This window comes from Nycticebus coucang, chromosome 6 (assembly GCF_027406575.1).
Source record: "Nycticebus coucang isolate mNycCou1 chromosome 6, mNycCou1.pri, whole genome shotgun sequence".
Lineage (NCBI taxonomy): Eukaryota > Metazoa > Chordata > Mammalia > Primates > Lorisidae > Nycticebus > Nycticebus coucang.
Genome location: NC_069785.1, coordinates 80,788,075 through 80,858,657, shown reverse-complemented (window position 1 = coordinate 80,858,657; position 70,583 = coordinate 80,788,075). Strand labels below are relative to the sequence as shown.

Here is a 70,583-nt window from a genome sequence, read left to right as displayed (position 1 = left end):
AGATATTCAAAAGCTATATCTTAAAGGTTCTCATTAAATAGAATGTTGGGATTAATTTGTTCTTTTATTTATGCCCTATCTACTTTCTTTCAAATAAGATTTGAAATGGCTATTCAGGCTAGTTTTCCCCCCATAGGGCAAAAGGTCCTTAGATGCTACTGAAAGACATTTTATTTATTTTTATCTTTGAAACCTTAAATTTTTGGTATTTCAGAGACCATAAAATCTTTAAAATAGGATTAGAAGAGGAGAAATCAATAATGGTAGTTTAACTTAAAGGTCCAAAATTAACAGCGTTTAAATATTAAAAATGACTCTCCAGTATATAATATTCTAAGTGAATGTATATATCTCCAGAGCTGTGCATTTTCACATAAAGAGACTTTTACAGGAGGTACAAAACATAAACTCTGCGGTATTTGCAGATTCACCTGAATATCTTAAGCTACTCAGGGAAGCAGAGCGTAAACATGTGAGGAGTAGGTTATTTATGAAGAAATAGACAGGAAAAGACAGGCCGGGAATGGGCCTCCTGCAGCGTGAGATATTCTTTACTAGCTCCACATAGAAAACCTAGTCTGTCATGATAAAGAGGTTTTGTGAAAGTGCTCTTACTTTGAGGCTGGAGAAAGACCCTCCCTAGCTGCTATGATCCCTGCTGTGCAGTTGCCAATAAATAAGCCAGTGACATTTTTGTTTCAAATAAATGTTTTTTCTTCCTAAAATCATTAGTTTCGAGTAAATGGCCTGCTTGAATTTTACACATTTCACATTACCTCAAGTAATCCCAGGCCAAACAATGCCAAACATTTTCATTTCTTCAGAGAGGAAGTTAAGCTCTGTAGAGATCTAAACCTAATTGCAATCCACAAATTTAACCAGTCTTTGGCCATGATGTCTAAAAATTTTAAAATTTTGCCTTTTTCTTTTTTAAGACTTAGTTCTTAAAGTTTTTCTTCTTTTTTTTTTTTTTTTTGCAGTTTTTGGCCAGGGCTGGGTTTGAACCTGCCACCTCCAGCATGTGGGGCTGGCGTCTTACTCCTTTGAGCCACAGGTGCCACCCTTTTTCTTTTTCTTTTCTTTTTTTTTTTTTGAAGACAGGAAAAAGTTTTTATCTCAGTATATTTAATGATACCTTTTCCCAGATTTTTGGACAAGGAATCCCTTGTGTCCACTTTCCATCAGGTCCTATGAATTATGTAGCCAGTCTTGGTCACAGTCACTCAAAGACATGTTCTGTACTCAACTGATCTTGAAATAAACCTTTTCTGACTCTCTTCTCTGCCAGCTACTGTTTCATTTTTTCATTCCATATATCAGCATAACCTTTTGAAAAAGATGCCTCCTGGGCGGTGCCTGTGGCTCAGTTGGTAAGGCGCCGGCCCCATATACCGAGGGTGGCCGGTTCAAACCCGGCCCCGGCTGAACTGCAACCAAAAAATAGCTGGGTGTTGTGGCGGGCGCCTGTAGTCCCAGCTACTTGGGAGGCGGAGGCAAGAGAAACGCTTAAGCCCAGGAGTTGGAGGTTGCTGTGAGCTGTGTGATGCCACCGCACTCTACCAAGGGCCATAAAGTGAGACTCTGTCTCTACAAAAAAAAAAAAAAAAGAAAGAGATGCCTCCTGCCTTTGCATTGTGTCAAACCTACTTCTATAAAATTACTTCATCTCTCTCCATGTAAATGGCTCTTGTCAAACACCGTTGACCTCAGTGTTCATCCAGTGCCCAAGTCTAGGCCGCCTCTTGCAAGGCACCTTCTCAGGCTGGGATGCTTAGTCCTTCTTGGATGTTTTCTTCTTTCGGCTTCCAGGGCAGCACTCTCTCTGAGTTCCTCCTTCCTCATTCCCTACAAGTAGTTTTATTACAAAGGAGTCATAGACAGAGGTATGACAAAGCCAAATAATTCATTCAATGTTTATATATTTGTGTATTAAAATTATTTAAATTAAAGCATGGTTATTTTACATTTATAACTGATAAATGAACTTTGCTTCTGCGTATCTGTTTTCTTTTTTTTTCTTTTAGAGACAGAGTCTTACTTTATCGCCCTCGATAGAGTGCTGTGGTGTCATAACTCACAGCAACCTCCAACTCCTGGGCTTAGGCTATTCTCTTGCCTCAGCCTCCTGAGTAGCTGGGACAACAGGTGCCTGCCACAACGCCTGGCTATTTTTTGTTGCAATTTGGCTGGGGCCAGGTTCAAACCCGCCACCTCAGTATATGGGGCCAGTGCCCTACTCACTGAGCCACAGGTACCGCCCAGTATGTATCTGTTTTCTAGGTTTGGAATTTCATGACAAGTGCTACCCCAGTCCTGGCAATTGAAAAGCTTTTATTTCTTAGATTTAACTTAGTCTGTATTAAGTACTGAGTGTTTCTTAAGGAACTCAGTATATTAGTGACTAATCTGTTTTAAACAAGAATTATGTCTGAGCCAGAGTGTCCCTTATTTGCTCAAAAATATTTGTATTAATATTTCTTTTTTTAAATTTTAGATTAATATGAGAGTACAAATGTTTAGGTTACATTGCTTTTATTTCTAAGGTAAAGTTCAAGTTGTAGTTGAGCCCTTCACCTGGGGGGCGTGCTGAACACCCTCACATTGTGCACATTAGGTGAGATCCTGCCAATCACCCTCTCTCCTTCCGTCTCCCTTCTCCCTCCTCCTTCCTCCCCATCCATGGACTATACTTGCGTTTTTCTTTCCTGTGGCCTTGTAGTTGTTTGTGTATTGGTTTCATATTAGTATTGAGTACATTGGATACTTGCTTTTCCATTCTTGTGATACTTTACTAAGAAGAATGTGTTTTAGCTCCATCCAGGTAAACACAAAAGATGCAAAGTCTTCGTCTTTCCTTATGGCTGAATAGTGCTCCATGGTGTGCATATACCACAGTTTGTTAATCCAGTCATGGGCTGATGGTCTTGTATTTATATTTCATTAAAAGCTGCATCAATAATAGCTTAAATTATCGTTTAGCTTGTAGAGATCAATATACTAACTTCTAAAAATTTGTTATACAGGATTATCTGAACCATCCTTTACTGCAAAACATGAAGACAGTTTGTTTAAGGATTTATTTCAAGACTACAAGAGATGGGTTCGTCCTGTGGAGCATCTGAATGACAAAATAAAAATAAAGTTTGGCCTTGCAATATCTCAATTAGTGGATGTGGTAGGTATGCATATTGTTTTTTTTTTTTTTTTTTTTTTTGTTGAGACAGGGTCCCACCCTATGCCCCTGAGCAGAGTGCAGTGGGCGTGGTAGCTCACCACAACCTCAGACGGGCTGCGGGCACCCCGCTGCCTCAGCCTCCGGAAGCCGCTGGGATTACAGGCGCTCGCCGCGGCGCCCGGCTGGGTTTTTCCATTTTTTTCACGAGTCGGGGTCTCACTGTCGCTCAGGCGAGTCACGAACTCCTGAGCTCAAGCGATTCTCCCTCCTCAGCCTCCCACAGTGCTGGGATTACAGGCATGAGCCACCGCGCCCGGCATGCATATTGTTATATACTCAATTTCCCACAGATTTAGTGAGCACCTGCTGTGTGCCCAGCACTGTGTTAGACACCAAGGATTACCAAGGTGAAGGAGACACAGTCCTTTTCCTAAAGGAACTCACCAGGGAAAAATAATTATTATACCACAAACATAATAGTACACTGTGTTTATATTGTATAACTTAGAAATTGTTTTATCCCATTTGTTAATTACAAGTAGTCTATTTTTAACATATTCATGGATAGTAAAACATTTTATATTAAAGTTTCTCTTTAAATGTGTTAAAAATATGATCAAAAAGTTTAAGGAAAAAGTCCAAAAGTAGAGTTGTGGATTCTTAAGACCAAAAAGTATCTCAGTAGGTCAGTATCTCAGTATCATTAAAACATCTCAGGGCGGTGCCTGTGGCTCAGTGGGTAGGGCACCAGCCCCATATACTGAGGGTAGCGAGTTCAAACCCAGCCCCGGACGAACTGCAACAAAAAAATAGCTGGGTGAAAAAAAAAAAATAGCTGGGTGCTGTGGCGGGCGCCAGTGGTCCCAGCTACTCAGGAGGCTGAGGCAAGAGAATCACCTAAGCCCAGAAGTTGGAGGTTGCTGTGAGCAGTGTGACGCCACAGCATTCTACCCAGGGCAAAAAAGCAAGACTGTGTCTCTACAAAAAAAAAAAAAATCTGAGAGGTTTTCAATGTGACTTTCATCAAGGAGAACAAATTCCCTTGATAACTTGTTTTTATTGTCAAGAGATCCTTTCCCTTTAAACTAAAAAGTTCATACTAATTTTTAAACTTATTTCTTCTTGTTTTGATCATGTCCATCAATAATTATTTACCTGCTGTGTTCCCAGAGTAATTGTGTGTATGTATAACATGTTTTAAAATAACATTTATAAGTGTACCTTTATGTTGTGATTATAGAAACAGTGCATGACTTTTAAAGAGAATTTGGAATGTACAAAAATTACAAGTAGGCAAGTTGGGAGACCACACAGGAAAAAATACAGTGGCTCACGCCTGTAATCCTAGCATTCTGGGAGGCTGAGTGGATTGCTTGAGCTCATGAATTTGAGACCAGTCTGAGCAAAAGCAAGACCTCATCTCTACTAAAAATAGAAAAACTGAGGCAAGAGGATTACTTGAGCCCAAGTTGGAGGTTGCTGTGAGCTTAAGACTGTCTCAAAAAAAAAAAAAAAATCTTATCTATCTATCTATCTATCTATATATACATAAATAAGAAAATTGTTATTCTGCCACCTAGAGACAACTAAAGTTAGTGGTTGTGCTCTTTGCCAGTTTTTTCTTTGTGTGTATGTTAGAATTGGAATACTATTTTAGATACAGTTTGGTTATCTCTCTTTTTTCTTCCATTACATGATGAACATTTTCTTATGTCATTACATGATCTTCATATATAATTTCTAATGGGTACATAATATTACATTTATGATTTATTTAAACATTATCCTATTGTTGGCAGAAGCATGGTCCAAATTTTTATTACAGCTGGCAATGGTGAATATATTTGTATACAAATGTCTGAATTTCTCCTTAAGAAAAAGTTAGTTAAGGATATATATATTTTAAAAAATCTGTTGATATATGTGTATGCCACTTAATTGCTTCCAGAAAGGTCAGTGAATATATATGGACTGTGTGTTCAGCCTTTGGCTAGGCAATATGGGGAGATTTCAAATATAAATAAAAATAAGAAAGTAGAAAGTAAGACTGGTTGTGGTGGCTTATGCCTGTAATCCCAGCATTCTGGGAGGCCTAGGCAGGTGGACTGCCTGAGCTCAGGACGTTGAGACCAACCTGAGCAAGAGCAAGACCCTTGCTCTTGCAAAAAGGGAGGGAGAGAGAGGAAGGAAGAAAAGTGAGCTTGCTCTCAAAGATCTTTCTATTAGTAATTGAGGGTATGAGACAGAACACAGTAGCACTAAACTGTGATGCCAGAGCCGGGAATTCAGATCTTTTTTTGGTGGGTGAGGGGACCAGAGTCTCACTCCATTGCCCTGAGTAGAGTGCTGTAGCGTTGTCACAGCAACCTCAAACTCTTGGGCTCAAGTGATCCTTATGCCTCAGCCTCCCAAGTACGTGGGACTACAGGTGCCCGCTACAATGTCTGGCTGATTTTTCTGTATTTAGTAGAGATGGGGTCTCGCTCCTCCTTAGGCTGGACTTGAACTCCTGAGCTCAGGCAATCCTCCTGCCTTAGCTTCCCAGAGTGCAAGGATTATAGGTGTGAGCCACTATGCCTGACCTGGAATTCAGATCTTGATGGTTAAGATTATCAGAGAAGGTGGCACTTGAGGTGGTCTTGTAGGAAGTATAGGGTTTGACTTTGCGTTAATAAAATGGAACAGTATGCTTGTAGTTGCATAAATGATACTGAGCCTTTTTTGCAGAATTGTTTAGATCAAACATAAGGTTGGAAGCCCTGCTACACAGGAGTGCTCTCATGAGGGGCGAGGCCCCCTGCAGGCCATTGTGCCAGGCTTCTGACATTTCTTTGGTTCAGAGAGCTTTCCCAGTGGCACAAGCCATGTATTCTTTAAGACCACTTTCATTTGCCAGACTCTTCGTGAAATCTTTCCAGATTCCCTAAGGCAGTCTCTCCTCTGTTCTGCTTTTCGTTTGGAATTTTAATATAGTGCCCATCATACTGACGCTGCATCCTCAGAGCAGGGCCAGCTTTACTCCTTGTGTGTCCCAGAGCCTGGCACCATGTCTGGCACACAGTACCTGCCGAATGAGCATGACGGGCAGCAGACATGAAAAGGGAGTGCTTTAGGCACGTCAGTAAGATGGTAAGTGATGGTTTTCAGGAGTGAGAAGAGACTAGACGTGTGAGAGGCAAGTTGGGAGACCGCACAGGAAGAGGAACAGGACTTCACCACTGAATACAGAGGAAGGCAGCCCATGTGAAGCCTAGGTGGCTAGGATGGAAGAGTAACAGAAATGTGAAGGATGAAATCAGTTGTTTGGGAATGGGCAGTGAAGAGCATTTCCATTGTGACTTGAGGTGATCATTCCATAGAAAATGTTTGGGGCAGGCAAGGCTGGCTCTGAGGGGAGAGAGGGAGCTGGGATGACAGTCTGGAATTGCTAGCCTGGGGGTGATCGTTGCAAGCTTTGAATGGATGGTTTTTTAGCTGCGGTGGGAAGAACAGGAGCCTGATTCTTGAAGAACATTCATAGAAAGAGGTAGAAGGAAGAGCTAACCAAGCAGAGAAGCTGGGGAAGGCTTGCTTTTTCAGAGAAGAGCCCAGGACATGAAATGTCAGTGATCAAGACAGCAAGAGAGGACCACAGTCGGGGAAGTAGGGTGGAGGGCTCTGAAGCCTGGGGGTAGGCAGCTTGCTGGATTCCTTCCAACTATTTTATTGTGTGTTCTTCTCATCCCTAAGTCTTTCCCCCTCAACTCTGTGAGCACCTTCCGTGGCTCTTCTTTGGGCTTTTCTCACCTCCTTGCCTTAGTTCTTACAAGTTCTCTCATTCTCTCTCTCCCTCTCTCTTTTTAATCTCAGTTTTGGCTTATTTATTTTGATTTCATTTTCAAAACTATTTTTAAAAAACTATTACCCTAGCCAGGCATTGTGGCGGGTGCCTATAGTCCCAGCTACTCAGGAGGCTGAGGCAGGAGGATTGTTTGAGCCCAAGAGTTTGAGGTTGCTATGAGCTGTGACACTACAGCTCTCTACCCAGGGTGACAGAGTGCGACTCTGTCTCAAAAAATATAAAATTATAAAATAAAAGATTTAAAATAAAACTATTACCCCTGAAACTCTTCTGCTATACGTGTACTTAAATGTGTAGTTAACATTTCTCCATCAATCCACGATCTCCTCCTAGGTGTCCTGAATTTGTCCTCACTCAGGGTCACTTTTCTTGCATCCTCCGTTTTTCCGAGCATGTTACAGGTGCTTGGGAGCTAGACGAGTTCATGGTACAGGTAATGGCTAGCTGCCACATCTCTGGGGTCATGTGTGAACTTCTAAATTCTTCTTTCATCTGTGTTACTGTTGAAAATAAGAAGTATTGACAAGGTCGAAACCTATGGAACAAAAATTGATGTGTGTTCACATTTTTCTAGGGAAGAGGTCTGTAATTTTCATTAGATTCTCAAAGATGACCTACTGCCATACAATGATGATAGATGGGTAATATATTTACAAGAACTTGCCTAATTGTAAATGCCCCTGTTTAGAACTTTTGCCTCACAGACCGCAGGGATCAGTGGTGACTTTGGGTGGTGTGGTACTGTAGTGGGTGACAGCACAGGTGATGGGCTGATGTTTAGATTTAGGAAATATGAGTGCAAAAAGCAGTCCTACCACTAAATTGGTGTTCCCTTACACAGTTGCCTAACTGGGACAGTTTCTATATCTACAGAATGAAGGGATTGCAACAGATAAAATCTCTAGGTCCTTCCCAGCTTTAGTGTTTTATTTATTTTTTATTAAATCATTACTGTGTACATTAATGCATTTATGGGGTACAATGTGCTGATTTTATATACAATTTGGAATACTTACATCAAACTGGTTAACATAGCCTTCACCTCACTTACTTAACTGTTGTGTTAAGATATTTATACTCCACTCTTAATAGATTTGACATGTACCCTTGCAATATGCAGCATAAGTGAGGTCCCACCAATTATCCTCCCTCCACCTGGCCACCCTCCTCCCCTCCCCTCAGCTATGAATAGTAAAACACAACTATATCCCAGAGTGTTTTTTTTTTTTTTTTTTTTTATTGTTGGGGATTCATTGAGGGTACAATAAGCCAGTTACACTGATTGCAATTGTTAGGTAAAGTCCCTCTTGCAATCATGTCTTGCCCCCATAAAGTGTGACACACACTAAGGCCCCACCCTCCTCCCTCCATCCCTCTTTCTGCTTCCCCCCCCCATAAACTTAATTGTCATTAATTGTCCTCATATCAAGATTGAGTACATAGGATTCATGCTTCTCCATTTTTGTGATGCTTTACTAAGAATAATGTCCTCCACTTCCATCCAGGTTAATACAAAGGATGTAAAGTCTCCATTTTTTTTAATAGCTGAATAGTATTCCATGGTATACATATACCACAGCTTGTTAATCCATTCCTGGGTTGGTGGGCATTTAGGCTGTTTCCACATTTTGGCAATGGTAAATTGAGCTGCCATAAACAGTCTAGTACAAGTGTCCTTATGATAAAAGGATTTTTTTCCTTCTGGGTAGATGCCCAGTAATGGGATTGCAGGATCGAATGGGAGGTCTAGGTTGAGTGCTTTGAGGTTTCTCCATACTTCCTTCCAGAAAGGTTGTACTAGTTTGCAGTCCCACCAGCAGTGTAAAAGTGTTCCCTTCTCTCCACATCCACGCCAGCATCTGCAGTTTTGAGATTTTGTGATGTGGGCCATTCTCACTGGGGTTAGATGATATCTCAGGGTTGTTTTGATTTGCATTTCTCTAATATATAGAGATGATGAACATTTTTTCATATGTTTGTTAGCCATTCGTCTGTCATCTTTAGAGAAAGTTCTATTCATGTCTCTTGCCCATTGACATAAGGGATTGTTGGCTTTTTTCATGTGGATTAATTTGAGTTCTCTATAGATCCTGGTTATCAAGCTTTTGTCTGATTGAAAATATGCAAATATCCTTTCCCATTGTGTAGGTTGTCTCTTTGCTTTGGTTATTGTGTCCTTAGCTGTACAGAAGCTTTTCAGTTTAATGAAGTCCCATTTGTTTATTTTTGATGTTGTTGCAATTGCCATGGCAGTCTTCTTCATGAAGTCTTCCCCCAGGCCAATATCTTCCAGTGTTTTTCCTATGCTTTCTTTAAGGATTTTTATTGTTTCATGCCTTAAATTTAAGTCCTTTATCCATCTTGAATCAATTTTTGTGAGTGGGGAAAGGTGTGGGTCCAGTTTCAGTCTTTTACATGTAGACATCCAGTTCTCCCAACACCATTTATTGAATAGGGAGTCTTTCCCCCAAGGTAAGTTCTTGTTTGGTTTATCAAAGATTAGGTGGTTGTAAGATGTTAGTTTCATTTCTAACCAAGGAAATTGGTCGTTAGGAACTGAAGTGTGAGAGAGATGGCCCTGCCGCACTTCCCAGGACTCACTCTTCCCACGGAGGGACCTCTCAAAGGTGCCTTTGCCCCTAAGGGATGTGTTTCCTTCTGGTGTCTTCTGTTCTGGGCCCTTCACTAGTTGTTGGGAAAGGTTGGGGGAGGGTAACCTCCAGTTACCTGAGCTGTTCCACCCTGGTCCTCTCTCCCCAGCTGCCTCACACTCCTGTGGGTCTCTGTGCTCAGCATTCTATCCCACACATATCAATAGCACATTTGTGGTTGGGGATCAAGATTACCTAGCCTGAGGGTTATGGGAGAGCAGAGACCTTGTAAAACTTATTTTTACCCATCTGTTCTTCTTACACCTGCTATGGTGCCTTTCGCACAGAAGAGTCTTTAAAAATATTTGCAGAATGAATGTACACTAGAAAAAGCTGGAGAAAGCACACACTAAGATGCCTTAGAAGGAAACACAGAAGGTATTCTTCAAAGAAATTTTTTTTTTCTTTTAGAGACAGCATCTCACTTTATTGTCCTCAGTAGAGTGCCGTGGCGTCACACAGCTCACAGCAACCTCCAACTCCTGGGCTCAGGCGATTCTCCTGCCTCAGCCTCCCCACTAGCTGGGACAACCGGCGCCCACCACAAAGTCCGGCTATTTTTTTGTTGCAGTTTGGCCGGGGCTGGGTTAGAACCCGCCACCCTGGGTATATGGGGCCGGCGCCCTACCCACTGAGCCACAGGTGCCGCCCAATGTTGTATGATTCTATTTGTATTTTTTTTATGAAGAAATTTTTTAACTTGTTGGAGAGGGTAGTTGAAACTGGAACTCCAGAGAGAGATGCTGGAAGACAAAAACTACGAGGAAGCAGATAAAGACATCCAAACAAGGCTGGATCTAACCCCTGAGCCTAGACCTGAATTTAATGGTTAGCCTTCAGGCTGATACTAGGAATATCCCTGAGCAGATATTTTTATTTTATTTTAATTTTTTTTTTTTTTTTCAGTTTTTGGCCGGGGCTGGGTTTGAACCTGCCACCTCCAGCATGTGGGGCTGGCGCCCTACTCCTTTGAGCCACAGGCGCCACCCTAAGCAGATATTTTTAAATTCTCTATAATTTGTGTTTCTTTTCGTATGACCATGGTAAACTGGAGCTCACTATATACTTCGCCCTAATTATTCCACTGCATTTCCTTCACTGATTCCTCTTCCTGTCTCCCTTAGTATGATTTCGTAAATGGCTGTTTACCTATTCTTCTGGTTTTAACATTCATTTTCTACAGATAACTCAAGTCCAGAGCCCTGGCCATTCTAACACCCTTTCAATAGTTATCTCTTCCTATATATATGAATTGATTCCATATCTACATGTATCTCTTTCTATATATACACGAACAGACATTGCTTCTATACCTATCTGCCTTCTGCTAAAATAAGTGTTTTTCTGAATTTTCTTATATCATTAACTTTTAACTTCTCTGTCTCAATTTTCTTATTTGTAAAATTGAGGTAGTGGTACTACCTGATTTATAGAGTTGTGAGGATTTCACAAGGGAATAATGCCAGTACTTAGCACAATCCTTCTCACATAGTTGGGACATCACAAGCATTTGCTAAACAAATCAACTCTATTCCACATTATCCAAACTCAAAATATTGGAGTCATTTTTTTTGTCTACCTCTCTCACATTCAATCACTGAGCCCTTTTGGTTTTTAGAATCATAGAATTTTTTGAAATCTCTGTCTTTCCTGCCTTTTAGTTTTTAACAATATATAATAAAAGCCAACATTTATTGAGCACAAAGTATTTTACACACATTATTTCATTTAATCTTCGCAGCCAACCCATGGAGGAAGTACTATTAGGATCAATTCCTCTTTTCAGATAAGAGCTTAAAAAGGTGAACTAATTAGGAAATTCTCATTTTAGGTTTTAATTTTTCCTGAAGTATCTATATAGACACAGTAGATGACATTTAATACTGTACAAATTTTTCCAGTGTAGCCAACAGGCAACCTATGTTGAGTCTTAAGGCTTCAGAGCAAATATAACTACTGTATATAATTCTGTACTCTTTGGCCAGTCTCTTAGTCCCATTTAACAGATCAATTTACTAAAACAGTTCTGTCTCATTTTATGAGTTGATAGTACAGACAAGGCTGAGATTTAATGCAGGTGGGCCACAGCCCCTTTTCTCTTGGAATCATTTTTCTCTTTCCAATTTCTCTCTTTATTAAAGACAAAGTATAGCAGAACTAACTTAGTTGCCAAAATAAATTGTACCTTCAGTATACTGGGTCTGATAATTTGCATAAAGTGCAGTAAGAATAATTAATTATTAGTCATCTAGGCTCTTCTTTCCTTTAAAATTGGCTTTGATGGAACCTTTTATAAGGAGTCTCAGGCTGGACTTTCCTGAAAACCTTTCATGAGCCCAGGTTTCATCTGTGCCATTAGATACCTGTATGCATTGGGTAAATCCCTCTTCTCTTGAGGTCCCCAAGCACATTTCAATTCCCTCGACCCTTCAGCAAGCAACTTTCATTACTTACCACAGATCAGGAAATGTTACTGATGGGTATCTGGCCAGTTTTCCAAAGGGCTTTTTTTATTTGGCCTTATAAAGTCAACCTGAATTTCTTAACGCAGTCTGGACACCTCTGGAAATGCTATTCCAGTCAAAGCCTTGGTAAAATAACCAGTGCCTTCATCATGTCCTATAGAACAAAACAGATTCCTATTGAACTTATGCAAATAACTGTATTGTCAGAATAGGGTGGCACCTATGGCTCAAAGGAGTAGGGCACCAGCCCCATATGCCGGAGGTGGCGGGTTCAAACCCAGCCCCAGCCAAAAACTGCAAAAAAAGAGAAAAGAATACTTACAAATAGCTTTCAAATTATGGAGAAATCAAGGAGACAGTAAAAAATACACGTTTCAAATTCTGCTCATAAGTACATACATTGCTCGAAAAGCTACAAATAGCTCAAAGGACAGAAAATGGTTTTCTTGACTTCTGGAAAACAGAACACAGACAGAATCATTGTTTTGTCATTGAAATAACCTTATTTCATTTTTTTTAAAGGATGAGAAAAACCAGTTAATGACAACAAATGTCTGGTTGAAACAGGTATGTATAAAATTCAAACAGGCACCCAATGCCTGACTGGCCACTGGTATTTTTAATATAGAGCTGTGTGGTCTCGGTGGACTGGCAGCAGGATGCAGGAAGTGAGGGTAGATGAATTTCCTGTATTTATTCAGCTATTGTCTTCTGAGTGCCTACTATGCGCCAGACGCTGTTCTGGGCACTAGGGATACAGCAGTGAGTAAAACAGATAATAATCCCCACCCTCAAGGAACTTCATTCTAATGAGGGGAAATTAGTTGTATATAGTATCAGATAAGATGGGAGCAAAACACATTGGGAAAGAGGACAGGAATGTTGGGGACCGTACTTAGAAATAGGGTGGTCAGAGGAAATGACACCAAGAAGGTAACATTGGAGAGGACGCCAGCCTCGTGGATAGCTGGGCAGGGGCGTTCCAGGCAGAGGGACCCACAAGTGCAGAAGCGCTGAGGTGGTGTGCCTAGTGTATTTAAGGAGCAGCAAGGAGGCCAGTGTGGCTAGAAGTGAGAGAGCCATGGGGAGGGGTGCAGGAGAGGGGGTCAGATAAGCAACAGGAGGCCAAGGCAGTAGTGGCTCACAGGCCCCTGCAAGGATTTTGACTTCTCTGAGATGGGAATGGGCAACAATGTGTTGAATTATTTTTATATACACAGCCCTTTTTATACAAAGAACTTTTTTTTCTTGGCCACCATACATATGTCCTCAGTTGCTGGTGAGTTCTTCAGCTTGTTTGTTCTTTCTTTATCATTCCTAATTTTTAAACCTACTACTTATTCCCTAACCCCAAACTCTGAAAAGGCAAGCATGCTTTTCTTGGGGGGCAACTCTTGATATGATTGCAGAATTGTAATTGCATGGAGATTGGACAAGGTTTTTAAATATGGGTAATGTGTATTAAATTCCAACTCCCCTTTGTGTGGGCCAGTCTAGCCAAATCAAGTAATAATATGTATATCTGGAAAAGAACATTTCACTTGAACCTGAACATTAAATGCCTGTGGCTTCAAGTCCTGGGTATATCCAGTTGGTGAGAGGAGAGGGGCTGTGCAGAGCCACCAACACACACAGGGCTCTGGTCCTCACCTGTGTCTCACAAGGACCATGGAAACACTGCACAAGCTGCATGAGGGGACAGGGTCATGCTCTCCTGCTCATAAGAAAGATGTAGAGGTGAGTTTTTTCTATTGGGAGTAAAGATGATCTCATGTCTAAAATTTTTAGAGATTCGGCTTGGCACCTGTAGCACAGTGGTTATAGCACCGGCCACATGCACCAAGGCTGGTGGGTTCGAACCCAGTCCAGGCCTGCTAAACAGCAACAATCACAACAACAACAACAAAATAGCCAGGCGTTGTGGCGGGCGCCTATAGTCCCAGCTACTTGGGAGGCTGAGGCAAGGGAATTGCTTAAGCCAAGAGCTTGAGGTTGCTGTGAGCTGTGATGCCATGGCACTCTACTGAGGGCGACATAGTGAGACTCTGGCTCAAAAAAATAAATAAAATTTCTAGAGATGACAAAAAGTATAATTTAATCACCATTTTATTGAAATTGAGATAGATTTCTTTGTTTTAAAGGAATGGATAGATGTAAAACTAAGATGGAACCCTGATGACTATGGTGGAATTAAAGCTATACGTGTCCCTTCAGACTCTGTCTGGACACCAGACATCGTTTTGTTTGATAAGTAAGTTAAATTCTAAGTACCATTTTATATTATCAAAAGAAAATACCTGTAGTACTATTAGATACTAGTAAGTCTTCTTCCCCTTGAAAACTGTTTAGCTATAAAATCAAATGACTTGCTTTTAAAAATTCTTTTGTCTCATGAACTGGCAAATAGATTCTGTGGATTCTCTCCCCCTTTTTGGTGTATCGTTTTCTTTCTTTTTGTCACCCAGGCTGGAGGGCAGTGGCATCAGACTAGCTCACAGCATCAAATTCCTGGGTTAAAGTGATCCTTCTGTCCCAGTCTCCTGAGTAGCTGGGACTACAGGTGTGCATCACCACGCCTGGGAAATGTTTCTGGTTGTAGAGACAGGGGTCTTGCTTTTGCTTAGGCTCTTGAACTCCTGGCCTTAAGCAATCTTTCCACCTTGGCCACCCAAAGTACTAGGATTACAGGTGTTAGCTACTGTTCCTGGCCTACGTTGCTTTCTGAACGTAAAAGTGTTCTCTGATTTCTAAAATTCATGGAAGATTTGTGAAGTACAGAAAGATATAAGGAAGTAGGGAGGAAATCACCTATAATCAGTCCCACTATCTGATCACTTAGGGGCAACCACTGTTACTAGCTCGTATAGTCAACATACTATGTGCCTGGCAATGTGCTAAGCACCTATGTGCTTTATGTAAATTACAAAAGGGAATTAGTAGCTGGGCATTGTGGTGAAGTCTTTTCAATGACTAGAATCTCAGGATTCTGTGAAATATAGATTCATCAGTCCTGGAGTAGAGGTGGAAGAAGGGGTTCAGTTCCAGTAGAGTTAAATAGTCAAGGAAGGTGTCACTAGAGTAGGGTCCCTTATGTCATGGCAGCTACATCTGAGGTGTAATTTTAAAATTATTTCATGCTATCAGTTGTAGGCCTGTTTTTGTCAGCTTATTAAATGCATTCTTGGGTTAATTTCTTCATTGTATGTGTGTGTATTTTAGTGCAGATGGACGTTTTGAAGGGACCAGGACGAAAACAGTCGTCAGGTATGATGGCACCATCACATGGACTCCACCGGCGAACTATAAAAGTTCCTGTACCATAGATGTCACGTTTTTCCCATTTGATCTCCAAAACTGTTCCATGAAATTTGGTTCTTGGACTTATGATGGCTCACAGGTTGATATAATTCTAGAGGACCAAGATGTAGACAGAAGAGATTATTTTGATAATGGAGAATGGGAAATTGTGAGTGCCACGGGGAGCAAAGGAAACAGAACCGACAGCTGCTGCTGGTACCCTTATGTCGCCTACTCGTTTGTGATTAAGCGTCTGCCTCTCTTTTATACCCTATTCCTTATCATACCCTGTATCGGGCTCTCGTTTTTAACTGTGCTCGTCTTCTATCTTCCTTCAAATGAAGGTGAAAAGATCTGTCTCTGCACGTCAGTCCTTGTTTCTTTGACTGTCTTCCTTCTGGTTATTGAAGAGATCATACCGTCCTCTTCAAAAGTCATCCCACTGATTGGAGAGTACCTGGTGTTCACCATGATCTTTGTGACTCTATCGATTATGGTGACCGTCTTCACCATCAACATCCACCATCGTTCCTCCTCCACACACAATGCTATGGCACCTTGGGTCCGCAAGATATTTCTTCACAAACTTCCCAAGCTGCTCTGCATGAGAAGTCATGTAGACAGGTACTTCACTCACAAAGAGGAAACTGAGAGTGGTAGTGGACCAGAATTTTCCAGAAACACACTGGAAGCTGCGCTTGATTCTGTTCGCTACATTACCAGACACATCATGAAGGAGAATGATGTCCGTGAGGTCTGTAATGTACATATGCAGATCTGCTTCGATTCTGAGTTCAGAAATGACCTTAGTTACTTGTGGCAGAGTAAACAGCATGACCCTTAACTAAGCATAGACTGAGGACAGGATTGTTGACATACTTTTTATGAAAGATCTTTACTAAAGTTTATTTCAGTGAAAACATTTGTCAGTTGGGGCATCTACACCACTCTTACTTCTCCATTTCTCCCATGAGCATCTTGGATGACCCTAAAGAAAATTTGGTATTGTGTATTCTAACGAGTAATAATCCTGCCATATGTTTTCTGGCTCTGACATAATCAACTTTTAATTTTATCTTCAGTAGCTTTGGTTCTGAATTCTGTGCTAATATGCAGGCATTATAAAAGTTATTTTACTTTTTTAAAAATGAGCCCAATGTAGGCATTATAAATATAGCCAAGATATTTTTGAAGGATAAATTGCTTTGTTGTTCATTTATTGGAGAATGCTGGATAAATTAAAAGGAGTACGGTATTCTTACGTGTTACATATTACACATTCCAGTGTTCACATGAAGCTTATAATAATGTTCACTATTTTAAGCTTAATTTACTTAAAAACAAAATTTTGCTTAAAATTTTACTATAGAAAAAGTTAATATTTAAAATGTAAGAACTGAATTTGAATATATTTTATTAATTTGATATTAGCCTGGGTTTTCTAACTGTGTAAAATTTCTATCTTGCCACTGTTCTTTATTTCTATTGTGTAGTATTTTTACACCTCTGACTATATAGTAATAGCTTCATGATTGAATTTACTTTAAATGGTCCCATTAAAATTATGTGAATTCTAAAGCTTTTTTAAATGTAAACTTTCCTAGCAAGTACAGGAACTTATGGAATGAATCTGGTAAAATAATAGCTTTCCCCCCAAAGGGACATTTGACATACACTTTTAAAAAACTTTTAATGCTTCTGGATTTGTGAAGTTTCTATTTGGTGGTAACATAATTAAATTAGTTTGTAAGGTTTGAAGCTATCAGTGGAGTCTTTAAAACTACATAAATTTGTTAGATAATAGTTTAGACTGGAATTTAATGTTTGCAAAATATTGTGCAGAAGTGTCAGGGCTCATATGACTAGGAGCAGGAGATGGTTTTATTTTCAGGGGAAAACTTAGAAGTAGAGGACGTTAGAGTATTTATAATCCCCTAAGTTATTCTAAAATTTGGGCCACAGTTCCTATGGAGTACCCTATGCTTCATGGGAGGCTCCAAGGGACTGGGAGCCCCTGATCAAGGAATTGCCTTGTAGAAAGGGGACCCTCTAGTGCTCAGTGACTAGGCTCAGCTTGCCCTTGCCTTGTGATAACTCCAGCCTGCTGTGCCAGCTTCCTGCTAAAGCTGGGTGCTGGGCTAGTGGTTCTGTTCTCGAAAGTTTAAAGTGGTCCCTAGGAGACTGGCCGAGGAGGCTTATACCTGTAATCCCAGCATTCTGGCAGGCCAAGGTGGGAGGATCACTTGAGCTCAGGAGTTTGAGACTAGCCTAAGCAATAGAGTGAGACCCCATCTCTACTAAAAATGGAAAAAATTAGCCAGATGTTGTGGCAGGCAACTGTAGTTCCAGCTACTTGGGAAGCTGAGGCACGAAGATCACTTGAGCTGAGGAGTTTGAGGTTGCTGTGAGCTAGGCTGATGCCCAGGGCTCTGTCTCAATCGAGCAATCAAAAATAAAGTGGTCCTTAGGAGATCCAAAAGTAAATCAAGTAGGTTGGTGGAGAGTAGGGGGATTAACAGCTTTCTAATATTCTTCTGAACTTAGTTTTAATTTGGCATACAATTAACCTTAGGCTGAAATCTTTTTTTTTTTTTTTCTGAGACAGAGTATCCACCCTTGGTAGAATGCCCTGGTGTCACAGCTCACAGCAACCTCAAACTCTTGGGCTTAAGCAATTCTCTTGCCTCAGCCTCCCAAGTAGCTGGGACTACAGGTGCCCATCACAATGCCTGTTTTTTTTTTTGTTTGTTTGTTTGAGACAGAGCCTCAAGCTGTAGCCCTGGGTAGAGTGCAGTGGCATCACAGCTCACAGCAACCTCCAATTCCTGGGCTTAAGTGATTCTCTTGCCTCAGCCTCCCAAGTAGCTGGGACAAGAGGTGCCTATCACAACGCCCGGCTATTTTTTGGTTGTAGTTGTCATTGTTGTTTGGCAGGCTCAGGCTGGATTCAAACCTGCCAGCTCCTGGTGTATGTGGCTTGGCGCCTTAGCCGCTTGAGCTATAGGGCCAAGCCTGGCTATTTTTTGTTGTTGTTGTAGTTGTCATTGTTTGGCAGGCCCCATGGAATCTCTTAAATTAAATAGTACTAGTCTAGAATAAGTAACAAAATAAATAAAAAGAATAAAAATATTTTTAGTTTATTATAAAATATCCAAATAGTGTAAGTATTTTAAATTTTATTAAACAGTCTATCAAAATGAACCAATTGATGTATAAATAAACAAATTTTCTAGTCTTTTAAAGCTTGAGGAGGCTATATTTGTAATAGACCATCAGGGTAGAATCTGTCCCTTAGTACAGGGCCACTTAGTGTTTAGAGGCAGCAATGGGAGAGAGAAAGTGATCTGGCCTTTAACTCAGTGTGTTATATCTTAAAGTATGTTCATAGTTTTACATTAAGTATTTAATGTGTTTTTATTTTTTTCATAACAGGTTGTTGAAGACTGGAAATTCATAGCCCAGGTTCTTGATCGGATGTTTCTGTGGACTTTTCTTCTGGTTTCGATTGTTGGATCTCTTGGGCTTTTTGTTCCTGTCATTTATAAATGGGCAAATATAATAATACCAGTCCATATGGGAAATGCAAATAAGTGAACTCCCCCAAGGGGTTGAAGCATGACTTCAGTTATCCAACACACATATATCTGTGTTACCCATAAAATTATGAAAATGTAACTATGATTTGAAGTTTGGTGCAATCTTTAATAGAGTAACAGTTGCTGACATCAATTTACCTTAATAGATTATCCATTAGAACATCTGCCTGTATGACTGGAGTAATAATTGATAGAATAACATTTGATCTATAAATAGAAGCAAAAGATTATCCATAATGTGCTGGTGAAAACTCTTGTTTATATCCTAGCAAAATAATATTAATTTAAAATCAAAAGTGAAGTTCAGGCAGGGCACAGCAGTTCACGCCTGTAATCCTAGCACTGTGGGAGTCCAAGGCAGGTGGATTGCTTGAGCTCAGGAATTCGAGACCAGCCTGCGCAAGAGAGACCTAGTCTCTACTAAAAATAGAAAAAGCCAGCTGGGCATTGTGGTGGGTGCCTGTAGTCCCAGCTACTCAGGAAGCTGAGGCAGGAGGATCGCTTGACCCCAGGAGTTTAAGGTTGCTATCAGCTATGATGCTATGGCCTTCTATCCAGGGTGACAAAGTGAGGCTCTGTCTACAAAAAAAAAAAAAAAAGTGAAGTTCATCTTTTGATTGTGCTGGAAAATTCCAGTTATATTTTAAGACTAATTTTAAAACTTTTTCTGGGTGGGGTGTGGTGGCTCCCTCCTGTAATCCTAGTCCTGAGAGGCTGAAGCGGGAAGATGGCTTGAGGTCAGGAGTTTAAGACCAGCCTGCGCAGAAGTGAGACCCTCTCTACCAAAAATATAAAAAGCTGCCAGGCACTGGCAGGCACCTGTAGTCCCAGCTACTTAGGAGACTGAGACAGGAGGATCACTTCAACCCAGAAGTTTCAGATTTCTGTGAGCTGGGCTTACACCACGGCACTCTAGCCTAGGGCAACAGAGAGAGACTATCTCAAACAAAAAAAAACTTCTTCTGCATCTGGTAAAGGTATACATTTTTAAACTCTTTCTATCCTGAATAACAGCCGAACAGTATACTCTATCTTCAGTATAATATACTGCTATATTAAAGAAGTTGACTACTCAATATAATGACTTAATGTAATGCTGCTTTTCTATTCATAAATATAACCAACATTTTTAATAAATGAAAAATCAGAATTGGGAATTTATTTTTTAGATGTTTATACTGAATAACTATTTTTGTAGCTTTCCATTGTACAGTCACACAGACAACTGGAGTAGCATTTCCTGAACGTTAATTTCAGTCCCTTTGACTACATTTCCCACAATAGGACCATCTTCCATATAAATTGTGGTAGCATTTCTTTATACTTAATCTTAGAATAGTCCACTACAATTACACAAATCCCATTTTAAATGTCTAGATCTAAAATACACTATGAGAAAATCTTCCAGGATAAAGCTGGTATTCTAATGCTATAAGCACATTTGTTACATACCTGTAATGTTCAATTGTCTCTCATTCTACCAATTGCAGTAGAATCTTAAGAGTTTCAAGGGCATTTGGTTGGAGGTCTTATCTGATTACTAGTAGAGTATATATTATTCACTACAGTATAAGATATCACAGGTGAAACAGATAAATTTCAACTGGGTAAGACAGCACTTGCCTGTAATCTTAGCACTTTGGGGGGCCGAGGTGGAAGGATTGCTTGAGGCAAGGAGTTTGAGACTAGCCTGAGCAAAATATGGATACCCTGTCTCAAAAAAAAACAAAAAAAATTATCTGGGTGTGGTGGTTCATGCCTGTGGTCCAGCAACCCTGGAGGCTGAGGCATGAGCATTGTTTGAGCCCATGAGTTGGTTGCAGTCAGCTATGATGACACCACTGCACTCTAGCCCAGGTGACAGAGCAAGACCCTGTCTCAAGTAAATTTCATCTCTAAATGTCCCTGATTCAGGTATGATCAGGAAGAAAACACTGATAGGAATTGCATTTAATTCAGAACTCTTAGCTGTTGAAAGAACAAACGCCTAATAAGTAAGACATTTAAGTTCAGGCTGGGCGTGGTGGCGCATGCCTTGTAATACCAGCACTCTGGGAGGCCAAGGTGGGTATGGATTGCCCTGAGCTTACAGATTGAAGACCAGCCTGAACGAGAGCAAGACCCCATCTCTAAAAAAAAGAAATAACTGGGCGTTGTGGCGGGCACCTATAGTCCCAGCTACTTGGGAGGCTAAGGCAAGAGAATCACTTAAGTCCAAGAGTTTGAGATTGCTGTAAGCTGTGATGCCATGACACTCTGAGGGTGACAAAGTGAGACTGTCTCAAAAAAAAAAAAAAAGTCATTCACTTTTTTGGATTGAAAGGCAGAGGGGACTCTAATTTTCATTTTATCGTAGGCAAATATGTAATGCCTTTCATACATGAAAACCTTGATGAATTTAAATTGCCTGTTAGCTGTCTTAGTTTGTATATATTCCTGATCCCTCTTACACTGCCATTGATGCTACTTACCCTTTATATGTATAAATTTTATAGAACCTTCCTTTTGACTTACTGAAACATGAGTCATAAGTGGGCTGTGACTGTCAGTGTTATTTTTGCATAGGAAAAACAATGGCTAGTGAGGAGACCCAGATGGCCTCTGAATCATCATCTCTGCCAGTGGTTAATAGGATTCAGAAGTATAGTATGTGACATTCTTTCTTAATTTGTTTAAAGCAGTGTTTCTCCATCAGGGAAGTTTTGCCCCTGGAGGGGACGTTTAAGCCTGGAAACACTTTTGGTGGTTACAACTGGGAAGGGGAGCATGTCATTGGCATCCAGTGGGTAGAGGTGAGAGTGCTGCTAAGACCCCACAATGCACAGGACGTCCCCCTCGGTCCCAACACAGACTTATCCAGCCCCAAATATCAAAAGTGCTAAGGCTGAGAAACACAAAGATTCATGCTATGAACCTGAATGTTCCCCCACCCAATTCAAATGTTGAAACCTAATCCCCAGTGTGGTAGTAGAAAGCAGGATTGTGGGGGAGCTAGCTATGTGTGATGATACAGTCCCAGCACTCTGGGAGGCTGAGGCAGGAGGATCACTTGGGGCCAGGAATTCCAGACCAACCTGTACAATATAACAAGACCTTGTACCTTAAAAAACAAAACAAGGGTGGCCCCTGTGGCTCAAGGAGTAGGGCGCCAGTCCCATATGCCAGAGGTGGTGGGTTCAAACCCAGCCCTGGCCAAAAACCAAAACAAAACAAAACAAAAAAACAGTTGTGGTGGCACATGCCTGTGGTCCTGGCGACTCTGGAGGCTGAGCCAGGAGGATCACAGAGGTTTGAAGTTACAGTAAGCTATGATCTCTCCACTGCACTCCAGCCTGGGCAACACAGTGAGACCTCTTAAAAAGAAAAAAGCCCGGGTGGCGCCTGTGGCTCAGTGAGTAGGGCGCCGACCCCATATGCCGAGGGTGGCGGGTTCAAATCCAGCCCCGGCCAAACTGCAACAAAAAAATAGCTGGGTGTTGTGGCGGGCGCCTGTAGTCCCAGCAATTCGGGAGGCTGAGGCAAGAGAATCGCATAAGCCCAAGAGTTAGAGGTTGCTGTGAGCCGTGTGATGCCATGGCACTCTACCCGAGGGCGGTACAGTGAGACTCTGTCTCTACAAAAAAAAAAAAAAGCCCCAGATAGCTAACTAGCCATTCTACCATGAGAGGAGAAAGCTAGAAGGTGCCCTTTATGAGGAAGATGACCCACACCAGATACTGAATCTGCTGATACTTGAATCTCCCAGCCTCTAAAGCTGTAAGAAATTTCTGTTGTTTATAAGCCACTTGGTTTAAGCCACTTTACTTAATGAACTAAGACAGCTCATTAACAATGAATGAGTAGCTTGGCATAATTTTCCATGGCATAATAATTTAGAATTATGCAAAAACAGTTGAGGCCCCCTGAAAAGGAGGCATGAGGCCTTAGACTCTTGCAAAACAATAAAGAATAAGAAATGAGGCCAGGTGTGCTGACTCACACCTGTGATCCCACCACTCTAGGAGGCCAAGTGGGTGGATCACCTGAGCTCATGAGTTTGCGACTATCCTGAGCTAGAGCCAGACCCCACTCAAAAAAAGAAAAAAAATAGCCAGGCATTGTGATGGGCAACTGCAGTCCCAGCTACTCAGGAGGCTGAGGCAAGAGAATCGCTTGAGTCCAGGACTCTGATGTTGCTGTTAGCTATGATGCCACAGCACTCCACTGGGGCAACAAAGTCAGACTCTGTCTCAAAAAAAAAAAGAAGAAGAAGAAATGCGTGGTAAGAAATAGTAGTGGTGGGGTATTAATGAAATAGTATAAAAGTTCAAGGAGATTATGGGCTAAATAAGAAAAACCACTGGGAGATTTGCAGTAACTGAGCTGTGTGCATTTTTACATTTCTGAACAGCAAGTTTTTCTATCGTTATTTCTCAACAACTAAAAAAGGGAAGATTTTTATGTGTTCAGTGTATTACTTATCACTGCAGAGGAATTGTATTTTGTCTTTTTTAACCTTACCAAAAAAGCTAGTTAAAAGTTCATTTACCCACAATAAATACTCTTGATATATTTCTTGCATGATTTTTTTTTTTACAAATATCAAGAAAATTGGAAAATAAGTGAAGCTTGAAATGCCAAAAAGACAAAGCTGGAAGCTCGATAATAGAAAGTATGTCACCAGTGAGAAACAGCGGCTCCCCAGCCCTGCTGCCCACGTGCAGACCAGCAGCTACGCGTCGTCCCTCGCCATCAAGGGTTGCAGAAACAATCCTGCCGTCCCCAAAATGCACACCAGGATGAAAACCCACAGGAAAATGCGGTCAATCACCATGGCAACATACTTCCAATCATTTTGAATCTGCAAAATAAAAATAAAAGAAAAAAATCATGAAGGAAAAAGTAAAGTGGAGTATTGCAAAGTGCAAATACTGGTATGTTGCAGTTGTAGGAGAAGCCCACTTTGTCTCCAATATGCAAGAAACCTTTTCCCTAATTGATATGGTCTGAGGAAATCTACTGTTCCCAAGTTCTTCCCTACATAGTAGAGAAACATGTATAAAATAGCTGACATGTTAGCTGTTTCAAATCAGAAATTTCTTAATGTATGTGTAATCTAATTTTTCTAAATTGAATTTCAATTTTATAAAGCTAGTAAAACCAGTTACTTATTTTCCAATGATAGGATTCTGGGCCGTCATTAGAATGGCTAATATAATCCAACATCATTTACCATTTTAAAGTACTACTTCTTACCCAGTTCTAGTCAGAATTTCCTGTTAACATGTGTTCCAAAAACAACAGCACATCAGGACAAGCCCATCCTCGCCCTTTCTCTCCTACTGCCCCTTCTACTAGGCACCACTGACCAAATTCATCTTTACTTGTAAGGCCAAAGTATTGTGAAACTCTATACAGTTAAACAGAGCAAGTTGAACATCAGAAATCATCGCTGATAATAAAGTAAAAGATGGAAGAAAGGGCAAGACTAATTGTATATAATAAAGCCTCAACTGGGGCTTGAAATAGGAAGTAGAATGGTATGGTAATTATACTCCTAGACAATTCAGAAAGCAAAGAAACCATAATTGAATTGAGAAAGACAGAACCCACGAATCAACTGATTTTGAAGCAATAATCACATAATAGGCAGCATGTAATTTAGTAATTTAATTAAGTGCACTGAAATGGAGTTGGGAAATGAGGATTCCATTTCATCATCATGAGCTTGAATAAATGTCCTCTTGGTGAAGCAAAGAAGTCATAGGTAAAATTAGGATTATGAAGCCATATTTACCACAAGGTACTTTATTTGAATTCCTAACACTGGTTTATGAGTGCTCCAAATATACCTTAGGCTATGTGATTCCCGCCCACCACCTGCTGCCAAACCTGGGCTCTAAGAGGCCAGGCAGGCAAACCTGGCCTGGAGACAAACCTGGATCACAATCCCAGCTCTGCTCCTTTCTAGCTGTGAGACTCTAGGTCAGTCCTGTCACCTTCCTTACCCTTGATGTCCTCAACTCTAAATGTGGATAAAAGAACAGTCCTTACCTCAGAAGGTTGTTTCAGCACAGTCCTTAATGAATAGTACCTATTTGATATTAGTGTTGACTTTACAAATGACCCTTATCCAAGTGCAAATCTCCATCTGACAGCAACTCACAAGTGGGTTAGGCCAGTGAAGAGAGATGAAACTTCCGTCTTGCACATGAATATAAACAGTGCTGCAAACAGAGTAGATGGACAGGAATCTGACGTCTAATGCTTGAAGTCCTTGAAGCACAATGACAATGGCCATTCTTTGGAAGCTTTGGAACTAATGAGTCACAGGCAAATGGGCTAGGGAAAACAGGGGGCTAGCCTAACCCTGGAGCTGGCCCAGAAGCAAGAGAAGACTCTGCTTTAAGGACTCTTGGAAACCTGGGAAGATGTGGCCTGGACAGTATGATGGGGGTTGAGGCTTTGGGCGGGGGATGTTGGAGGGGGCTCTGGAGTCACACTTTTTGCTCCCCCATCATCTGCCTCTTCAACTGCCCATTCCGGACCCAGAAATGCAGCTTCAGGGGAAACTTTTGAGCCAAGCAGAGCCTGGCTGAAGGACAGAGCAGAGAACCAGGAGCGCCACTGACTGGTAGTGCCTGGGGCTTCCCTCCTCCCCTCCCCACATCAAGGACTGACCCAAGGACCCAGGCCAGCAGAAGAACCTTGGAGGAGATCAGAGCCAGAAGGGAGATAGTGAGACATCACTGAGGTCACTTGGAGGGGAGGCAGTACCCTTGAAAGGGTATCCAGCCCAGTCTATGGCTGTGTGGGCCCTCAGCTTTGCACAGCCTGGGTTTTAGTCTCTCCCTCAAACCCAATTCAGCTAGGATGGCTGACATCCCCAGGGGAAAGTGAGTTTACAGGCCACAAACACACCAACTTAATTGTTTAAAAGAACATTCATGGAGCAGGTCAAGAACTTAAAAACATGACATTCTTGGCCATGTGTGGTAGCTCACGCCTGTAATCCAGGCACCCTGGGAGGCTGAGATGGGTAGATCTCCTGAACTCATATGAGTTCAAGACCAGCTTGAGGAAGAGCGAGACCTCGTCTCTAAAAAAAAGAAAAAAAAGCAGGGTGTTTTGGCAGGCACCTATAGTCCTAGCTACTTGGGAGGCAGGAGAGTCACCTGAACTCAGGAGTTTGAGGTTGCTGTGAGCTGTGATTGCATAGCACTCTACCAGGGTGACAAAGTGAGACTTTGTGTCAAGGAAAAAGAAATGACATTCTCAGAGATAAGAGAATATTGGAAACATGAAGTAAGAACAAGCAGTTTTAAAGAAGTGCAAATAACAGGTATGAACAACAGAAAGTCAATAAAGAACTTGAGAGGTGGGGTTATTGTCAGGGTAGATGCAGCCCAGGAAAGAAGCAGGGAGGTGGGAGGAGGTGGGAGGAGAGATCGAGGGACTCTGCAGGGGGTGGGAGAAAGGAAAAGAGATGAGAAGTGTGCAGGACAAGGTAAGGATGGGGAGCTATACATAGGCGTGTTCAGGACAGTGCAACAGGAACTCAGAGAAAGAAAAAGGAAGGCGGGGGCAGAGGAATCATTACAGAAATCAGAAGCTTAAATCTCCTTGAAATAAAAGACTATGGGAACCTCAGAATGAAATGACTCATAAGAATCCAAATAGACTAGGAGAGACCCCTACCTAGACATAAGGTATTTGATGTCAGTAGATTTCCCTACAAACAAAAAATTCTAACAGCTTCTAAACAGAATCCATTATTCACAAAAAACGAACACTCAGACTAGCTTAAAACTTTTCAAGAGTGAAACAGAGCCAAAAGGCTGTGGAGCAATATGTTTTAAGTATTTATTACAAGAGAAAGAACTTCAACCCTAGCATTTTATATCCAGCTAAACTATCTCCTGAAAGTCAGGGTACAATATATTTTTTAGCCTTCCAGGCCTCAGAAGGTTTGCCCGTAAATACTTTTGGGAAGGCATGTCAATAATTAGAGAAATCAATCCAGGGGACACCATAATATGTATGTGAATAATAATTTACTAAGTAAATTTAGTAAAGTTCATTGTAGACTAAAAACAGGAGTTACCAAAACAAAAAAGTATATTCATAAAAAGCCAGAACTAAAGCTCTAGCAACACCCAGTGTGGCCAAAGATGGTGAGGAAGAACAGAGGGGAAGGAGAGTGGGTGGATGTAAGATAGAGATACTGAGAAATTTAAGAGACTGAAGGATGGAAAAGGGATCTTGGGTTCAATCAGCTAGGAACAGGTACAGAAGAATAAACACAGAACACACCCAGCACGTTACTCACCTGGTATGGGAAAAAAAGAGTAAACAGAAAACACAAAAATGGCAGAAATTTAACCCTGATAGAATAGTAATTATGATGCACGTAAATTGATAATAAATCATTAATCAAAAGCCAGGCTCCTATTGGAATGAAATTTTATCTGTATCTATACTTCTTAACCAAACAGAAAATAAGCTGTCTCAATTATTAGCTCAAAAGATCATGGCTATGATCTGTGCGCATCTCCAAGACCTACAGTGGGTCAGCCACTGAGCGGTCAGCTGCCACTGTCAAACAAGAGCACTTCCACAGGTGAGCTGCCTAACTAATTTTCTAATTTGGTAACCCAATCCTAGACCTAACTCTGAACTTGAGTATTATTGCTAATTAACTCCTTACTAATAAGACCAAGTATGAGCCTAAGGGGATGACCAAGGTGAACTTAAAAAAGAGAACAGCCAGGACAGGCCAGACTCTATTCCTCACCATAGGATCCAGTGACAGTATCCAGGGACATTCGCAGGCTCTTGGCACCCTCAGGAGAGGGCTCTGGGAAAGCAACCTAGGCTTCAGTCTAGGCTCGTGGGAGCCAAGGACAGTTAAAATCAGCCAGAGTAGAGCTAGAGATGTGGGAAATTAAAATATCTCTGGAAAACTTTTGTCCAAGTGTCAGTCATTCAGTAAGAGGGACAGAAGAAATCCGTCAGACCGCGAGACTCTTCTGAGTGCCATGTGGGCCCCCACACTCTCACACCTGCTTCCCTCTACAGAGAGGTTACAATCTGGTGGCCTGCTGGGCAATAATAGGCCCACGTTCCTCTGAGGAACTAGAAGACCAGAGGTGGACAGTGGCTGCCCCTTGAGATAGACCATGTGCCACTTGTCTGCCAAAGACCCCACCCCCTTCCTATTGCTACATTTCAGGCCATTTCACTAACTTACCTGCCTCACATTTATGTTTGTGACCTCCCTTTTATAATTTTTAACATGTCTGTTTCCATGTCTTAGGCCCTTCTGAAATTCTAACACTTTGTATAGTGTCCAGTAAATAATTTTTGAAACAAAGGTAATTTCTAATATAGCCTGACAAAGGCTAGAGTGTGGTATGGGATACTTAGACCTCAACCTTTAGTAAAATCATTGCTACCTTAAATGATTATTCAAAGAATGAATAAAGTGGCCTGGCACAGTGGCTCGTGCCTGTCATGCTAGCACTCTGGGAGGCCGAGGTGGGTGTATTAAGACCAGCCTGAGCAAGAGTGAGACCCTGTCTCTACTAAAAATAGAAAAATTAGCCAGATGTTGTGGCAGGCACCGGTCCTAGCTACTCAAGAGGCTGAGGCAGGAAGATAGTTTGAACCCAGGAGTTTGAGGTTGCTGTGAGCTATGACACCACAGCCCCTCTATCCAGGGTGACAGAGTGAGACTCTGTCTCAAAAAGAAAATTAAAATTAAAAAAATAAAAATAAGTAAAAAAAAAGATAATGTCTGCAAAAGAGATTTTCACTGATTTTTTACTTACTCTCCAACAATTGCTTCAACTGAGTGCCTTTTGGGTTCAATTACTGGGATCAGCTGGAGGTTCTGCTGTTACAGCCATGAGATAAGCTTGCCGGGTGAAGAGGGGAGGTGAAGGCAGCTGTGGCTGTCTCCCTTCTGGCTCATCTACTTTAGTATGCCATTCAAAGCTGAATAAAAGAGGCTCCAGACATTCCTTATTAATATTAATTACCTACTGTGGATCAGGAACTGAAATTATCTAGTAATTAGTTTTTTGCTAATAAACAACTTAAGGCAGAGCCACTTAATTTTACCGCAGAGCTTCTTTATAAAATTACCAAGTGGAGTGTGGTCCTGGTGACTTTGGCAGTATACAGAGAGACACAGAGTAGCCAGATGTGATGTTATTTTGTGTAAAACTTTCCTATAGTTAGCACTTGACATAAATTCCAAGTTCTTAAGTTCAAGCATAAAAATTTTGGAGGAAATAGAACTAAGTTCACCCCATTAAAAAGATGGGCAGGAGCTGGACACAGTGAGTTATGCCTGTAGCCCTAGGTACTCAGAAGGCCAAGGCAGGAGGATTGCTTGAGGCCAGAAATTCAAGACTAGCCTGGGTAACTTAGATCCCCCATCTCAAAAAAAAGGGAAAGGATATAAGGGCAAAAGAATGTGAATGGATACTTAACAAAAGAGGATATCCAAATGGTCAATAAGCAAATGAAAAACAGCCCTAATAATTACTCAAGAGGAAAGCACCAATAGAACAGTGGTGAGATACCACTTCACACATGTTGGTGAGGACAGGAACTCTCAAACATTGCCAAGGGAGTGCCAAATGGTTCCAATACGTTGGAAACCTTACATTATCCACTAAGGTTAAAAATTCATCTCTCCAAAGATCCACCAATCCCACTTCTAGGTATATTTCCAAGAGAAATCAGTGTACATGTGCACCAAAAAACATGAATAAGAACCTTTATAGCAGCTTTATTCACTGTAGTTTCAAATTGTAAATGACCCAATGCCCAACAACTGTAAAACAAACAGAAGGCAGTATCATAGTCATATTGTAGAATATTACACACTATTAAAAAAACAGCAAGAAGGATAAACATCAAAGACATGTCGAATGAAAGAAGCCAGGCACAGGTTTATACTATGTGTTCAAGAATAGGTAAAAGTAATTAATGTCAAAGAAGTCAGGATAGTGGTTATTGAGTTGGGAGGTAGATACTGACTGGGTAGGGCTACTGGGAAACTTTCTGGGGCACTGGGAATGTTCTGTATCTTTACCTGGATCGTGGTTACATGGGTGTACATATAATGTAAAAATTCATTGAGATATACACCTAAGAAGTATGTGCTTTTACTACACATAAATTGTACCTCAAAGGGAACACACACACAATTGGAAAGTAAAAATTAAAATATAACATCAGCTAATTAATACTGACAGGAGAAGCTTTGGTCTCATGCCCTTTTCCAGCCTCTCAATCTACTCTCCCTTAGCACCAGGTATTTAATGGTCCAGACTGCTAGCGGCCCAGCAGCTAATTCCAAGGGACCAATACCAACAAGCTTTATCATCCCATTTTACGAATGAGAAAACAGGCTCCAAGAGGCAAGGTAACATATCCAAGGACATATAACTGGTCTGAACACAGGTCACACTCCAGTGTCTAATTTCTTAACCCCCACCCTATGCCTCACCCCACAAGGTCATCCCACATAATTGTTGAATGAATGAATAGCCATTTCCTTACCTCTTTGGCTTCATTCTGTGCTTTCATATTTTCAGCAATATACTTGACACTTTGGATAGCTTCTTTGATTTCTGGCGACAAAGCAGAGAGGGACAACACAGCGTCGACAGATTCAGAACTGGCACTTCTTGTGAGGTTGGCGCTAAAATTGGAGATTTTGATCCTGCGGTGGTGGCAGTAACCGCACATCCCATCCTGGCAGGGGTAGCCTTCCTTGCAGCGTTTGGACTCTGCATGGCTGAAGCAATTCAGATTCGAGAGCTCAGCGCCATAGAGGGCTCTGGGCTTCGGAGTGCTTCCCTTGTTGCTCGCTGGCCTGGTCATGAACATGATCCTGGGGAGCAAGTTCAGGAACACAGTCTTCACCCACGTGGGCATCGTGTGCGTGGTCGGGGTTCTGTAGTGCACGTTGAGCACGAAGACTGTGATGATGATGGACAAGGTCACAAAAATCATGGTGAACAGGAGGTACTCTCCAATCAGGGGGATGACCAGTGAGGTAGAGGGGATGGTCTCGGTGATTACCAAGAGGAACACGGTCAAGGAGAGGAGGACGGAGATGCAGAGGGTCACCTTCTCGCCGCAGTCGGAGGGCAGGTAGAACACAAGCACAGTGAGGAAGGAGATGAGCAGGCAGGGGATGATGAGGTTGATGGTGTAGAACAAGGGCAGGCGCCGGATGTACAGTGAGTACGTGATGTCGGGGTAGATCTCCTCACAGCAGTTGTACTTGATGTCGTGCTTGTAGCCTGGGGCTTTGATGATGGTCCACTCGCCGCTCTCCCAGTAGTCCTTCAGGTTCATGGAGGAGCCAATCAGGACCAGGTCGATTTTTGCCTTGTCGTAGGACCAGGAACCGAACTTCATGGTGCAGTTTTGGTAATCAAATGGGAAGTAGGTCACGTCAATTTTGCACGAGCTCTTAAAGATGGCCGGAGGCATCCAAGTCACTTCTCCTGTGTACTTGAGTAAGGCTTTGGTCTTGTCATCCACCTGGAAATCCCCAACAGCGCTGCGAAGACAAACAGCGACACGTGGTCACTACCGCCTGGCCAGCCAGTCCCACTTCTCATGGCAAAGTGTGATTTGTAAAGCTGCAGGTGGTCAGAGCTCGAAGTGCCATAAAAAGTCACCCAGTTTACCACTCATTACCAAGGGATACTGAGGCCCAGGCACCCTTCCCCCCAACAATCTGAGCACTGTCACAGGTTCATTCCATGCTGATACTTACAGGGGCACTCCCAAATGCTAGAAAAGGATTTTGTCCCTTTTTAATTAAAAAAACGAGATGAAACTCATCACATTGGAGCCAGTTAGACAGGCTTTAGGAACATTTGCCACCGGCTGTCCCTGCAGTTTGACCCTTATGGTTTAGACCATTCCACATTCAGTCTGCACTGGGCACCCAGCATGTATGTGAAACCAGACTGTGCAGCTGGAAGGGACTGACAGAACACGCAGGGGAGGCCCCTGCCGTTAAACTGAACCTCTTCAGATGAGTTTATTTACAAACCCTATCCCTGGATCCCAAGTCTCCCGCTCCCTACACTCCCCCTTCCCAGTGCTGCTTTATAATGAATCACATTTTCTCCTTGTCTTCCAAATTCAACACAATGGATTCTTCACCTTCTGTTTTCCTATCTGTGCCCATCTTCTCCCCACATTTCTTCCTCCTCCCTTTTCCCTATGTGTGCCCTGACTTTCTTTTTAAGATACACTTTCTTAGATGAGCCTTCTTACTGTGTTCAGCCGAAGGTCTGCTGATGATAAACTCAATCCCCTGGAGCTTTGCATTCAGCACTCCGTCCACAGTGGCCAGACAAGGTCATCTCATAACAGTGTCCCTGCCCAGGAAGCCTTCTTGGTGCTTCCTTGGATTAGCCCTACTGGATTTCTTAGCATTCTGCATGCAAGGACATTTATGCTTTTCAAAGGGGAGCAACCACCACACCCCTTTGCCTTGTACCTGCAAAGAGGTAAAACAATTACAAAACCCAAACACTAAGAACCTGTGAGAACAGAAGGGAAATGTTCTGGTGTGTATCTTTTCTCCTCACTAGTCTCTGGTTCTCTCATGAGCCTTGGTTGAGCAGGAAAGTCTTTTATATGTGAAGGCTCAACATCAAGGCCACTACCCACCCTTACTCTGGTCAGCTGGTTTGCCCCAAAGGTGCCCTGCTGAGTTTACACATTCTTAGCCCACATTTCACTGCCACCTTGCCCTCAGGACCCCACCAGAAGATTATTCCCAGGAAGAAGGAAGAGGAAGAGGACTGGCATGGAGGCGGGAGCCACACAGCGCCCAAGTGGACTCAGCACATTTGGTGGCTGAGGGCCCCAGGGAAGGCTGGGCTAAACAAACGTTTGAAAAGAGCCTCAGGAAGACAGAGGCCTCCTAAACAGCATTCCTACAGCATTCTGGATCGACAAAGGGTCAGAGCACTGAGGGACCTTCAGGGCCCAGGGTCTAGTCCAAGGAGTGGCAAACTACAGCCCATAGGCTTGCCCCCAATTCTGTAATTAAATTTATTAATGGAACAGAGCCACTCCTATTTGCTGTCTATTGTCTCCGGTTATTTTTGAAGCTCCAAAGACAAATCTGAGTAGCTGTGATCGAGACCCCACGACCCACAAAGCCCAAAATGTTTATTCTCTGGCTCTTTACAGGAAACATTTCCTGACCTCTGCTCTAGTCCAATCCCTTCATTTTGCTGAAGAGGAAACTGAGGGTCAGAGAACAGGAATGACTTTCTCAAGGTCCCACAAAGAATTTGTGGCAGAATCTTGGCCATTCAGAACTTGAGTCCCCAAGTGAGGAGATACAAAAAATGTGTGTGTGCCCAAAGTATGTACACCAGAGACGACCTGGCATGGCTGCCATGCTTTATATGTGCTCATTTCTGGGCGTCATGGTCACTGAAGCTGCTGCCCAGAGAGCCCTGGCTGGGTCTCCCCAGCTCAGAAGGCCTGTGTGCGCCTGGGGCTCGTTATCTCTCTGCCATGGGGAGACAAAGAATAGGAAGACTCAGCTGGGGACCAGGTCCGGCCTGGCACCAGCCACATAAAGCGTACTTGGCAAATATTTGCCGGCAGAATGAATGACTAAAATATAAATGAAGATTACACCCACGTAGGCAGCCCAAGACATGGCCGGGAGCAAACAATGGTGAGGTCTAAGCAACTTATTATCAAACCACATGAGCTGATTACAGAAATGTCTGAGTGGGTACAGATGATTAGCTGAGTTATCACTTTAAGAAAAAAATTTTTTTTTTGAGACAGAGCCTTACTCTGTTGCCCAGGCCATAGTGTCGTGGCATCATCCTAGTTCACAGCAACCTCAAACTCCTGGGCTCAAGTCATCCTCTCGTCTCAGCCTCCTGAGCAGCTGGGACTACATGCTCCCACCAGAATGCCCCATCTGGTTTTTCTACTTTTAGTAGAGACGTGGTTTCATTCTTGCTTAGGCTGGTCTCGAACTCATGAGCTCAAGTAATCCACCTGCTTTGGCCTCCCAGAGTGCTGAGATTATAGGTGTGAGCCACCATGCCCTGCCTGAGGTATCACTTAAAACAAGGGAAGCTTAAGAACATAAATGGGATGAGGGTATTGAGTGGTATGAGAAAGATTTTGATGATATTGTTTTTCAAAACTCTCTAAATTCCTTCAGAAAAACAGGGTGACTAGGACAGCAAGAGAGCAGACCTACTGACAACCTCATTTACACAGGTTACACGGCGGGCGTGCCGTAAACCTCAGGGACCTCAGAGAGTCAGACCAGTGCCACCAGCAGGACGCATAGGATTAGCCGCCAGGTAGACACAGCCAAGGGAAAGGAAATGGAGAGTTCTCATGCCCTAAGAGGGCCAGACACAGAAATTTCTAAGAAATGCTCCTTCACAGCAGAGGACCCCTCCCTGCACTGATGCTCAGAGGGGGAACAGTGAAACACAGAGGGCTCCACAGGTTCCACGTTGTGGGCGAGAATGAAAGTCCACCGGGGGCTGCTGAGAAGTCAGGGCTTGTGTGGGCTCTCAAGGATCTCAGAAATACCTCTCAAAACCCCCCTTCCAAAGGACAGCCACTCAGAGAAAAGGCTCTGTGGTGGGATCCAAATTGAACAGGATAGGAATCTAGAGTTGAGAAGAGATAGGAGGTTCAGAAACTAGAGAAGTTGGTGTCCCGAGGCAGCAACTCATGGACTGTGGAGGGGGCCAGGCTTGTGTCACCTTATATACCTGAGGAGGGAACTCTCAGTGAGAAGACTTACCCTGTCCCTTCCAGGAACAGCAAGGGCCAACTATTCAAACAAGAGCAACAGAACCCCATACAAAGATATCATAAGACAAGTACAAACTCAAGTAACTGAATAGCTCACGAGCAGATGAGGACACAACGTAAGAACAGAGGCATAGAGCAGGTACAGCTGGCAATAATCTGATAATACAAAAAATGCTGAAAGAAACTAAGAAATCATTAGAATCTGTGCAAGAGCAGCATGAATCAGAAACAGAAAAGACAAAAAAAATTTTTTTTTTAAAGTGATAACTCAGCTAATCATCTGTACCCACTCAGACATTTCTGTAATCAGCTCATGTGGTTTGATAATAAGTTGCTTAGACCTCACCATTGTTTGCTCTCTGTTGGCAAAACAACAGGAGGATGTACAAATAACTGATGAACACAGGAAAGAACCAGGAAAAAGGAAGAAAAACCTCATTTTGGAAACAAACATGAAATTGAAAGATGCATCAGAACAAGTGGACACCATAGAAAGCGCTATGATGGAAATAGAAGACAAAAAGGAGGAAAAAGTTCTTTTAAATTAAACAGAAAAAGAATTTAGGAGAACATATTATAGAAAGAATGTAGGCAAAGAAATTCCAATATATATATTTTTAAAAATTTCTCCTATAGAGAAAATCAAAAGAATGGAACAGAAAAAAGATTAACTATACTTAAATTTTTTTTTCCTGGAATAAAAGAAGGCTTATTATGTACATGGTGTATATTGAAATTAGACTTTAAAGGAAAAGGGAAAAATCCCTTGGGTAGCCAAGCAAAAACAACAATCCACTTATACCAGACAATAGGATGGCTAAACATCCCAATTTGCCCAGGAGAGACCTCGTTTACATCTATGGTCCTGGCATGCTGATTATATTGTCTCCTTTGCCTCTCTTTTGTTTTTACAAGAAAAATAAAATATAGATTTGCATATTATGATGGCAATACTTTATACCAGAAGAGGGTAAAACAGCATTTTAAAGATTTTCATGGCTGGGCGGCGCCTGTGGCTCAGTGAGCAGGGCGCCGGCCCCATATACTGAGGGTGGGGGGTTCAAACCCAGCCCCGGCCAAACTGCAACAAAAAAATAGCCAGGCGTTGTGGCGGGCGCCTGTAGTCCCAGCTACTCGGGAGGCTGAGGCAGGAGAATCGCCTAAGCCCAGGAGTTGGAGGTTGCTGTGAGCTGTGTGATGCCATGGCACTCTACCAAGGGCAATAAAGTGAAACTCTGTCTCTACAAAAAAAAAAAATAATAAAAAAAATAAAAATAAAGATTTTCATGGAAGGAAAACAGGAACCTAGAATTTTATATCCAGCCAAGTGACCTAAAGGTATTCCCTACAAAGATTATGTAAGTTAATATCATAGGATAAATTTTAATGTAAGGAAAAAGATACTTCTGGCATTAAAATGAAGAGAAACCTTCAATGGAGGGCCAATCTTGAGCTTACGTTCTAACCAGGAGAGAGAAGATGAGTTCGATGGTTTTCTATAAACGTTATTTTCAGCATGGATTCCAAAGAAATTCCTTATGATATCTGCTCTTCTCCTTATCTAATTTGAAGCATTTTGTTATGTCTCTCCTTATTGTTAAAATCATAAATCATACAGTACCCAAGACTGCCAGCAAGAAAACCGTTGTAAAACTCCAAACATAATACTAAAATGTTTGCTCATTTTCTTAAGTCTAGCTTAGCAAAAATCCCCTACATCCTGTCCAGTTCCCTAAAAGCCTTTGGACTATAAGATTTCTATGACAACTCCCAGTGAAAGGAAAAAATTCTCCAAACCAGTTAACTCTATCTTGTTTCCCAGTTCTTTTGAGGATCAGTTTACAAATATATATTATATAGAAGAAACATATTGATAAATGCTGTGCTTCCTTGGAAAAATGTAAATAAAACAAGGACTGTCTTTGCAGCAGAGACTCCCTTTTCTTTTTGCCAGGGACCAGGAAGTAGAATTCAGCAAAAATTTCAGCTTCTCCAGTCCTGGACCAACCCTAAAACAAATAGTACTAATAGTAAAACATATTAGTTTGTACTAATGCAGCACAAAAACCTAAACACAGAGTGCTTTTATTCACTAAAATCAGACTAGACTAATTCTACAGGAAGTGTTTTGCTGTAAATTGTTTAATCATTAAAACACTTAAAGCACAGGTACAAAAATATTTTTCAAATCTGGAGAACAAACTAGCAAAAACTATAAAATACCACTTAAAATTTATATTAGTCCAATAAAAGTGCTTAAATATGGAAAGTGTCAGTTTTGTGTGGGGTTAGGGAAGAGAGATTAGTTTTGGAGGCGCCATGGTGGGGCAAGCTCAGAACGGCAGAGGGAGAATCTTTGTAAAAAAGGGAGAGAGAAGCTTCTCAAAACTGGTGGGAAGATTTCTAGGTCCAGAGACTGGAAGTGGCCTAGTGTGAGGGACTGGCCTGTGAGCAGCTTCTCTGGATGGCAGGAATCACCCACTTCCTGTCCAGTCCTAGACTCACCATTTCTCCACTACAACTGGGGCACAGCCACCCAGATGGGCTGGGATCACAAGGCCTGGTAAGTCATCCTACTCTGCATGTGAGAACCCCACTTCACCTACTGGGGCCCATCAATCCTTCCCCAGGCCTTGGCAGCAAGGTATTTGTCTGATGGCAGGCTTGCGTGTTTGCCGCCAGGGAGAGCAGAGGATCAAGGGCAGAGATGCACTGAGAGTGCCCAGCTAAGACCTTGATCATAACATCAGCCTCCTGTACCCACTGCTCACGGTAGCCCCAAAGCCACGGTGGGCTGCTGAGACCACCCTGGGCCTGGCTCTGCCACACATCTACTGAGCAAAGTCACTTTGGGCCTCATTACACACCGGAAATGCTGAGACATGGGGAAATGGGAGAAATGCTGGGGACAGGCCAGATGAGTGATCCCTAAAGCAGGCTGGACATCACAGCTCTCGGGACAGCTTTGTGAAAACACACATTCCTGGCCCCACTGTGACAGGACCTATGCATGAGTATATAGATTTTTTTTTTTTATAATGTAATACATATTAAACTTTAGAAAAGACAGTGAGGAACGATGAGAAAATATTTTAAATGCAGGTGTCTTTTTTTTGTTTTTTCCTAAGACAGTCTTACTCTGTTACCCTGGGTAGAGTATTGTGGCATCATAGCTCACAGCAACCTCAAACTCTTGGGCTTGAGCAATCTTCCTGCCTCAGCCCCCCAAGTAGCTGGGACTACAGGCACCTGTCACAACGCCTGACTACTTTTTCTATTTTTAGTAGAGACAGAGTCTGCTCTTGCTCAGGCTAGTCTTAAACTCCTGAGTTCAAGCAATTCACCTGCCTCAGCCTCTCAGAGTGCTAGGATTACAGGTATAAGCCCCTGTGCCTAGCCTGGCACCTATATTTTTAAAAAGCTCCTTGGTAACTGTGCAAGTCAGCAGGCTGGGAACCCTAAGACTATGTGACTTAGGGCTTAGCACCCGTAGCACAGTGGTTATGGCGCCAGCCATATACACTGAGGCTGGCGGGTTCAAACCTGGCCTGGGTCAGCTAAACAACAATGACAACTGCAACCAAAAATAGCCAGGCGTTGTGGTGGGCACCTGTAGTCCCAGCTACTTGGGAGGCTAAGGCAGGAGAATCACTTAAGCCTAAGAGTTGGAGGTTGCTGTGAGCTGTGATGCCATTGCACTCTACCGAGGGTGACATAGTGAGACTGTCTCAAAAAAAAAAAAAAAGACTATGTGACTTAGGCTCACGTGGCTGTGACCTTCCCTAACACCTTCATTCTCTTTCAAGGAAGAGAGCACAGAGGGCACCCTGTACTGCATTCTTGTGCACATTTGTGTACAGCTGGTAACAGATGCTACATTCAAGACCCTCCCCTGGCATCTCAGGCTCCCGCACCACCCTTCGGGGCTAGCCCCCTGATCCTTCCAGCCTTATAGCCCAAAGTCCAGCCATTTAGGTTAACTTTGGCCACCTATGACATACTCTCCTGGCTCCCTGACCCCTCCCCTGTTCCTTCTCCCTCTCCTCAGATCCTACATGACCTTCATAATCCACTTCAAATACCATTTCCTCCCTGAAGCTTTCCAAGATGCCCCTGGCATTCAAACGATGTCAGGGTTCCCACAAAAAAACCCTGACACACAGGTAAATAGGGAAAGTTATTTTAGGGAGTATGAACAGCATAAGACTCAGAGCAAATGAGAAAGTACATATGGAACTCTGGGAAAACAGATATTTTGACTATGATTAGAGGATAGTGTCCTCAAATGACCTCCTCTGAAGCTGCTTTCCATAGCTCACTGCCATCTCTTGGTATATACTAGTTGCTCAATAAGAACCTGCAGAATGTCTCGGCACCTGTAGCTCAGCGGCTAGGGCGCCAGATACATACATCAAGGCTGGCGGGTTCGAACCCAGCCCAGGTCTGCTAAACAATGACAACTACAACAAAAAAAAGCTGGACATTGTGGCAGGCACCTGTAGTCCCAAGTACTTGGGAGGCTGAGGCAAGAGAATCCCTTAAGTCCAAGAGTTTGAGGTTACTATGAGCTGTGGCACTCTACCCAGGGCATCAGGGCAACATAGTGAGACTCTGTCTCACACATTAAAAAAAAAAAAAAAAAAAAAAAGAACCTGCAGAATGAACAAATGAATGAAGCCCTCTTGGAAAAGGCCCAAGGAAGGCCAGGCTGTAAGCGCAGTGGGCCCAGAGGGCAGGCCCTCAGAGGGGGTTGGCCTTGAGCACCTTACTTGTTGTACAGCACAATATCTGGCTTCCAGATCTTCTGTGCAGGAACACGCATGAACTCAGCCCCGTCGTAGTCAGAGGGGTTCCACTTCAGCTTGTAGTCATTCCAGATCTGGGGGGAGGAGGCAGGGAGGGAGGAGACAGCAAAAGGACAGCCTGCTTTTATTTCTCTTGACATCACCCACCTTGGTGACTTCCTGCCCTGCCCTTGGTGATGTCAAGAGGCGGAGGCCAGTGAGCTGCCTCTCTGCTATAGGCCATGTGGCCCAATTTTTCATGTTGGCGCAGTGAGGGAAGAATGCTCGCCTGAGTCTGCAAGTGCCTCCTGACTCTATGGGAGCCACTGCCTCCATGGCTGTATGCAGGCCACCCAGATGGGCTGGGATCAGTCAAATAGAGACCATTAGTGGTTTCTCTGGTCACTTCCAGTGTCCAGTACTCATCTATGCCTTAAGTTCCTGCTGTTTACATCCCCTGAAATGGCTCTCCAGGGCCTTTTCCAGACAAGTTCCCCACTAAACCCCAATGAGGAGATATGCTCCAGTCTTCTACAGAACCCTTTTCCACCTCCAGAGTAAGCAAAACTGGCTTCTGTAAGGCTCTGGGGAAAGGAGCCATAATCCTATCAGGGTCCAAGAAGTGTTTGGGTACAAAGGTTGGAAGGTCTGATCCGGAGGACTCAAGAAGAGAGAGGTGAGGCTATGGCCACCGTGGTAACATGTGCCACTGAACGCTGGATGGAGCACTGTGCCCATCTGGCTTTCCAGCTTCCTGGGGACGAACGCTGCATGAACTGAGGGCTCAGCTGGCCAGCTGACAGAAGGGTGACCAGCAGGGTGAGGGGCCATCATATCTCTCAGCAGGTCTGGATAAAGCCTCCCTGGGAGGACACGTGGAAGTCAATTTCATGGCCTCAATCTAAATAGAAAAATCCAGAGTCCCTACTCCCACCCTACCACCAACAACAGCATCTTATTCTGACTTAAGCATGAGTTTTTGGCAAGAGAAAGGGACCACCTAAATACTGGGCCAGGGCTCCAATCCCAAGCCTGCATATTTTGCTGTGTTACCATGGAGGAGCATCTGTATCCAGGTTGAAGTCTGTCCATTTCTGACTGGAGGGAGTAGGCCTTGTAGTCCTTCCAGGAGAACTGTAGAGAAGTGCCTGCGACCCCAAACCCCTCAAGAGACAGATCTGTCAGCAGCCTCTGATCTGGGTCCACAGAAGCAAAGCCTGGTTTGGGGCTCTTCTGACAGCAAATAAAGAAGTTGCCACCAGGGGGCAGCAGTGCTTAGCACCTGGTACTTACTTGCTTGAGCCACAGGTTGGTCTCCATGATCTGGTTTACTTCATCCTAGAAACAGAAATTAAAGCAGGCAGGTGAATTATAAAAACAAAGCTTGGTGGGGGAAGGCTCCTCCAGAAGCCCTGTACCCCATGGCCATGGCTAGTGGCCAGCACTCACCACCTTCACCAGCTGAGACATGGACACCTCAAAGTGGATGATGACTGGGTCAGACACATTAGCCACAGGCCGGATGATCTCATTGTAATCTTCAAACAGCCGCTCAAACAGACGGTGCTCAGCCTCTGAGGCACTGGCCACTGAGGGAAGCAGCATTGTCGGTCCCTAGGAACATTATTACTTACCCCTACCCTCCACCCCTGCCCCGCGGGCATCAGTCATTTGCAGTCTCCCCTCTACTTACTGGGGATACCCTTTAGAACCTGGACTTTCAGGCTAGTTTTGCCCCTCTGAGTTACAGTGGGAAACTGAGGTCCAAGAAGGGAGAGGATTCCACCAGGTCACACACATTCAGTGTTTACAAGCCTGGGCTCTGAAGCCAGTGAGTGTACAAGAAAACCTATCTGAATCTCACCTCAAAGGGTAGTTAGGAATAAAGCACTGGCCTGTGTAACAGCTTGCTAATGCAGGGCAGGGATGTGGTGCAAATGCAGTCTGCCTAGGTACAGCCACTCTCTGCTTCCATGGTGGAAAGATGAAGGGCCCCCCAGGCCCAGGTGTTCTGCTTCCTGGAGACTGCAGCCCAGGAAACCACAGGGCTTTCCTTCATCACACCCAGGACCCTGTAGAGGTTTGGCCACCAGCCCTCTCAGAAGCGGAGGTGCCCACACAGCTCTCATCATCTCAGAGCGCAGCCCACAGTTCTAGCTGTTGTCTTCACATCCTGAATAAATACTGTGATCTCTACGAAACCCTTGGGAGCCCCCTTTGTTCAGAAGCCTGCATGGGTGAGGCATCTTGGGTCAGCGGTCTGATGCTTCCCACTTACTGATCTAGGGGGTAGCTGGTGAGGGAGGAGAATCCTTAAGGGAATCTAATCCACCTTCTTCTGGTCCTCAAATGGTACCTGTTCCCCCTCGACCCTTCCAGGGAACGAAAGGCGGGGCCCAGGGAGCCGGTTGAGAGTGTAGGGGAGGCCGCAGCACCGCGGGGGCAGCGACAGCGCTCTGAGCGCACAGCCCCACGGCGTTCTCCCAGCAGATTGCAGGAAACCCCTGCAGCCCCGCCAAGTGCCCGGGCCGGGCTCTCCCCCAGCCCTCCCAGGGCACCCAAAGAGCCTCCCAGCAGCGGGAGAGTCAGGCCACAGGTTTCTCTAGGAACCGTGCGGGGGGCGCGCTCCGGGTTCGGGGTCTCAAAGTAACGCAGCGAGGATCGCGGAGAGCCCGGGACATCGAGGAAAGGCTGGCACGCTTGCTCCGGCCCCAAACCGCAGCGACGCCCCCCTCCCCAGGTGGCCTTGGACGAGACTTCAGACCTCTCCGGCCACAGCTGCCCCATCCATACGTCAGACGAGGCGGGCTGGTGGCAGGCGGTGAACAGGACGCTTGGCCGCGCCACTTGGGCAACCCGGACGCGGAGCAGGGCGACCGGCAGGGTAGGGGGACTCTAGCTCGTACTTCTGGACCCAGGATGAGAGGCCGAGTCCGGAGCCTCCTTGGCGCCCCAGACTCCCCGGAGCGGGCGAGCGCCTGTGAGAAGGCCACGTCCCACCCAACTCGCTGCCGGCTGCAGCGAGTCCACGCGGGCTCCGAGGCTCCGGCAACCGCGCCTCGGCCTCGCTCCTACACGACCTTTCCCTCCGCCTCCCCGCGCTGGGCTCTCGCCCGCAGCCCCTTCGGACCCCGCGTCCCCAACTCCGGGCGCCTGTCCCTCCCGCAGCCTCTCGCCCGTGCCGGTACCTGACAGCAGCGGCGGCAGGGACAGCAGCACCAGCAGCAGCGGCGACCGCGGCGAGAGAGGACGGGCGCCCATGCTGGCGGCCGTAGGACCGGAGACCCCGCGTGGACGGGGCGGGCGGATCCGAAGGGCCCGCAGAGGGCGCGGCCGGGGCCGAAAGCGCCTCCCTCCGCACGGCCGCGGCGCAGACCGCACCCTCGGTGCCGCGGGAGCGGGACACGCGGGGCTGCTCCGGGCCTCGCTGGCGGGACCGCCCGAGCACTCGGACGCGCGGGAGCTCTGCGAGCGCCGGCGGCGAAGCTTCGGGATCTGGGGCGTGGGCGGGGCGGGGCGGACGCGGAGGCGCGTCGGTGCCGAGGGGCAGAGGCTGCGCGCGGGGTCCCCCCACCCCCTCCCGGTGCGCTGCGCTTTCCTCTGAGCGCGGAGCAGCGGTCCAGACAGCTGCGCGCCGGACCACGCCGCAGCAGGGATCGTCACCGCCGGGAAGAAGAGGGGCCGAATCTCTGTCCCTGGCTTCCGGGGCGTGTGCAGCTCCCGCATGGGGGCTGGGACCACTGGACTAGGCGGTCGCTGCGGGAGAGGCTCTAACACCTGAGAGACCTCCAGCATGTGACGCTATTAAGTCATTGTTAAATATTTTAGACGTGATACCAGTTTTTTTTTTTAAGTCCTTATTGTTTAGGGGGCACGGGGGTGGGTTGAAGTCCGCTGAAAGAGTATTGGCCCTGAATTGGTAATAGTTGAGGCTCGGTGATTATACTTGGAGGTTTGTTATTATATTTTCTCTACTTTTAAAATATGTTTGAAATGTTCCTTTAATTAAAAAAGAAAGCAAAATTGAAAATAAAGCTTCATTTGTTTTTCTGACTGAGCAGAGAGGGCGGCAGGCTTCTCACTCCTGGCTCCTTGCAGAGCCCTCCTGTTCCCCCTCTCCGCTCCCCCCCCACCCCATCTGTATCTCTGGGTACCCTGCGAACAGCGCAGTGACCTGGCCAGGGCCCTTTGGCCTCTCTGACCACCCTACCAGGGACTGTGGAGGGCACATGACAAAGGCTTCCTTGATGTCCTTTATCACAGGGGGAAGGACTTGTGTGGTCATTTCTCTTCTTGTCATTCAGCAAATGTGAGTTGCCTTTATTATTTCCAGAATGTGCTGCTTATCCATGTTAAAACCAAACAAATGGAGACAGTTTGTAGGACCCACCTCTCAGACCCACAGTTAAAATATTCTTGTCTTCTGGCAAAAAAAAGTCCTTCATTTGTGAAATATTGCAAATCACACATCCAATAGACTTGTATCTAGACTATATATTAAAAAATAACCCTCAAACCTCAATGGTAAGCACAGATGGCCTGGATTATGGTGATAAACTTGTAAAACATGGAATTGTCTACTTAAAATGGGTGGCTTTTATCGTTTGTAAACTGTTCCTGAATAAAGTCGTTTATAAAACTAAATAGTAAGAAAACCAACAGCCCAATTTTTAAAAATAGGCAAGAGGTAAACAGATGGGAAGATACACAGAAGACAAAAGAATATCTCAAAAGATGCTAATCACTAGCCATTAGGGAAATACAAGTTAAAACCAGGGTAATATGCTATTTTACATCCACTAGAATAGCTAAAATCAAGGGAAAAAATGCTGTCAGTACCAAGTGCGGGCGGGCAAGGGTGCAGAGCAACACTCGCTCCCACTCTGGTGGGATTGCGACATTGTACTGCCGCTCTGGAAAACACAGTTTCTATAAAAAAATTAAACATATACTTAATTAATAAGCCAGCAATTACATCCCTGAGTATCTAGAGAAATGAAAACTTTTCTTCACACACAGTCCTATACATGACTATTTATAGCAGCTCTAATTCACAGTTGCCCAGAATTGGAAACAGCCGGACTGTGCTTCAATATATCTATACAATAGAGCACTGCTTAGCAATACAAAGAACCAACTACTGATACCCTCCAAACTTCGGGTGAATCTGCTAAATGAAAGAAGTCTTCTCCTGAAGGCGAGTTATTTATGATTCCATTTAAATGGCCTTCTTGAAAAGACAGCACTATAGTGATGGAGAAAAGTTACACGGCTGCTAGGGCCTTAGGAGTAGAGGGAGGCCAGACCATAAAGGAATAGAGCAGGGAGCTGCTTTGATCTCTCCCCTATCCTGATTACCGGAGTGGTTACAAAAATCTATTACATGTGTTGAAATTCATAGAAGTATATATTTAAAAGTCCATTTATTGTATAATAATTTAAAAATAAAATTCTTTAAAAAGTCTTCCTCTATTCCACAAATATTCTGAGTGCCTACTAAGTGTAAGGCATGGTGCAAGAATGTCTGTGAGGGAGACAGCCCCAAACATGGCCCCGACATAAAAGCAGGACATGACCAGTAGTGGCGTCACAGAGGAGCTGGCCCTGCCTTTCAGGTGGGGGAGCCAGCGTTGGCTGGCTGCTGAGAGAAGGGGGCACCTGAGCTTGAAAGAGGAGTAGTGCTCCAGGGATCCTCAAACTATGGCCCATGGGCCACATGTGGCGGTGTGATTGTATTTGTTCCCATTTTGTTTTTTTAGTTCAAAATAAGATATGCACAGTGTCCATAGGAATTTGTTCATAGTTTTTTTTTTAAACTATAGTCCGGCCCTCCAATGGTCTGAGGGACAGTGAACTGGCACCCCTGTTTAAAAAGTTTGAGGACCCCTGGTAGACTAAAGTGGAAAAATACCAGTTAACTCCTGGCAAATTTCTGGGCTGCAAGCCCTCAACCAAATGGAGTACATCTGGACGGCACCTGTGGCCCAGTGAGTAGGGTGCTGGCCCCATATACTGAGGGTGGCGGGTTCAAACCCGGCCCCAGCCAAACTAACAAAAAATAGCTGAGTGTTGTGGTGGGCCCCTGTAGTCCCGGCTACTCGGGAGGCTGAGTCAAGAGAATCGCCTAAGCCCAAGAGCTGGAGGCTGCTGTGAGCTGTGACGCCACGGCACTCTACCAAGGGTGACAAAGTGAGACTCTGTCTCTTAAAAAAAAAAAAGAAAAAAATATGGAGTAAGTCTGGTTCACTCTCAAGATAGATGGGAAAGTACTTACTGACGTCTTGCTTAACTAACTCCTTGAGAAATGGACCAGGAGGTATCAACTGTCTCCGGACTCTCCTTTAAGAAATACTAGGTGGGGAAAGTACTAAAAAAAAGATATGTGACCAACCACAAAATTCTGTTTCTGTACAATGCTTGCTAACCTACCTGAATGCACCTGGGCAGCCTGTGTGCCAACCAGGATGCAGACCAAGCCTTAAAAACCTGACCCCTTAACACTTGGGGCTGGTCTCAGAAACTCCATGTTGGGACACTGAGGCAGTCGCTGGCTGGCTCTTCAAAGGGACTCTGCTGTGGATTTGGCTTGTTTGGCAGTGTGGTCTTTGTGGAACTCCTGGGCATAACAGTAGGAACCATTTGTTCATTCAACAAACATTTATTGAGTGCCTACAGTGTGCTGAACTCTGTCCTAGGCCCTGGGGACACCACAGGGAACACGAAGGTGCAGACCCCCTGCTCTCATGCAGCCCACACTCCAGTGGCTGAGATGTGGGTGGCAATGTGGCACATCAGACCTGCGGGTGCAGAGGAGCACTCGAGGAAGGGGGTGGGATGAGGCAGTCCTGGGGAGGCTGCTTTAGAAGGAAGGATGATTAAGGAGGACCTCTTGGAGGAGGTGTCATGGGAGCCGGGAAGGACTGGAGCAGGGCCCTGACTGATGCAGCCACGGAAAAAGCTTGGGAAGCACCGGCGAGGAAGGTACAGATGGAAGGTACACAGAGGCAAAGGCATTGAGCTGGGAAGGATGCTCACTTGTGTGAGGGACTGGACCGGGAGACTTGGAGGAGGATGGGCTGAGAGGAAGGCCCAGATGCCAGCTCCATGCCTAGCGCATAGCTGGTGTTCCCAGCACGCTCATCTTTAGGCCAGTGCCTCGTGCAGGGAAGGAAGATGGACTGTAATTAAACTGCTTGAAGCCTCTCTCCAGCTGGGGCTTTCTGGGGTTTCTCCAAGGCATTCAGAGAGAATAGTCCAGGCCCCCCACCCTTGCCTCGCTCCCAGCTGTGGCTGGTTTGGTGGGGTTGATGGCTGATGGTCACATGTTTATTTAGGGCCACATCAGCCAGCCATTATTCAGAAGGAAACAACAAACTGCGCACTTGGCCACTCGCAGCCTCTCACCCCAAAACCCAGGGGCCCTCAGACATGCTGGGCAGCCTAGGGCCCCTCAGAAGGTGTGTGGGTCTGGAAAAGGGGAGGTAGGAAGAGCCCCACGGTGCCTAAGATGCACACGAACACGAATACCCACAGGAACAGCCGGTCGACCACCATGGCCACGTACTTCCAGTCCTCAACGACCTGCAGGTAGACAGAGAGGCTGGTCACAGGTGCTGAGCCCTGGAGTTCTTCCTTCCCCCAAGTCAGGCCTCCACTATCTGGCCGGGGACCACCACGCTATGGGCTTGGAACCAAGTACTGGAGTGGCAAGATCTGAGTCCAAGGCTGGTCTCTCAGCTGGGCAACTCTGTGCCTCGCAGGGTGTCCTCCTCCTGCACAGGGCCCTGCCTGTCCTACACATTACATTGGAGGGACTGGGAACATGGGCTATATAGAAAAATTAGGAACATAAGAGGTCATTAATACTTGGTTATATAATAGAGGGGGATGATCCCTGAGAATTGCAAGGCCCTTTCTTCTCACCTTTATCCCCAAATCTCTACCTGAGTCAGTTCTGCCTAATGGAAGATTTGGGGCCCAACTAGCTCAGTGGGAGCAGGGCAAAGGGGGATTGAAGAACACCTGGAAATTATGCTGTTTAATTTGCTCTGTTCTATTCGCTGCAGTGTCTGTGTCCTGTAATTAAGAGCCAGTCTTCTCTTGCTGCATTATCTGGGTCTCTGTCTCTGTGTCTCTGTTTAGCACCTTCTCAGACCCAGCTGTGGGGTATGAGGTTGGCAGAGACCTGGCTGGCCTCCAGAGGCGCCACCACACACGGGCCTGCCTCCTTTGCACTGGGGGGATGCCCAGAGAGAGGCTCTTGTGCCCAGCATCCTGGCCTCCCTCCCCCATGGCTGTTTTCATGCCCCTGGCCTATGGTTCACACTGCATACATTCCCTGGTAGAGAGGGGCTGGATCAGAAGGCTCTGAAGATCAGTAGAGGCTTTGGAGCTAGAAATGTGGGTAGCAACAGGCAAGCTGATATCAGTGACCCAGTTTATCAGGGCCCTGTCAATGGTATGTGTGTGTACCCTCCAGGATAATCCTGCCAAGCCAGCCCCTCACGCCCAACCATACAGAACTGGGCACAGCACAGCTCCCCACACAGAGCACACCTTGGCTTTCTTTTTGTCGGTTCTAATTTCAAACAGCTTTCTCTGTGTGTGTGTGTGTCTGCACTTTCCCCCCTCTTTATATATTTTTGTGCTATTTATAGTGACCAGCTAATCACTAGGGTGGATGAAAGCACTGAAGATGAGAAATGGTATAGACTATCATAGGGGAGGCAGACTCTGGAAGGGAAGAAAACCTCTTTTCTCCGAGTAGACATGAGAAAGTCAATCAACCAGTAAGTCGCCAAGCATGCAGTGCAGGGCAAGGCACAGGAAGGGCTAGACAGTTCAAGGACTTCAGATTTAGGTGCAGGACCTGGCTCTGCCCTGTCTGCTGTGTAATGTGGGGCAAGTCAGTAAATCTCTCTGGGCCTTCCTTTCCCCATTGTAAAATGGGGGGTTCTAGTAAAAACCACTTCTCAGGGTTCCGGGCAAAGTTAGCAGTGACGTACATCAGCTCCTGGCAGAGCACCTGAAGTGACTGGAGTTTAATGAACACTGTTGGCCACTGTAACCATGGGGCCTGGCTCCTTCCCTCTAAAGGCTTGTAATTAATTGAGATAGAAAGAGCAGGAGGTCCATGAGGGCCAAGAGGGTACTGAGGTCAGTTTGAAGAGAGAGTTTAAGGTCGGTGCCAGCTTAGTTGGGGGTACAGGAGGCCAGTGCTTCTCAACCTAGAATGTGTACACACAACCCCAGGGATCTGGCTAAAGATTCTGCCTTTTGGATTTCTCTCCTAGAGATCCTGGCTCTATCAGGATGGGTGGACCCAAAGCTGCAGTTTGGAAAGTTGCCCAAGTGGTTCTCATTTAGCCAGAAAGGCCCCAAGTTGCACATTAATGTTTAGGAGCCAATGAATTAGGCGATGCTGAACTACTGAATGGTTTTAAACTAAAGAACAGCATGATCAAATTAATTTTTCAAAAGGTGAAATCTGAGTCCTATACAGTTGTGCTTCTCAAACTGGAATGAACCTAGGAATCTCCTGGGGCCCTGGTTAAAATGCAGATCCTGAGTTAGCAGGTCCGGGATAGGGCCTGAGATTCTGCATTTATAACAAGCACCTAAAAATGCGGTGATGCAAAGCTACTGGTCTGAGAACTACATTCAGAAGAATCTCTTGCATCCTATGTTCTATTTGTTGGCAATTCTCTTCATGCCTTTGCACAGTGCAATTCTGGAGCTTTTCCAGCCTGCTCTTTGCTCTCCTGCTAACTAATGGAATGCTGGTGCTTCCTTTGAGAATGCAGCTAGTGAAAAGATAGCTCAGAAAGATAAGAACAAGGAGATGTCCTCTTTTTTTCCAAGTAGCTGCAAAGGGGGAGACACCATGTTATGTGTTAAAAACCCATTCAAGAAGTCAGATGAGGTGTTGAAATAAGAACATTCACAAGAGTCTGAAACTTGTTCTCTTGCCTGGTACAGAAATGGGTATGAAAATTTCTGACATTGGCACATTCAGTGTAGTTATTATAAAATTGTCCTTGGAAGTATTACTTGTTCAAAGGAGTCATTTGAGATACCCAAACTCTAGCATTCATTGCTTTGTCCTCTGAACTTAACCTCTTTTTAAAAAAAATCTGTAACTCTAGTCATCCCACTTGATAATGTATTCCCCTGGTAACAATAATATTTTAATTGATATTTCCATACTCCTGCAAGCATTTTGAAATTCTGAAGAGGATGGGGCAGATATACCACCTACCTCCACACTGTGCCCCAGCACATTAGGTTTCCCTGAAGGCTGCAGAATCATTTCCCAGCCCACTGATAGCTTCCCATTTCCTCTCTTCTCTGCCCCCACAGCTTTCTCCAGCACCAGGGGTGCTTGCTCTGGCAAGCTGGCATAACCCAGAAGTACAGGGGAGCAAGGGTGGGGAGCTACCCTCAACCCATCAGGGATGGGAGTTGGTGAGTAAATATCCAGCCTCCCTCCAGGGGGATGATTCTGAGGCTTGATCCCAGAGGGTCTGCCAGAGGACTGAGCTCCAGAGGCCACAGCAGTACCCTACTCATTGATACCCTGCCCTGCCTTTCATCCTCTCCCTGTCTCACTCACCCTCCTTCCTCACTGATCTTCCAGGATCACCTTTCAAATAAACCTCCTGCAACAAATCTCCACCTCAGAGTCTGCTTGAGGAACCCCAAATAAATGAAAAAATATCCCTGGTACTTCCTCTCCCCCAGATCATGAAGGTATAATAAAACTCTTTTCAGTTCTAGACTTCTTATTCAGAGTTTGAGAGTCCCTGTTTCATGTGAATTTACTGTGGGAAGTGGGAAACCGGTGTTAACTATCTGAGCCCTTTCTGTCAGGCAGGTGGGCAGGGGTTACGACTAGCTAGTGACTCACACTCTGGTCTTGATCGTCACTCTTCATGTGCTGAGCAATGAAGCTGACGCCTTCTAATGCTTCCTGCACATCCTGCCGGAACCTCCCAGAGGACCTGAGCCGGAAATCCCTGGGGACCCCCGCAGGTTCCGAGCTGGCTGGAGACTTGGGAGCCACAGAGGCAGAGTTCACAAAGTACGTGGAGTTCCCGTAGAGGTTGGAAGGGCTGGTAGTGCCCATGGCAGAGGTGGCAGAGGATGTGGCTTCGGTCTTCATCAGGAATGACTGGCTAGGCTGGGGGGCCTGGGCCGGGCTGCTGTCGGGGCCAGGGCGCTTCATGAAGAGGAAGGTGGGCAGCTTGTGTAGAAAGCAGCGCTTGATCCAGGGTGCCATGGTGTGGGTGCTGGGTGAGCGGTGGTGCACGTTGAGCACGCAGACGCTGGTGACAATGGAGAAGGTGACCAGCACCATGGTGAACATGAGGTACTTGCCGATGAGCGGCACGTCCAGGGAGGTGGGTGGCACGATCTTGGAGATGAGCAGCAGGAAGACGGTGAGCGCCAGCAGCACGGAGATGCACAGTGTCATCTTCTCACCACAGTCGGAAGGCAGGTAGAAGACGAGGATGGCCAGGGAGGTGATGAGCACGCAGGGGATGATGAGGTTGATGGTGTAGAAGAGTGGCTTGCGTTTGATGATGAAGTCGTAAGTCACATCCACATAGCTGGGGTCCTGCGGGTTCACTGTCCTTCGTCCAGGGAGGGCCACTATGTCCCACTCACCGCTAGGGGTAAAGTCATCCATGCTGGCCATGGGTGACATAAGGACCATGTCGATCTCTGTGTGGTCATAGGTCCAGGAGCGGAACTTGAGGGTGCAGTTCTGCTGGTCGAAGGGAAAGTGCTTCACCTCAATCTTGCAGGCGCTCTTGTAGATGGCAGGGGGCAGCCACTGGATGCTGCCATTGGAGTGCACCACCACATTCGTGTAGACGGACACCTCGTAGGTCCCATCGGCGCTGGGGTGGAATCAGGCATGGAAAACATTGTGAAACCCAGAGACAAGGCCTGGCCCATCCTCAGGACTCACCAAAGAGCCCTTTGGGGTTATTTCCCATCGATCACCCACCCTTTCCACCTCCCATGCCTCCACTGAAAGGGGCCTGCTTTTCTCGGCAACTATGTGGTAGAGCGAGCCGTACTGTGGAGCACTCTGAAGGCTTCATACAGAATAGCTCTTTAAGCCTTACCACAGTCCAGTGAGGTAGGTTTTATTATTCTCCCCATTTTACAGACGGTAAGGCCAAGGCCCAGAGTAGTTAAAAGTGACTTCTTCAAAGTTAGAAAACTATTAAGCAGTATAGCTGAGATTTGAACTTAGGCCTGTGTGTTCCTGGACCACACACTCTCAATCATTTCATGCTACATACTGCTAGTATAATTATGACCCAAGAAGAATCTCTTTAGCTCCCTTTTTAGCTCCTAAGATATTTGTGCATAGTAAGTCAGTGCTACAACAGCCAACACCAACACAGCAACCGAGGCTCACAAAGATGGTGTGGAGGACAGAAAGGGCCCCGGGTAGAGGTGATACCCCATTGGTAACTGAGGGCATTGGCTCTGCTTGTCTCTCTTCCTCTTCCAGCTTGATGCCTTTAAGTCTGTGTGAAGCACAGATGGGGCCCAGGGTTGGACTTAGGCCTGTATGACCCCTAAGGGCTGGGACTGCTTCCCTGGCCTGGCTATCACCAGGCCTTGGCCAACCTTTGCCACTTACTTGTTGTAAAGCACAATGTCGGGCAACCAGATGCGTTTTGCTGGGATCCTCAGGATGTTCACACCCTCATAGCGAGAACTATTCCAGGCCAGGCGATAGTCAGTCCATTCCTGAACAGACAGGCAAGGCCCTGTCACTTGTAGGTCCACTGCCACCAAAGGGCAGCCCTGGAGGGAACATCTTCTGGCCCTGCAGGACACTTACCTGTTTCAGCCAGACATTGGTGGTCATGATCTGTTCTCGTTCATTCTGAGAAGGGAAATGGAGCTATTAGTTCACAGGGAAGGAGGAGCCCTTGCATTAAGGAACTTGCTTTATCATGGAAAAGACTCTGAGCTCCAGGCCCATGTGATCAACTGCCTCTCCAACATCTCTTGGCTGCCTCAAAAGTATTTCACCCACACCATGTCCAAGACAAAGCCCATGATCTTCTCCCACACCTTTTTTGACATTGCTGTCTTGGTGCATGGTAGCCCGAGCCACCGAGCTCCACAATCCAGTAACTGGGGAGCTGATCTGACACCCTGCTGTCGAACCCATCAGTAAAGTCCCATAGCTTTTATCTCCCATGTGCGTCTCAAATTCATCTGCTGATCTCCATCTCTCCTGCCACCATCACCTGTCACTTGGATGGCTACAGTAGCACCCTAACTGCTCTTCCTGCACTGCCCTAGCCTGCCTTTAGCCTGTTCCAGGGGAATCCTTTTGAAACCTCAGCCCCTTAGACTATGTTGCTCTGCCCAAACCTCTGCCACTTCCTCATCTCATCCAGAGCCAAAGTCAAAGTCTCCCAGACTCCCAGAGTCTCCAGGCCCCAGTGATCCCCTACCCAGCCCTCCTCGTTAGTTCTGTAACCTTACGTCTCAGCGCTGTGCTGTTTGCTCCTCCCAATCCTGCTATGCTCTTTGCTTCTGCCTTTGCACACACTTCTCCCTTTTCCTAGAAATCCACCCAGACGACTTCTTCCCTTTCTTCAGGTATGAAATGTCAGAAATGTCAACTCAGAAATGTCACCTGGTCAGATGGTCAGAGACGTCTTCTTCAACCTTCCTGCATAAACTAGCACCCCAGACTCTTTTTCTCTTTCTTTTACCCTGACTTATTTTTCTTCATAGCACTTATCACCCCAACCCTGTTTATCTATTTGTGTGTTGTCTACTACTTCACACTAGAATCTAAGGACTCTGAGGAAAGAAGGCACCTAGAAGCATACCTGGGAGGTGTCAGATACTCAGTAAGTATTTTTTGAATGAATACATCAATCTTATAATAATCCAGGCTACCATCATGCATCTCTCACCCAGACCACTAAAGATCTCCACACTGATATATGTCCGTTCTTTGTTTTTTTATTTTATAAGCATGAAACAAAGCTTATTGAGGAAGAGACAGACAGGCTTACACAGTAAGAAACCTTATAAAGCAGAATACTTTTGCTATAGATAGTGAACGGGCCTCCATTGGGACACAGACCTCTGAAGAGGTCTGATGTATGTCTGTTCTATACACCACCACAACACACACACACACACACACACACACACACACACACACACCTGTTCTTCCTATGCAGCCAGAATGAACTTTCCAAAATTCCTGCCCATTTCCCCCCTCAATCTTATCCTTGGCTTCCTTCACATATAGAATAAAAATCTAACTCCTTCACAGTGTCTACAGGGTCTTGTCAACTTTCCAAGCCTCTTTTCACCTCCCTGTGCATCTTTATTCTGTGCACCATGCCCACTGGCTTTCTTTACTTCTTTGAATGTGCCTCATGCTTTCACTCTGTACTATTTTTCCTGCCTCTTCTTTATCAAGATAACTTCCTAATATCACCTTGACAGTCACTTCCTCAGGGAATCTTTCTTGAACTCTCAACTGGGTAAGACTGTCAATAAGATAAGGTTGGGCCATCAATAATAGAAAGGCACAGTAACACAGGCATGGCTGAAATAAAGTACAAGTTTATATCCTTCTCATGTTAACAGTTCGGATCTATACAGTGGTTCTGCTCTATATAGTCCTTGAGTATCCAGGTTCCTTCCATCTTTGTTTTTTGTTGTTTTTTTTTTTTTTGAGACAGTCTCACTATGTTGCCCTCGGTAGAGTGCTGTGGCATCACACTCACAGCAACCTTTAACTCTTGGGCTTTAGCAACTCTCTTGCCTCAGCCTCTCAAGTAGCTGGAACTACAGGCATCTGCCACAACGCCTGGCTATTTTTTGTTTGTTTGTTTTTTGTTTGTTTGTTTTGCAGTTGTCATTGTTGTTTAGCAGGCCTAGGTCAGGTTTGAACTTATCTGCCTTGGTATATGTGGCCAGTGCCCTAACTACTGAGCAACAGGCACCGAGCCAACAGCTTTGTTTTCTACCAAAGAAAAGTGAGTATGGTCCTTGTCTCCACAGTCCAAGATGACTCCTGGAGCCCCAGTCATAACATCCACATTCCAGTATATTTAGAGGAAGAATAAGAGGTGGAGGTAGGGAAGAAAGATACATGCCAATTTTCTAGTTTTGATTTGAGTATTTAGGCCATTTACATTTAATGTAGTTGCTCAACTATTTGTGTTTAAACCTACCATCTATTTTCTATTTGTTCCCTTTTCTTTCTTTTCATGACCTTTAAAGATTAATTATTATTCCATTTCTCCCCATATTAATGTGATTCTTATTTTAATAGGTACCCTCAGGGCTACAATATATATACTCAATTTTTTAGACTATAGTATAAATTATTACTTTTAGCAGTTCTAAAGTAAGACAGCACTTTAGAACATTTTAACTCCATCTAACCTGTCTTGACTTTTGGGATACTATTATCATGTGTTTAGTTCTACATAGAGTTGAATCTCTGCAAGATATTTTTATTGTTTTATAGTGTCAATGAGTGTAAAATCATCCATATATTTATCTCTTCTGATGTGCTTCATTCTTTCTTATATATCTGTGTTTCCAGCTGGAATCACTTTCTTTAAATGAAACCTCCTTTAGCATTTCATTTACTGGATCTCCTGGCATTAAATTCTTTATTTTGAAAAACAGAGAATTAAAAAAAAAAATCTTTGTGGCTCAAGGAGTAGGGCGCCGGTCCCATATGCCAGAGGTGGCGGGTTCAAACCCAGCCCCGGCCAAAAAAAAAAAAAAAAAATCTTTATTTCACATTCATTTTTAAAAGGTAGCTCCAAAACCCTTGTCTAATTCTAGGTTTGCTGGAGTTTTTTCTATAGTACTTTAAAAAATGGCATTCTATTTTCTGGCTTTTCCCCATTTTTTAGCTGTTAGTCTTGCTATTGCTCTTGGGGTTTTGTTTTTATTTTCTATCTTTTTTCTGGATGCTCTTAAGATTATCTCTTAGTCTTTGGTTGTCAGGAGTTTGAGTATGATGTACTTGAGTTTGCTTTTCTTCGTGTTTATTACTCACAGGGTTCATATAGTCTCTTGAATTTGTAGCTTAATATCTTTGGTCAGCTTTGGAAAGTTCTCAACCAGTATCACTTCAAATATTGCTTCCATCTTATTATCTTCCTTTTGGAATTCTGAATACACATGTCAAACCTTTTCTCAAAAAAAATCATATACCATATTATCTTCTTTTCTATATTTCTCATCCTTTTTTTCTTTCTATGGTTTTAGATGTTTGCTATTAACCTCTTTTGCAGTTAACTATTCATCTCTTCTGCTATCTATGACCAATTACTATTAAATCTATCCAATGAATTTTTTCCAATGAGCTTTAAAGATTTTACATGTTTTTAGTTTGAAATTTACCTTATGTATATATATACACACAACACACACATACACACACATATATAATTACTAGTTCTCTGGAGAAATTCTGAATCATTGTAATTTTCTTGAACGTATTAACATCAGTTATTTTTCTTTTTTTTTTTTTTGGTTTTTGGCTGGGGCTGGGTTTGAACCCGCCACCTCCGGCATATGGGACCAGCGCCCTACTCCTTGAGCCACAGGCGCCGCCCATCATCAGTTATTTTTCTTAAGGAAAATTTATTTATTTTAAATTGTGGTAAAGCACACTTAACATAAAATTTACCATGTTAATGGCTTTTTTTTTTTTTTTGGGCAGTTTTTGGCTGGGGCTGAGTTTGAACCCGCCACCTCTGGCATATAGGGCTGGCGCCCTACTCCTCTGAACCACAGGTGCCACCCCTAATGGCTGTTATTTTAAAGTCTATGTCTGAGGACTTTAATATCTGGATGATCTGTGTGTCTGTTTCTGTTACCTTTTCCTCTTGATCTTTTGTCATTGTCTTGTCTTACCGCATGCTTAGTGAATTTTTATCTGATTTTATCTTTCTCTGGAAAGAACTGACTTTGGATTTATGGCAGGTGGTTAGAGTATGGAACAGATTACCTTAACACAGTCTGAGACTGAGCTGGTTCAGAGCAAGTTTTAGTTTTTGTGAGGCTGACCCTTCTAGGGTCCCCATCAAGGTCTCATTTCCTTAGTGGGACCCAAACTCCCATTGTGTCATTTCAGCCCTGTGAGAGTGCCAAACATTTAGCCAGGCTTCCCAGCCTCTTAGTGCTCAGTTTTTTAGCTTCTTGGCATATACCCGTCATCAAATGTGGGGGGAAAGCACCACGGGCTATCAAGGTCACCTCCTGGACATTGGCCACTCAAGTCCTGGTTAACATATTTTCTTTGGAGGCATTTTTTCCCAACTTTTCTAATTGTTCTTGTGGAGAAGTTAGCTGCAACAAGCTACTCTGCCATTGCTGAAAGTTGAAAACCTTCAGCTGTCTTTAAAAAAAAATTTTTTTAATTGAGATATAATTTATGCACATTGAAACACACAACTCTTGAGTGTATAGTCAGTCAGTTTTAAAGATTATATTACCCATGTAACACACCTCCTTTGAAATTACAGACCATTTACATTATCCAGAAAGTTCATGTATGCCTTAGTCCCCCCACACTCCCTTCACTCCTGGCAGCTGCATATCTGAGGACATTGTTGTAGGACTCCTGCCTCCCCAAAAGAGCTGCTTCAAAAACCCACTGTCCTATTCCACCCTAAATCTCTGCCTGCTCTCTAGAAATCTCGATTTATAAAACTTTTTTGTTTTATTTTAGAGATGACATCTCACAGGTGGGTGCCACTGAGCCTGGCTAGAAATTTCCATCTTTAAACTGGTTGCATCTATAACCCACCCTTCTCAAAAAACAAACCTTGAAGCATAAAAGGAACCCTCGCCACCAAAACCTAACATTAATATTTACTCTATGCACAAGCTTCTGGGAATTTGACAGTTTACAGTGATATTTTCAGGGGTGGGGCTGGTGGCTGTGTCCCCTCCTCCTTCTGGTAGCCTCTATCACCCCACAGGGTCCAAAAGCAGATCTGGCAGGGGCAGCAAAGCCTGGAAGCACAGCAGAGCTGCCTGCCTGTTCACCCTCACCAGGGGTGGCAGCTGCATGGCCGCAGCTGGGCTCAGGTCATTAAGCAAGAAGCCCTTGGCTGAACAATAATGGACCAGCCTGGGTGAGACCTGGCTGAAAGCCCTTATTCCTTCCAGTCCACCTGCGCCTGTCTGCAAAGGGAGAGGGACAAAGAGTACAAAGCTCCATAGTCCTCCCCAGTCTTGGGCTGTGCTTCCTCGTAGGGGAGGGAGCCAGCCACTAATTTGGCCAAAGCCTCTTTGAGGATTTGAGGAATAGATTTTTGGGGGCCAATTGTGCTGGAGAGGGAGGCTGGAGATTAAGAAGACCATCATCCAACCATATGAAGTTCAGCCCCCTTGGTCACCTCCCTCCCCAGTCACTGGACACAGTGCTCTGCAACTCTCCCCTGTGAACAACGCCCCCAGAGTTGCTTCTAGGGACAGGGCTCAATGGGCCATGGTTCCCTCAGATGCCCCGAACTCAGAAACAGCAGAAGGGAGAAGGGAATTCCCTGGCACCTCAGTCTTCCTCAGCACCACCCACCCCTGCCCCACAGCCACCTGAATGCTGCAATTCCTCCTTTACCTTCCTACAGCAACCATCCTCACCCACCTGCCTCTGGTACTGCTTCTACACCTAGGCTTCTGTACCAGTCAATACCCCCCCACCTGGTTCTTATTTCCCCCTGAAAATAGGAGGGGAAATCTGTTGAGCAGGCTGGGGAGAAGTGTGGTGGGGCTGTGAGTATAAAGAGGAGCAGCTTAGAGTTGTATTGGAGACCCAGCTGAGCAGAGTCTGTGGCAGTCCCACTGGCTATCTACCCAGTGGTCATCTTGCTCCCACCCTCCTTTCTTCATTGTTGACAAAACCATGATTTCATTAAATACTGGATACCCAAGACATTTGGGAGTCTTCCTCTGGCCTCCTTGCCATGTATTGGTAAGTCTAAGCCAACTACAGTAATTTCATTCCAATGAAATTCCATTTCATTCCAGGTAATGAAATCCTCATTACCTGGCCAATGTCTAGGTAAGACTTGACATGAGCTATACCTCTGGCCAATGAGACATAGGGGCTGCCTGAGAGGGCAAGTCTCTGGGAAGTTTTCCTTATACTCAGAAAGGAACCCCAAAAGTGGATTTGCCACTTCTTGCCATGTTGTCACCTAGAGATTTTGTTTGGAGCAATGGCCACCATCTTGTGACCATGAGGATAAAACAAGAGCAATGCAGAATCTTGATAATATTGGCAATGACCAAGAGTCCTGACATCCGTGAATGAATTAACCAACCCTGAAATTGTTGGCTAGTTTGTTTGTTTGTTATATGATATAATACATGTCCTAATATTTTAGCCACTCTTAGGTGGTTGTTCTATTACTTGAAGCCAAGGCATTTTAATTGATACTGAGATCATGTATTTGCAAGTGGCTGCAAACTGTGGAACTAGGATGCACAAAGTGAATAGGACATCCCAGGAAACAAGAACAGCACGTGCAAAGGCACAGATGGTGTTTTTGGAATGAAAGAATCATAATTTAGAGGCAGGATCAGGACCTTCAAAGTTTAGGCAAATTTCTTAATTTGTGGATATGAAAAAAGATCAGGTGAACAATCTGGGACCTTGCCCAGAAATCTGGGCAATGCCAGAAATAAAACTCAAGCTGCCCGACTCTTAGCTCTGCACACTGAATGGCCACCCTTTCCCCCAGACCCTGGCAGAGGCACTGAAAACCCAGCCTGCTTCTCCGCCTAAGCCTCAGTCCCACCGGCCCTCTGCACCTACCACGCTGATGAGTTGGGCCAGAGAGAGCTGCAGGTGGATGGAGATGAGCTGCGCAGAACTGGTGGCTGGGCGGATCAAGTTGTTGTAACGGGTTTTGTTCAGAAGGTCATCCATCAGCTTCTCCTCAGCATTGGCCATGCGACACTTCCCTGTGAAAACACACAATCAGGCCTGCTGGGCCCTCTCCCAGCTGGCCCCCCTGCAGCTGATGGCAATGAGGAGGAGAGCTCAGAGGGTCAGAGAGCAGAGGGTTGCTGGGCTGAAGCAGTGAAGGTGCTGGCAGGCCTGCTTCTTCTTGGGGGTTCAAGTTAAATAACTTCAAGACAGAGCTCTGCCCCTCGATGTCACCTCTTTCTCCTCCTATTCCTGAATGGCATCCTACACTTTAAACATCTAGTTCCCAAACTGGGCATTTCTTCCTGACCCCTCCCTTGGTTTATCCAAGTGGCCACCGAGTCCTGTCTGTTTTGCTTCCCAAGTCCCCCAGTCTGTCCTCTCAGCTCCACTGCTACATCTGTGGCCCCAGCTCACCACTCCTGGGCAATCAGGTAACTTCCCTGCTGATCTCCCACCTCCTTTCTGGCCCTGTTGTCCATGTACTATGCAATGCCAGAGTGGTCTTTTTGTAACAAACTGGACTAGGGCCCTTCCCTACCTTTCAAGGCCTTTTGCCTGGGCACTGGCTCATGTTTCTCCACCTGATTTTCTCCCACCTATCTCTACTACAGGCTCTCTACATGCAGGCCATTCATCCCTGACCGCCTGCCTTTCCCATGTGGCCTTTACCATCTCACTTCTTGATCTTTGGACACGTCTGTCAGTATTTCCACCAGCCCTCCAGCCATCAGATATCTGAGTGTCTATCGTGTACCAGGCATTGAGCTATGTGCTTGGGAAAATGGCAAGCAGAGTACCAGAAACAGTCCCTGCCACCAGAGAGCTCACAGTGAGGGGGGTTGGGAGGAAGCACTGTTATGCACACGAGTGCTGTGTGCAGAACTGGGTGTGAGGTGGTGTTTTCTGTAAGAGGAAACAGCACTGAAATGAGGGATTTTCTGGGCTCAAACTTAGACCTCCAGAAAACCTGGTCCCTCTAAGACACCAAATGAGGGGGTCCAGCTGGCAGTTGGCTCCTGGTCTGGAGCTTAAAGGAGAGGTTTTTAGCTCAGAGCCATATTCAAGACCCAGCTGTAATACGGCTCCTGCAGCCGAGATCTGACCCGCTTCACATCCTAGATCTCTTGCCGGGTGGTATTTGGGTCTTTGTCTCAGCTCACTCACATGTGTAGGAGTGAAGGTGAGGTTCAGGGATTTGAACTTGTATACTGTGCTGTCCTCACAGAGAATATTTTAGGTGTAAGTGTAGGTGGCACCTCAGAAAGATGGAGACTCAGAGGAGTCAAGGACACCTAAGCAGGAGAGCCCAGGAGCAGAGTTGAGCAGAGGAAACACAGGTGGGGCAGGAAAGCAGGTGAGAGGATCAGGGAAGAAGGGAGGCTGAAGAGGTGGCGGTGGGGATGCCGGCAGGGGCTCAACAGGCTCAGGAGTGGGATTGCCTCTTAGGAGCCATTTCAGGGAGTCTTACCAAGCCCCTCCCTCTTTGGGTGGGGCCGGAGGGCCTGGAACAGGGATGCTCAACTGAGCAAATCTGAGGTGGACTCTCCAGTGGGTGCTGGGCTAGACGTATAGCTGTGGGGAGCAGCCGCCACCCTGCCTACACCATGAACTTTCCAACTCGCTGCCTATCTGGAGCAGATGCAATATTTAGTGCCTTGTTAAAGATGCTCATAGTGCACCTGCTGCCTGCTGTCCCTCCCCCAGACTGCCCTGGGCTCTTCAGAGGGGGGGGTCCTATGGATACTTGGCCTAGATTTTGAGCCCTGCCTCGGGTGCCCTGGACCCCTTTCCTGAGGCCAGCCTCTTGCATACCTTGGAAGCCAGACCATAGCTCTAGGCTATGCTATATTCGGGTCCCTCCCACAGCCCTTCTTTAATATGCCTATTTGGATCGACCCCTCATTTCATAGAGAAGGGTATCTCTTGCTCAAGCCCATCTGGTAGGTCTGAGGTAGCTCTGTGATCAGAATCTGCAGCTCCTAGCCCCCAACCCAGCAATACTGGGAGAAGCTGGATCCCACATCTCTGAAGTCTCAGGAGGCCAGTCTTGGACCCCAGGAGTCCAGGGCTGCTCTGTAATCTATGGGGGCAGGTATTCCAGCTCTGAGCCCACCTGATATGTTCAGATTGCTCATCCTTGGACCTGTCTCTCAGGCATTCAGCTGAGCCTGAGGGACTCAGTTATGGGCTCCAGAGTTAGAGGTTCCCAGATCTTAGATCGTTTGGCCCAACCCTCTGTTTCTTTTTTCTTTTTTTTTTGCAGTTTTTGGCCAGGGCTGGGTTTGAACCTGCCACCTCTGGCATATGAGGCCGGCGCCCTACCCCTTTGAGCCACAGGTGCCGCCCCCCTCTGTTTCTCAACTGGGGAAACAACTGAGACCAATGAGGGGAAGGAACTTTCTCAAGGACCCCCATAAGTCAGGAGTAGAGCCAGGTTTAGGAGCCTGTTTCAGACAGAGGCCCTTCCCTGACCTTCTTTAGGGCCTTGTTAACTCCCCTGTAAGGATTCTGTCCCTGCATAGGCCAAAACTGGTGTTGTCCAAAGCAAGTGTGTGCCTGTCACTATGCCTGTGTTTGTACTTGTGAGTGTGGGGCAGGGGTGGGGGTGAGGGGCAAGAATGAACCACAGAGCTGCTGGGTATGGGACTCTCTCCCCCTGCCCACACGAAGAGGGTGGGAGAAGCCCAGCTCAGCACGATGTTGAAGCTTATCCAATCTGCTGCTTAATGCCTTCCAATTCTGCTGGGCTCAACAGACAAGGGACTGGCCTTTCATCCCCAGCTGACAGGGGCAGTTCAGAATGGTTGGAAGCTTCTTGGATAAAGTTGAGGGGAGGGGTCACATCCCAGCCCATGGGCCTTCGGAGTTAAAACAGAGAGGCCACCACTAGGGGTCAGCCATGATCCAAGGATTCTGATGAGGCTTGGGCTCACCAGCTTCAGAAGCCTTTTCTGGAAAAACTGCTCCCCTACAAAAAGGGGTTAACAATCTGAGAGGAAACTGTAGCTAGAATTCTAAACTGTGTAAGTGTGTCTAATCTGAAAAAAAATAGTTAATCTAAAAAATCTATATTGAAGATATACCTATTGTTTTGGAATACAGAAAACAATGGTTAACCGAATCTTATTGGCAAGTGGGCACCAGGAAAAAGCAGAGTGATTTTCAGCTTGGGGTGTGTCCTTAACTGAGGAAAGGAACATAAGATTTGTGTTCATTAAAAGGAAGCTATGAACTTTTTTTAAAGTTGAGATTTTATCTTTTATAAAGAGTGTAAAATAAAAGGTTAACATTTCTCCAGTCATCTGCATAACTCACCTGGATGCTTGCATAAATGCAGATTCCCAGCCTGCATTTTCAGATATTGATTCTGTGAGCCTAGGGCAGGGTGGTCTGATGCAGGCTGCCCCAAGATCACACCTAAGAATCACTGCAAGTGGCACACACACACATCCGAGTCCCCACATATACAGGAAGGGGATATCATCTCCATAGACCAGATGGGGAAACTGAGGCTCAGAGTGGGCAAAAGAATGGCACAGGGTCGGCTCGGTGCCTGTGGCTCAAGCGGCTAAGGCGCCAGCCACATACACCTGAGCGGGTGGGTTTGAACCCAGCCCAGGCCCATCAAACACCAATGACGGCTGCAACCAAAAAATAGCCAGGCGTTGTGGCAGGCGCCTGTAGTCCCAGCTACTTGGGAGGCTGAGGCAGGAGAATTGCTTGAGCCCAGGAGTTGGAGGTTGCTGTGAGCTGTGAAGCCATAGCACTCTATCCAGAGTGATAGCTTGAGGCTCTGTCTCAAAAAAAAAAAAAGAATGGCACAGGGTCACCCAGCAAGTAGTAGCATATTCACAACACACATACTGTGTGTGGACACCATCTCTGATGAGAGCTCCACTTCCCTTTAGGAACTTCGTATGCCTCCCCTCCTACATCCTGCATACTCTTTGGTGGGTTTCTGTCCAAGGAAGAAGCAATCCTGGTCCTTTAGGACAACTGGGGCATGGAAGAAAAGCTTGGGTCAGAGCATAGGAGCTGAAGCAGCCCTTGGAACTCAGGTGGGGAAACTGGCTGCAAGAAAGCAATTGTCTCCACGTCTGAACTCTGCTTGAAGAAGGGTTGATTAGAGACCCCACCTTCCTGAGTAGCAGGCTCCACTTCACCAGCCCAACCCTCAGCCAGGCTGGCCAACCCTCAGGGGCTGTGTGACCAGTGGTGGTGGTGCCATAAAATACATTTCCTGGGAGAGCCACTCCCAAAGTGCAAAACATCTCAGGGCTGGTGATTTGGGCAAGCCCTTCTCGGGCTGGGCTAAGGTGTCCCATCTCTACAATACCTGTGTTGGAGGCGACTTCCCCTGAAGCAAGCAGCAGACTCACTCCCAGGCGCCCACACGGCCCAGGTTGCTGGCTGCTCTGTGCTCACTCTTTCAAGAAAGTCACACCAGGGGCGGGCGTGGTGGCTCACGCCTATAATCCTTGCACTCTGGGAGGCCGAGGCAGGTGGATTGCCTGAGTTCGGGGGTTCGAGACCAGACTGAGCAAGAGCAAGACCTCCGTCTCTAAAAATAGCCAAGCGTGTGGCAGGTGCCTGTAGTCCCAACTATTTGGGAGGCTGAGACAAGAGGATCACTTGAGTCCAAGAATTGGAGGTTGCTGTGAGCTATGACACCACTCTACCGAGGTCGACAGAGTGAGACTCTGTCTCAAAAAAAGTCTCGACTTTTTCCAAATGGAGCCTTGGCCCTCCCTGTCTGTCCAGGTCTGCCCCGGGAGTCCGCGCACCCCTAGCCTTTCTTGCGCTGGGGATGACAGTGGCTGCCTGCAGAGCCGGTGCCCCACAGCCAGTTGCCCCAGCCCACAGCCAGCTGCCCCAGCCCAAAGAGCTCGCCGCGGAGCGTGGCTCCGGCCCTCGCGGCGGCCCCCACTGCAAACTCGCAGACCCACCTCCCAGGCCCGCCCCCGCTGCCCTACCCACGCCCTCGGCCGGCCGTAACAACCTCGGGCCACTAGCCTGGGCGCAGGGTACCCTCCCTTTCCTCCCACCTGTGGCCAGTCCTGCGCGGCCCAACCCAACCCAACCCACGCGCCCCTCCTTCGTCCCCGAGCAGAACTCACCGCGTCCGCAGAGGGCGACCAAGCAGAACAGGAGGAGCAAGGACTGCGCGCCCCTCATGGCGGGCGGGGGCGGGGTGGCAGCCGCCAGCTCTGCTGCCGAATTGCGGGTCACTGGAGAGTCGCGAGGAAGCACTGAGAGAACTCGTCTTGGTCCCCCAAGGTCTGAACGAGCGCTGGCGGCGGTCACTAGGACCCCGCGGAGAGCCCCGCCGAGCCCCGCCCACTGTTCCCATCGAAAGAGTGTGGGTTGTCGGCGGGTGGCTGGGCTCGGTACTTCCCGACCTGCTCAGGCTTCCCAACCATCTGCCAAGGGAGTCGGGCAGGACAGCGCCTGCACCCTTTGTACAGTCGGGAGACTGAGGCCTCGAGGGGAGCAGAGGCTAGTGCAGGCTGCCTCTGCTGTTCAGGGAAGTGAATGTGCTCTGGTGGGGAATCCCGGGCCTTTGTTGTCACCGCAAACTCAGGCTGGCGGAAGAGTGGAGGCGCTTTGGGAAAATGAATGATCTTAAGTTCATACCCATGGAGTTGGCTGAAAGAAAGGACACTGCCAGGAGTGAGCCAAGGAGAGGGGGCACTGCTATCTGCTCACATTTTCCAGGAAGGCACCTAGGAAAAGTGTGTGGAATTTGGGAAGGTGAAACCGCTCAGGGTCCCTTCACCCAGCCTGGGGACTGAGGAAGGGAGCAGGGTTAAGGGGAGGGGATGGGCCAGAGGGGCTGGCTGTGTCTTGCTCTGTGGGCCTGCTAACCTGGGCTGACCAGAGACAGCTCAGCTAACTCAAGACTCAGGCACACCCTTCTCCCAGCCAGGTGGTCGTCACCAAGTTTTGGAATCAGTACTATAGCTTTGGGCCTTGGGAGATATCACAGGACAGTTGTCAGCACCAGGGAACCCCCCCCCACCTCCGGCCACCTGCCTCCTCTATTGGGGTTCCAGAAAGACCTCTGACAGCTTCCTGTAATCCATACACTCCTTCTCCCTCTCATTCCAGCCCCACATCCTCCCCTGTGTGGGCCCCAACAGGCAAATCTAACAACTCAGGAACAAAGCGGGAAGGGCAGGTTCTGGGGAAGTGATCACCTAAAAAAGGCAACTTTGCCACCTTCTCTCCAGGACTTTCAGTCTTGCTTTCCTATTGCTTCTTCCAACATCTTTTTGCTATAATCTAATTTGATTATATAATCAATATAATCTAATTTTTTTTCTTTAAAAAAGAACACTGTTGTAATGCAGCTGCCTCCCCCCTTAGGATGGTTTGGAGAAATTAGGCTTGAGAGAATCCTCTCTTGTCCAAACTGCAAAAATAATATGTGAGATATATAAAGTGAATAATAAGATATAGCCAGGCTGAAAAATGAGATCATCATCTCCATGAATCAAAACCAGAAAAGAAATGCAAAGTCTGGGGCCTGTCAGGCTTTGGAAGCTGAAAACAGTGGCAAATCTTTTGGGGCAAAAGACTCTGGGCTATAAGCTGATAGTTTGGGTGTACCCAATCCTTGAAAGGATGCAGAGAGCAGGAAGTCTGCTGCCCATGTGTGGTCTGTAGCCTTGGCTTGATAGGATGTCCAATATGCCACAGGATAGGTGCTTCGACATGCCATAAAACAGTGTTTTTCAGCCTTTTTTAATCTCATGGCGCGCTTGAACCTATAGTTAAACCTCTGCAGTACACTTAAATTATGTTGATCCCAAAAAAGAGTAAAGAAAAGAATATACTTACTGCGCTTTGAAGTTCCTTTGAAAATAATTTAATTAATGATCTTTAAAGTTTGTTGTGGCACACCCAAAATACTCTCATGGCACACCAGTTGAAAATCACTGCCGTAAAATCTGGAGGCAACTATAAAACTGTAAGAGCTAGGTAAGCAAAGATGAGAGGGTAGAAGAAAAAGAAGGAGGGAGGAAATAAAATATCTGTTCAAAACATCCTTCACTTGTGCCACAGAGTAAAGGAAGTGCTCTGAGAATGATGGGAGGTGTCAAAGGGACACAGAAGCTACCTTTTTTTTTGAGACAGAGTCTCACTATGTCACCCTCAGTAGAGTGCTGTGACGTCACAGCTCACAGCAACCTCAAACTCTTAGGCTTAAGTGATCCTCTTGCCTCAGCCTCCCAAGCAGCTGGGACTATAGGTACCCACCACAATGCCTGGCTATTTTTTTGTTGCAGTTGTCATTGCTGTTTAGCTGGCCCAGACCTGTTGGAAGCCGCTAGCCTGGATGTATGTGGCTGGCACCCTACCCACTGAGCTATGGGAGCCGCCACAGAAGCTACCTTAAAAGGACTTCACTGACCAACTCTGAGACAACTTGCACATGAAAATAATAATAGCCATGAATTGTAACTTATTAAATAAAATAAGAACTATGAGTCTAAACTGAAGTAAATAGATGTTTGGATGTTTATTGAGAAATGAGATACTTACATAGTTTCAAAGTACCTCCCCATAAAATACTTATAAGAGAGAAAAGGGTTTACTTTATAGAGGAGAAGCCTTGTGGCAGATGCAACCTGTGATAGATTGAAGAATGCCCCCCAAAGATGTCAGTGTCCTAATCCCAGAATTTGGGAAAGTTGTTTTACATAGTAAAAGGGATTTTGTAGGTGTGATTAAGTTAAAGATTTTTGGATGGAGAGATTATTCTAAGTTATCTGGGTGGGCCCCATGTGGTCGCAGGGATCCTCATCAGAGGGAGCAAGAGGTCAGAGGGAGAATGAATGAATGTGAAGATGGAAGGAGAGATTGGAGGGATATAGCTACAGCTCAGGTAGCTTCTAGAAGCTGGATGAGACAAGGAATGATTTTCTAGAACCTCCAAAGAAACAGCCTTGCCAATGCCTTGATTTCAGCACCCTAAAGACCGATTTTAGATTTTGAACTCCAGACTGTAAAAGAAAAAAATATATATTAGGCTTGGTGCCTGTGGCTAAAGCGGCTAAGGCGCCAGCCACATCACCTGAGCTGGCAGGTTCGAATCCAGCCCGGCCCGCCAAACAACAATGCCGGCTACAACCAAAAAATAGCCGGGCGTTGTGGCAGGTGCCTGTAGTCCCAGCTACTTGGGAGGCTGAGGTAGGAAACTTGCTTGAGCCCAGGAGTTGGAGGTTGCTGTGAGCTGTGAAGCCATAGCACTCTATCCAGGGCGATAGCTTGAGGCTCTGTCTCAAAAAAAAGAAAAAAAAAAAAAAATATATATATATATATATATAATTTGAATTGTTTTAAGATACTGTTTGCGGTGATTTGCCATAGCAGTAATTAGTAGGAAACCAGCATACCACCTTAATCAAGTGGTCGAAATTAACCTTACCAGACATGGGGCAAATTAAAATTGTGTATGGCCTAATAGGATACAATAAGAACACAGAATCACTTTGGTGATGTTCCTGCCAAAGATGTATGACTTAAGTCTAGTCTTGAGGATGCCTCAGACAAACCCAGATAAAAAGATATTTCACAGCCTACTATCGTAGCTCACAGCTGTAATCCCAGAATTTTGGGAGGCTAGGGTGGGAGTATCCCTTGAGCCCAGGAGTTGGAGGTTTCAGTCGCCACTGCGCTCTAGTCTCGGGCAACAGATTTAAATCTTGTCTCAAAAAAAAAAAAAAAAAAAGAAGGAAACTGAGCCTACAAACTAAGATTTAAAAACATGAAGCAACAAGGCTAAGGAAGTTAGCATGGAGTAGTGGTTACTGCCTCTTGAGTCAGGCAATCTGGATTTACCTTCAAGGGCTGCTACTTGTTTTCCCTGTGACCCTAGGAAAGTAATTTGATTTCTCTGTGACTTAATTCCCTCATATATAAAGGGGAAACAATAACCTTCACAATAAGGCTTCTGGGATAAAACGAAACAATTCACGGAAAGTGACTTAAGCGTTTCCAGAACATAGATAACCTATGTGTTAGCTATTATTAATTATTATGAACATAGATTCCAAAATTCTAAATAAAATAATACCAAATCAAATATAGCAATGTACACATACAAAAAAATGCAATATGACAAAGTAAGTTTTATTTCCACAATATAAGGGTGAGTCAACTTCAGATAATTTGCTAATGCAATGTGCTACCTTGACAAATTTAATACTCATTCAATGCAAACCATTAGCAAACTAGCTTCCTTTAGTGATAGCAATTATTATACTTCAGGACTTTAGACAATATATCTTCTATCACTGTTTCATCTAATACAGCACTGAGGTCCTAAGTGGTTCTCAACCTTCCTAATCCTGCAACCTTTTAATACAGTTCCTCATGTTGTGGTGACCCCAAACATAAAATTATTTTCGTTGCTATTTCATTACTGTAATTTTGCTACTGTTATGAATTGTAATATAAATATCTGATATGCAGGATGGTCTTAGGCGACCCCTGTGAAAGGGTTGTTTGACCCCCAAAGGGGTTATGACCCACAGGTTGAGAACCACTGTCCTAAGCAATGTGCTAGGTTAAACCATACGAAATTGCCTTTTCTTTTTTTTTAGGTCACAAATTGCTCAGTATCAGAAATTTATATGATTCAATCTATAATATAAAGAAGTAAGGCTGGGTATGGTGGCTCATTCCCATAATCCCCGCACTTTGGGAAGCTAAGGTGGGAGGATTGTTTGAGGTCAGGAATTTGAGACCAGCCTGAACAACGTAGAAGACCCCCTTCTCTACAAAAAATAGAAAACTTAATTGAGTATGTGTCGCAGCCCCTAGTGGCCCCTATGGCCCTGGACTTGATCTCCACAGGAAGGAACCAGACCTGACCCGGATTAGAAATACAAGCTTGCAGGAGGCGGGCTAACCTTGCTTGCAGGATAGCCCTGAGCAACTTCCGCAGTAACCTTTTATTGAAACAGTACAGAACAGGTGAGGGGAGTGTTAGACAATGAATGAGTGCCTGAGGGTCCCCGTGGCTCAGGCTCTTTCTCCGCAAGGAGCAGCTGCGGACGAATAGCCCGAGGGTCCGTTCCCCATCTGCAAATCATCTTGCTCAGAGGTCATCTGGCTGTTGGCCTCCTCTACAAGTATGTCAGTAGCGATAGTCTCAGCTACTCAGGACACTGAAGCAGGAGGATTGCTTGAGCCCAGGAATTTGAAGGTGCTGAGCTGTGATTATACCACTGCACTCTAGCAAGGGCAACAAAGCAAGACCTTGTTGAAAATAAAAGAAGAAAAAAGAAAGGAAAAGAAAAAATAAAAGAGGGGTAGGTGAGAGGGGGGAGGGGCTCAGAAAGCCACCACCTAACAGATACAATGTAGGGATACATCCTAACTCTTGTATGTGTAGATTTTTCTTAACAAACTCAGTGTAACCTAATCGTTTGTCCCCTTATATTAATCTGAAATTTAAAAAAATTTTTTTCACTAAAAAAAAGAAATGAGAAGAAAGAATTGGAAAGACAAATTACCTGTATTCATGGACTATATAATTGTCTACATGGAAAATCCAAGATAAATATATAAACAAATTCTTAAAACTAGTAAGAAAGTTAGCAAGGTTGCTGAATTCAAAATTCACTTTTTTTTTTTTTTTTTTGTAGAGACAGAGTCTCACTTTATGGCCCTCGGTAGAGTGCCGTGGCCTCACACAGCTCACAGCAACCTCCAACTCCTGGGCTTAAGCGATTCTCTTGCCTCAGCCTCCCGAGTAGCTGGGACTACAGGCACCCGCCACAACACCCAGCTATTTTTTGGTTGCAGTTTGGCCGGGGCCTGGTTTGAACCTGCCACCCTCGGTATATGGGGCCGGCGCCCTACTGACTGAGCCACAGGCGCCGCCCCAAAATTCACTTTTAAAAAACTAGAGATTTCCTATAGATCAGTAATAACCAATTAGAGAATTAATAGAAAAAG

The 70,583-nt window shown here is 45.1% G+C and overlaps 3 protein-coding genes across 5 annotated transcripts in view; 1 reads left to right on the top strand and 2 right to left on the bottom strand.

Moving 5' to 3' along the window:
* The window catches only part of CHRNA5 (cholinergic receptor nicotinic alpha 5 subunit), a 44,627-nt gene extending 24,501 nt beyond the window's left edge, over positions 1–20,126 (top strand). Inside the window, exons 2-6 of the mRNA XM_053594193.1 lie at positions 3,024–3,175; positions 12,655–12,699; positions 14,274–14,383; positions 15,352–16,183; positions 18,862–20,126. Coding sequence (XP_053450168.1) covers positions 3,024–3,175; positions 12,655–12,699; positions 14,274–14,383; positions 15,352–16,183; positions 18,862–19,023 — 1,301 coding nt within the window. The 3' untranslated portion in view covers positions 19,024–20,126. The remainder of the gene's footprint in view (positions 1–3,023; positions 3,176–12,654; positions 12,700–14,273; positions 14,384–15,351; positions 16,184–18,861) is intronic.
* Positions 20,127–23,399: 3,273 nt separating this feature from the next.
* CHRNA3 (cholinergic receptor nicotinic alpha 3 subunit) lies at positions 23,400–43,039 on the bottom strand. Of its 3 annotated transcripts, none has more exons than XM_053594187.1 (7): positions 42,832–43,039; positions 41,093–41,232; positions 40,937–40,981; positions 40,697–40,807; positions 39,629–39,738; positions 30,579–31,590; positions 23,400–23,865 (listed from the first exon to the last, which is right to left on the bottom strand). In XM_053594187.1, exons 1-7 carry the CDS (start codon positions 42,902–42,904, stop codon positions 23,737–23,739), a joined length of 1,620 nt encoding a protein of 539 aa, XP_053450162.1. In that variant the 5' UTR covers positions 42,905–43,039; the 3' UTR covers positions 23,400–23,736. The 3 variants fall into 3 exon arrangements, with proteins under 3 accessions (XP_053450162.1, XP_053450163.1, XP_053450164.1); XM_053594188.1 differs by having other exon boundaries at positions 41,093–41,257; positions 42,832–42,939; XM_053594189.1 differs by lacking the exon at positions 40,697–40,807.
* A 3,289-nt stretch (positions 43,040–46,328) lies between these two features.
* Positions 46,329–65,000, bottom strand: CHRNB4 (cholinergic receptor nicotinic beta 4 subunit). Its single transcript, XM_053594192.1, has 6 exons — positions 64,733–65,000; positions 59,499–59,647; positions 52,509–52,553; positions 52,305–52,414; positions 50,550–51,546; positions 46,329–47,224 (listed from the first exon to the last, which is right to left on the bottom strand). The coding sequence occupies exons 1-6, from the start codon at positions 64,788–64,790 to the stop codon at positions 47,084–47,086; spliced, it is 1,500 nt and encodes a 499-aa protein (XP_053450167.1). The 5' UTR covers positions 64,791–65,000; the 3' UTR covers positions 46,329–47,083.
* Between the last annotated feature and the right edge of the window lie 5,583 nt (positions 65,001–70,583).

Bases quoted from the DNA above. Each gene is read 5' to 3' on its own strand.
- CHRNA3 (XM_053594187.1), bottom strand. From the start codon at position 42,904: ATGGGCGCCCGTCCTCTCTCGCCGCGGTCGCCGCTGCTGCTGGTGCTG. The intron at 41,233-42,831 runs GTACCGGCACGG...TGCTTCCCTCAG, and splicing joins CCTGCCGCCGCTGCTGTCAG to TGGCCAGTGCCTCAGAGGCT. The intron at 40,808-40,936 runs GTAAGTACCAGG...CTGTCTCTTGAG, and splicing joins CCAACCTGTGGCTCAAGCAA to GGGTTTGGGGTCGCAGGCAC.
- CHRNB4 (XM_053594192.1), bottom strand. From the start codon at position 64,790: ATGAGGGGCGCGCAGTCCTTGCTCCTCCTGTTCTGCTTGGTCGCCCTC. The intron at 59,648-64,732 runs GTGAGTTCTGCT...GTGTTTTCACAG, and splicing joins GGTCGCCCTCTGCGGACGCG to GGAAGTGTCGCATGGCCAAT. The intron at 51,547-52,304 runs GTAAGTGGCAAA...ATTCCACCCCAG, and splicing joins GACATTGTGCTTTACAACAA to CGCCGATGGGACCTACGAGG.